This window comes from Lygodium microphyllum, chromosome 1, assembly GCF_053477565.2.
Source record: "Lygodium microphyllum isolate KBCC chromosome 1, Lygodium_microphyllum_v1.1.10, whole genome shotgun sequence".
Taxonomy (NCBI): Eukaryota; Viridiplantae; Streptophyta; class Polypodiopsida; order Schizaeales; family Lygodiaceae; genus Lygodium; species Lygodium microphyllum.
The window spans coordinates 158,009,717-158,081,805 of record NC_141135.1 but is presented as its reverse complement, the minus strand read 5'-3'; the positions used below and the strand labels follow the sequence as shown (position 1 = coordinate 158,081,805).

The following is a 72,089-nucleotide window of genomic DNA, read 5'->3' as shown; positions in this document are numbered from 1 at the left end:
AAGTAAGGATCTTGGCAAGCTCAATTGACTTGTCCTCTATCACCTTCCGGCTGATGAAGCGATATCACACCTCAATGTGCTTTTTCTTTGCATGAAAGACCAGATTCTTGGACTATTGAAAGCACTCATAAAATCAGAATATAGTGTGGGAGTAGTAGTAATGGCAATATTTGCCATGGCCTACTAACCATAGGGTCTCCTTGCAAGCCTTAGTGGTGGCCGCAACATACTTTGCCTCAGTAGTAGATAAGACCATGAATTTTTACACCCTAGACATCTAAGAAATAGCACCTCTAGCCAAAGTGAAGACATATTGAGAGACAAACTTCCTAGTATCTACATGTCTTGCATAGTTAGAGTTAGTGTAATCCATGACTGTAGTATCGTGACCATTATACCAAACACTCATATTTCTAGTGCTTTTTAAGTGCCTCATAATATCCATCATGACATCCCAATGTCACATGTCAGGTGTAGCTATGTAGCATGCTTCAAATCCCACTACAAATGCTATATTAGGGCAAGTGACTATCATAGCATACATTAAACTTTCCATTGTAGATGCATAAGGGACCTTGGCTATCTCGGCCTTCTACTCATCTAACTAAGGACAATCTGCCTGGCTGAGCTTCACATGGAAAGGTAAAGGACAACCTAATAGGGTTAACATCCGGTATATGGAAGTGCTCAATAATTTTCTATATGTACTCCTTCTATGATGACAAGTAAAGGAGCCCCTAAGAGCGATCGCACATGATGCATATCCCAAAAATATATGAGGCTTGCCCCATGTCCTTCATCTCAAAGCTCTTCTTGAGCCGAGTTTTCAAAGCATCTAGCTTATCATGAGCTCTCTTAGCAATCTATATATCATCCATATAAAGGACCAAGACAATAGGCTACCATCATGAGCCGTCTTTATATAGGACACAGATCCATATCATTGTGAAAGTAAGACTATGACTACATAAATGTATCAAACTTATGATTCCATTCCCTAAGTAGGTGCCTAAGACCATAAAGGATATTTCTCAACTTGCACACTAGGTGTTCCTTGCCCTTTTCCTAAAAGCCCTTAAGCTACTGCATATAAATGTCATGATGCAAGTTCCCATGTAAGAAAGCCATCTTAACATCCATCTGATAGAGATCCAAATAGAACTAAGCAACCAAGGCCAACACCAAGTGTAGGGCAATCATCTTGACTATAAGAGAAAAGAACTCATTAAAGTTAACAGCATGCTATTGCTTAGAATCCCTACTAACCAATCTAGCCTTATATGATGGCTTAGGATATCTAGGGGTACTCTTCAACTCGAATACCCACTTACATAACAAATCATGTTTCCCATTGGAAAAAGAAACCGAATCCCATGTATGCTTTTCATAAGTAAGATACTCACCAAAATCTATCATTATAACATAGTCCATGGAGGGTGCAAATTAATCAGGTTGATGTCAATCTCTAGTAGACCGAGCTTGTATATCTTGTCCAATATTATGATAATGGGCCACTCAAACATTAGCTATAGGTTGTCTAGTTGGTTATATAGTAAGTAGATGCTCCTCTTGAAATATCACTCTATCTCAACTACCTGCTCAAGATGCTTATGCATCTTTCTCTCATGGAAAAACATCATGGATATGGATAATCTTCCTAGCTTGTAGATCCCATAGGTGAGGCCCATCTCTACTATATCCTCATAACAAAGAAATGTGTATTTCACTAATTTAGGATCCAAGTTATTGGGTTTGTCCTTGGAAACCAAAGATATGCAAATGAGTATATGACGGAGGCTTTCTAGACCATACCTCCTCTACATTCAAACAACCAACAACAATGCATGGGAAGGATTCAAGTGTATGGCAATCACAAAACTACTTGATCCCAAAAAGTGATGTGGTAAGTCTGCCACCTCGCTAAGGATACTATGGAATCTCTTCTCAATCGTCCTATTTGTGCACTTTGCAATACCATTCTAGGGTGGGGTGAAAGGGGTGGTCAACTGATGCTTAATGCCCCACTCATCACAAACTTCTCAGATGATTTAGAGACATATTCACCCCCATTATCTGACCTTAGGTATTTTAGCCTATACCTAGACTAGTTCTCAACAAGAGCAAGCCAATGCTGAAAGATAACCAATACATATGATTTCTGCTTTATGTGATATGCTTAGACCTTATGCAAATAATCATCAATGAAAGTCATAAAATACTTCACCCCACCTGTTGATTGATAGGGCATGGGACCACCTATATGAGAGGCCTTATGACCATGGAACTTACTATGAGACTACCTGCAAGATTGAGACCTGTGTGAGTCTCTACCACGACGGTCATTACTGCTCTTACTATCATATCTATCCCTAGTTGTCAATGCATGAGAAGTATAGGCTGCATCCACATTATTTCTATTTATATCCTATGTGAGATAGGCACCCTCAATGTCTTGGAGTTTTAAACCATTCTAGCATACATTGTAGTATAGAAAGTGTTCCATGACTTAGGAAGCGCCACAAGCAAGAACAAGGGAGGAAGATTATCCTTGAACTTAGTGCCTCATGAAGTGAACTAGTTGAAAATAGAATGAAATTCATTTAAATGCACATATATACTAGTCCCTTCTTCAGGTGAAGATCTATGAGTTATTTCGACCAATACATTTGTGAAGCAAGACTTTGCTTGTTATAAAGATTGCATATCTTTTCCCATAATTGCCAAGCATTATCATCAACAGATGCCACAATATCTTCCAAGCCTCACTTGGTAAAGATGTTGGGGATAAAAGTGCTTGTGCCTACACCGCCCTATATTTACTTCACATACTATAACCACACACTTGTATACTATAGGTGGTGGGTGCCCATCATTGTCACTTCATTCTTTATTATTTTAGTGACTATTGAATAAGGGAAGTTCGATCACACATTGTGACTATTGGAGTTCCCACATACGGTGTCCCTCCTCCCTCTTGCTCCATTCGCAATAGCTCTTACTTCTATTCTTGCTCTACCTTTCGATTAGTATTAAAGTGAGAATTCACAAAGCTTCTTCATCCTTTTCTTTAGCCTAAATTTAAATCTTTAGCTCAAGGCCTCATGGCAACAGCCATTCTTTCTTCCTCCTAAGGTATGCATTGAGTCTTTCCTTCTCCCAACTTATTCTAGCTTGCTCTTAGCTTGTCGAGAAGCTTTCGAGGATTAACTGAGCCTTGTTGAGTTCTTATTGAGCTAAGAAGCAGTCATTCTATCCATTTTGAGTGGATATAGAGTATGCTGCAAAAGTCATAGACACCTATGGTAGGTCGATAACACTTTTATATTTTGTCCATAACTTTTGTACACTATCAAATTCAAGTTATCTATAGCTAGAAACAAAGAGTGCATCAAGAGATGAAGCTGTAAGCACTTACAGAGTGGATTTTTTGCAATATTCATTTTTTTTATACAAAGAATAAAATAGTTCTAGTTTGGATAGCAAACAATAAATTTCATGATGCATATTTGATACTTTGAGGATACTATTTTGGTGCCGAAATGGTATGATCATGCTTTGGGTTGCTAGTTAAATTATTTAGAGATTAATTAGCTTAGTTTTGTAAAGATTTATTAATGTTATAACAATTTGTATAGCAAGCATACAATAATGATTTTTATGCTTTGAATGCCTATTATGCCTACATGGTATTTCGAGTATATTACATATCTACGACTCATCTACGGTGATATCTAGCATTGATGTATGAGTTTGGATATGATTATGATATGATTTGACACTTGGATTTGAGCTACATTTGATGCACCTGGGATTTCATCAATTGTTTTGAGCTTTCACGGTTACTCGCTTTATGAGTACTGGACACATATGCTCCCAAATGTATTTGTGATGTGCTTGGGCTTCCCTGATACTTTGATGTATATGTCTTGAACTTTGCTTACTCACTTTGTATTCTAGATTCACTTTTAGTGGGAAAAGCTTGTACTTGGTAGAGGTTGGTTCTTTAAGAGAGTTTCGAGATCTTGGTTCATGCATATGCTCTCTTGTATGCTATTGGATGTAGTTACCTCCGCTTTTGGTTTGATTTGATTCTGTATATTTTGGACATCGGAACTAGCCTTTGTCAGTAGTTTATTATGATGTATATACTTATGGGATGTATGATTTACTGACAATTTGAGTTTGTGGTAGCCTTTTTACACTACTAATTGCATTCTTTGTATCCTAAATGCCCCTTTGATATTTTTGATATTGCGAGCTTGACTTTTCTGAGAGCATATACTTGGATTTGACAATCTGTTATTACTGATAGTTGGTGGGCAAATCTCTACTTTGGTATTCCCCCTATTTTACCCTTAGTTTCGATGAATTTTGGGGTTGATTTGTAGTTAGTTATAATAGCTCATTCTCTTGGATTTTACATTGGTATCCTATCATTATGGTTGGTTCTTTGAATGATAGTGCTATTTTTAATCTTGAAAAGCTTGATGACACAAATTTCACCTATTTGAAGATGCAAATATGGTATGTACTAGTTCAAAGGAAGGAGGTTAGGCCTTTTAAAACCAAGAGTATAAAGATGAAAGGCATTGTTCAGGATACTTGGGATAAGTTGGATGAGCTATGTAAATCCACTCTTATATTGTTATTGTCAAAGCAGTTTATTTTAAGTGGGACTCAGACACTATACTTAGTGCAAATGTAAAGAAATTCTTGTGTCTCTTTATGCCAAGTGAGATCTAGCACACCTATACCAAGTTGAAAGTACAAGCTATAAACCACTTAAGTTAGGTGCATGAGTACACAAATTATGGTATCCCTTTACTACCAAGCCACGCAAACATGGGACTTAGGTACCATGCTTAATGCAACTATAAGGAAAGCCTTGTGTCTCTTTGTGCTAGACAAGGCCTAGGACACCAACACAAAGTTAAAAGTACAAGCTATAAACCACTTAAGTCAAATGCATGACTAAACTAATTATGGTGTCTCTTTGTTGCCAAGCCATGAGGATGTGGGTGTCCTAGACCCCATGCTTAGTACATGCATAAGGAAATACTTGTGTTTCTTTATGCCAAGTGAGGCTTGGCATGCCAAGACAAAGCTAAAAGTACAAGCTATAAACCACTTAAGCCAGATGAATAGCTACACTAATTATGGTATCCCTTTAGTGGAAGTCATGAGTATGTGGGATCTAAGCACCATGCTTAATGTAGGCATAAGAAAATCCTTGTGTCTCTTTGTGCCAATAAGCAAGGCATGGGAACATCAATATAAGCTAAAAGAACAAGCTATAAATCACTTAAGTCAGATGCATGGCTAGACTAATGATGGTGTCCCTTTAGTGGCAAGCCATGAGGACATGGGACCTAGACACCATGCTTAGTGCATCCTAAGGAAAGCTTTGTATCTTTTTGTGCCAAGTTGACACAAACTTGAAAGTACAAGCTATAAAACACTTAAGTTAGATGAATAAATACACTAATTATAGTGTCCCTTTAGTATGAAGCCACGAGAACGTGGGACATAGACACCATGCTTAATGCAAGAATAAGGGTGGGACATAGCTAAAAATGCTTATGTATAATATATAATTACCTTAGGTAACTTGCATGGCTCTACTAATTAAGATATCCCTTGGTGCCATGAAGACATAGAACCAAGACACCATACTCAATGCAACCTAAAAATGCTTATGTATAATATATAATTACCTTAGGTAACTTGCATGGCTCTACTAATTAAGATATTCCATGAAGACATAGAACCGAGACACCATACTCAATGCAACTTAATAACTTAAAGGCTAAGTATATTATATAAATTTTTAGGATAAGTCCATGGCTTTCAAAGAAATATAAGTCTCTCCCTTTTATTTGTGCATAAGGTAATAACATGCCTATACTAACAATGTGTCCCAAGTGCCAGCCATATGGTCATGGGACCTAGATACCATGCTTAGTGGAAAGTTAAAACATGTGGTGACATTTTATATCTTATGTATTATTTTGTCTCTCTTTCACACTCTCAAAGAATGTGATATCTATAATTCTCAATCTAAAATGTAAGAGCTAACCCAAGTGTGCAGGTTGTAACTTCATTGTTTTGCAAGAAGTTAAAACATATTATTGATGTACCGCTACAGTCCTAAAAGAACATTAAGAAAAGATCATGATGTACCACTACATACATGTTCTACTGTGCATTGGGAATCTTGGAGAGAGTTGATAACCAGAGTGGAGATGTGATCATCTTGCAAGCAATCCACTTCCTCATCAAGCATAAATGAGGAGGATTATGCACTTCAACATCAAGCTAATAAGGGTGGATGTTTCAATAAGGCTCGAGACTTGCAATTGACGAAGACAAAGCACCGTAGGAAGCCATGACCAACCTACAATTGACAAAGACAAAGATGATGCCAAAGTTGAAGCCAAAGATGATAGTGCCATTCTCACCCTACTTGGGATCCATTGTGGGCAGCCCTATGAGGATTGAAATGGTTTGTGCTAGTGTAGACTCATAGGGTGCTCAAATGGTGGAAAATAGGCCTTCAAAGTCCCCCATCAACATCTTAAAGCTTGGACACAAAGACCCCCAAATTCAATCAATGTTAGGACCACCTCTTGAAAATCTTGGGTGTTTCTAACACTAATTCCTTGACATTGAATTGTCTAGCTTGATATGCAAACACTTAAACATAGCAAGCATACTACAAGAAGAGATGGAGCCATTGAAACTCCTCTATTTGGAGTTTGACATAGTTAATATTGATGCTTCTTCTATTTTGCTTATGCCTATTTCTACCCTTGTGCCCACATCTCAAAGCAAGCACACGTGCAATTGTGTAAAATCAATCATTTTCTAAAAAAGAAATGTCTAGGTTGATCAGACAAGTATATTGAAGGGCTTAGGTGGTCGCTTGTAGTAGGAACTTCTCCTCTTGATGATCAAGGGATATATATATTTATATGCATGCATGTATGTATGTATGTATGTATGTATGTATGTATGTATGTATGTATGTATGTATGTATGTATGTATGTATGTATGTATGTATGTATGTATGTATGTATGTATGTATGGGTGGGTGTGTGTGTGTGTGTGTAGAGAGAGAGAGAGAGAGGATACACTAAATGTAATTTAGTGTTTTCTCTTGCTTCTTCCCCCTCACATGCACATCTTAGGTCTAAGGAACCTTCTCCATTATGGAACAATCACAAGGACTTGGGTGCTTCCTTGGTGTCTGGTTCATATCTCATCTAACTTGACCACATCCTTGAAGTTAATTCAACTCTGATGATTCTATGCATCATGAGCACAAGGTTTCAAAACTACTGCATTTCTTGGAAAGACTTATGGTACATATATTATATATGTTTGCTCTGGATTGTTGCAAAGCTAGCCTCATGTTAATAAACCTAGATATACCTTTAGCAAGAATGGTTGTAATGCTGGTGATATTACAACCTTGCTTATCCTAATTGTAGTGATGATATGGCAAATAACCATGTACATGATTATGGCCTATGTATGCGGGGATTTTTGTTTTGTTGGGGACTGGCAATCAAGGCATGAAGTCCCAAACTTTAGGTTATGTGTGTCTAAGGAGGTTTAAGCAATTGTTTGCCTCCTGTAAAGATATTGTTGAGTACTCTAAGAACTATTTTAGAAGGTAGTTCTAGTAACCTTGTTCTGCTAGCCTGCTAGCCAGCTATTTCTAAGGCTGCTAGATAAAATAAAGAGTAGGAACAATGCATATATTTGAAGACTATAGTATACGGAGATGTGTAAATCATCACATCATGAAAGCCTGGTAGGTTTCTAGGGATGAGTCAGAGACTCAAAGTCAATGCCTTGTCTTCCTGGGGATGATGTCTAGCTAGGGGAGAAAAAAAGGATGGTTGGAGCAAAAATAAAGGTGAGTGGAAGAAAAAGAATTAAGTGTCACCTTGCGAGGACTTGGTAGGTTCTTGGATACCCAGTTAAGACTTGAAGCCGATGCCCTATTCTCCTTGGGTCACTACGCTCAACTCCCTCCTTTTTACATGCCCGAGTATCAAGTCCTGAAGTATTCAAAAGTGATGAATCAAAAGTAGTTGGAAACGAAAGACCAAGCTATAGGAGTCCTTGCCTAGTAGGAGTTCTTGGTCCACTTGTCCTAGGGTAGGTAGGTAGTTTAGGCCACCACATAAGATGACTTCTTTGGTAGTTCTTTTTAGCTTGTTTGTGTTAGAGCAATTGGTTAGCAACTAGCTTTGGATCTCTACCAGGTTATACTTGGCCTATCCCTTGTGGATTTTCATGCCTTAATTTTGTCAGGGTGTAGGATGAGAACTATGTTTGTATTTTGTTGTGTATTCTTCTTTGTAGTAGCTTGATGTTCCCAATAGTTTTTTAATGTGCAAATCTGTTCGTGGATTTGACGGGTTGAGTTACCCTATCTTGTAATTGCCAATGAGAGTAGGATTTTAAGCCTAAAAAAGAGCCAAAGACATGCAAAAATATTTCATTTTAAAGTAGAATTTAAAGCTTATTGAAAGCAAAAGACGCGGATTTGACAATTTTAAGTGGCCGTGGAAGACGGGAATTCAAAGGACTTCAAAAGACCGACCTAGCGGTGGTTGTAGATTTTTCTTAATTTTTTCGGGTGCCAGATTGAAGTAGAGTGAGAGTTCCAAGCAATTCTGGACCTCAAAACGAGTTCTAGCAAAAAATTTTGGACCATAATTTGAAGGCCAAACATAGAAATGGTGGGCACACGAGGCCAAGGAGTGTAAATGCAATTTTGTGAAGGGGAAAGGGGGTGACTCTTGGGGGACTCTCCTTGGAGCCTGAAATTTTTTGTGTGAAGGGAGGGTGGCATTTTTTGAAAAATGGTGTGAGAAAACATAGGCCCCTCCCCCCAACACCATGATGATTTGAGAAGGAGGGAGGGTTGGGGCTACAAACACCCACCTAATCAAAAGACACATCCCAACATTTGCAAAATTTCACTTTCCATTGCTAGTCTTCACATAGAGAATGGTGGCCTGAAGAGGAAATGCAGAAATTAGTATTTCTCTCTCCCCCATCCCTCTCCTCCAAGAGACCATTCATGCGATAAATAGAAAGAGAAGAACGGGATGAAGAATGCTTGTCCTCCCTCGGCATGCATTGGATTGATGCAAGATTGAGAGGATGCTGCGAAGTGATGTCAATTGTTGTATGAAGATTGATGGTGGGTCCGATGGCTGTCCATGCACTCAATCTTTGTGACCCGAAACACACAATTTAGCAGTATGTCCATTTTATGAAGAAAAATTGCTTGTTTTTGTCAGTTCATAGTCCAAATGAAGTGCACATGGGGTGAAAATTTGTATGAACCTTGTTTGACATGTCTTTGAGGGCTACAAGTGATAATATGTAGAACCCTTAGTCAAATGTGATTGTTATTAATAATTTAAAGCTCAAAATACGATATTTAAGTGGAAAAATAGGGAGATTTCTCCATTTCAGGTGGGAAAATCATGTTCTTGTGGGATGAAATGAAAGATAATGGTGAATTTTGGTAATCCTAATTAGGTTGAATAAAAAATAGAAAAAATAGTAATTACTAATAGATAAATAGAGAAAATCAAAAATAAATTTTATATTAAAAAAATAGATTTCATGCACTAGGAAATTACAACGAATTATAAATGTGTTTATGGATGTATAGTGGGCCTAAGGCATGAGATTTAGCCTAAGTTTAGCCCCATTTCCATGTTATAGTGTGTGATTTATTTCTTTTCAAACAAGAAAATGACATGGAAACACTCTCTACATCTACCACTAGAAGCATAACATTAAACATTAGGAAGTCGTGGTTTTAAATTTGATTTATTTGTTGCATTTCACATATAGAGTTCGTTTGTTTAAGAGTTAAAGGCACGAGTATACTCGGTGTTATCCGTATGCAATGTCGCAAGTATGCTAGTAGTATGAAAAGCATGAAAAGAATTGGTTGTGCACATCCACGTTGATTTGATTTAATAAATTGTTTGTGCACTCATGGGCATTCATCTTCGCATTGCATTCCATATACACGGTATCAAATGAGTATCAGCTCTCCTAGATTGCATAACACTTGGTTTCCTAAATGTTGACCCACGTTGTGAATGTGAGTCCCAAGCTGTAAGATTAGTACATTCATTTCTTTGGGGACTAATAAAGTGAGGATACAAACTATCTTCTGGAATAATCAATGATAAGAGAGGACTATGTATCGTATGTGTTATATGTTCAACGATGCATCTTGGGGCCAATCCTTGAGGTGTAGGAGAGTCGTAGTGGGCCATGGTAGTCAGCTGAGGGGTGTTCCTCCCTATGTAGTGCTACGAGGTGCTAGGCACCATTATATTTGGGTACTCCTTGTGAGGAGTTGGAAATGTATTTGTTGGACTATGAATGGTACAAATGTGCATCTAAGTTAGATTAGTGTGTGTAGCCTCTAGACGCTCTTGGCGACGAGATTGTGGGGTGTTTTGGTTGAGCATAGAGGCCTCGACTAGAGCCTTATAAGAGCCAATGCCTAGCCCATTTTTGGTCCTAACAACTAGATCCTCTATAGTACATGCAAGTGTCAAGTAGTGGCTCCCCCACTGGAATAAAAGTTAGATGCTAGATGAGTAGGCAAAGCTCAAATTCTCATGTGAGTAGCATCCATACATCCAAGATCCATAGAGCAACATCCGGTAGCATAAAACCCAATATGCACTCTTTAATCCTATTTAATCCTATAATAGCAAGGATAGAAGAAATGGAAGCATAAAACCAAGGTTCTAAAGCATCCAATGTGGCTCAAAATGGAGCCTCAAATGTCACCATAGACATATCCAAGCCTATATATTAGCATCAAGTATGTATAGAGCCGAGAAGCTTATAAGCCTTCATTGCACAAAGATTTTAAGTAAAATACTTGCTATCCACAATATATACAACAAAGAACCTTGCTTCAAATTGAGCAAAGAAAGCTCAAACCTATCTAAAATGCATCTCAAGACATGTACCAAGCATCTCAGCATCAATGCATAGTGTTTGAGCATTAGTGAAGCTCAAATAGTGAAGTATAACGACTGCCCTTGTTTATATTACATCAAATTGTCTTGAATGTACATGCAATGGCCAAGGTATTCACTTGCAAAGGATGCTCCAATGGGTCCCAAAAAATGCTGGGAGAGGTGTTAAACCTCTATCAAATGTTGTAGGAGCTATAAGAGGTGCCAATGTATGTAGTAGCGCCAGGGACAAGAGTTGGAAAACTGGCGTAAATCATGTTGATGATGCTATTGGTCATAGTGCTTGCAATGATTGCTATTGAGCATTTATTGAGGCTCAAGCAAGGGTTCTCAAGCTCTAAAGCAAACCTCAAGTGGAGAGAGCAATCAGGGAAGAAGTAGAAGTAAGATTCATAACATAAGAATAAGAGGGCTTGAACTACCATGGAATCTTCAAGTTGAAGCTTTTCTTGGGCTAAAGCAAACTGAAGGGAATAACTCCTCAATGTTGATGCAATGGCTTTGATACCAATTGAAGAAAGTGAGTCCTGAAGTGGACATTATTTAACGTATCAAAAGAAGCTAATCCTATATGTCCCATAGCATGGTAGAAATTAAATAATTAAAAGCACTCCTTGAGGAAAATAGGAGGGCAAATTCCTCCTATGAATGGGTGGTCTTAATAACTAGAGAGGTTTCCTCCAAAAGCACTGAAATTAGGTTGTTTTAGAAAATAGTTGATTGATGTGTTTTTTAAAGGTTCGGGTCTTAGAACCCAGTCACATGCCATTTTAGGGGAACAAAGATGAAATTTATCCTTACAAGTAGAGGGATAGAGTTCAACTCGCCCTCCTCTCTCACTCACTATTAACCAAGTGTGGTTGATTGGCTTCCTCTCAATCTTGATAGATTATAAAGTGATAATCTTAACTTAGCACTAGAATGCTGCTAAAGACTATTACGTCTTTAGGAACCCTCAGGATGCTCCTCCTTGTGGATTAGGGCCAAATGCTTTACTTCAAGGTAGACCTAAGGCCGCCTAATCAGACCAATGTCCAATAGTGTGATGGCTAGGATAGACCATGACTACCAAGCATTACCTTTTGCATCATTGGTGGATATATTGCACATGGTATCGAAGAGTATTGAAAATAATAATCTCTTGAATGTTAAAAAAAGCAAAAATTGATTAGTGGTAAAGCCGATGAACAATTCTTGGAATTATCAAGAAGGAAAGAAGAGAGTCTCATGAAGTTGGAAATTGGGAATTTTCCTAGAAAGGGACTCAAATTGGTATCCATCAAGCATGGGAATCACACTTGACCCATTAAAAAAGAAAAAGAAAAATGAATAGTTGAAGTAAGCTAATTATAGCATACTAAAAGTGGAGATGATGGCCAAGGAGTGAATTTCTTTTCTCATTCTTCCTACGCTTTGTGTAGGAAGAATTGGAGTGTTGCATGAGTTGTTTTGAAAAGCTTATCAATTAGGATCTTAGTGCAATTACTCTATGAGAGAGGAAATATTTGGAACCATGGAAAACATTTTCACTCTTGTAAATTTCCAATCTGTCAACATTCAAGGCTAGTTTGACTATTTCACTTGGAATTTGACACATGTTTATTACTCCATCTATGCTAATCTAGTATAAGTGATATATAATATGACTTATGGAGGATACGGTGGGATGATAGTTTACAATTAGTTCAATTTTTTATATTTAAAAAAATTCAAAAAAACCCTATAGTGCAAAGAAAGGGCAAGTCAATGACCTTGATCCAATATGGCTTATTGCCACATTACTAGGGTTGTGCAACCTAATTGTATAGTTGTAGCAGGCCAATTATGGAATGAAAGAGCTCCTTGATTTACCCTAGGAATACTTAGGACTCAACACTATGATAACAAACCTCCTACTATTTTAGAATCAATGTACAAGTATTTCATAATAACAATATGTACTTATCCAAAGTTCCTTAAAATCTAATATCTTGTGCAAAGTTTTCTTTTGTTAATGTTCTAGTGCTAGCTACCATGTGTAGAATATTGTATGACCCTTGGCACAAAAACAAAATATAAGAATATGAGCTTCATTTTGAAAAAAAATTGCACAAAAAAACTAGCTTTACTAGATTCTTTTCTAGTCTATAAAAATAAATTCATGCATAGTGCATCATGAGTAACCAGCCTTAAGGAAAAGACATTTGATTTGAATTATGGTATTGAGATAATATTGAATGGAATTTGTATTTGTTAGAAATATTGAAAGGTATTAATCAATACGTCCACAAACTACTCTAAGAAAATACTCATCTTTCCATAAGATGCAAATCATGAAAGAATAATTATACTCCAATATGGGAGTTATTCTCTCACCCTTCCTAGTTTTTTATAGGATGAGTCACCATGAATTCATGAACTATTTCCAATAATCCATTGAGCTAGATCTCAGTAAAACCTTATCTTAAGGGAAGAAATATTCATATAATGGTGCAAACCTTTGTCCCTCAAAACTTCCAATTTAATCCAATTTTTTGGGGCCAATACGAAGAATGGATAGTAACATTTGCATATTTCTCCATCGATGCCTATTTGAAAAATGGTATTAAGTATGATTTATGGAGGTTGCATTGGGTAGATAGACATTGCATGCATCTTTAACCCACTTACAACTAGCCTTATTCATCATAACATTTCTTAGGCTGAAAAACGGCTCTACTTGCCTATGCAAATATGTTTTCAATTTGTAACCAAACTCAATATTTATGTTAGTACCTTGTTTCACATGGAGGACTAATATCTGCATCTAAATACATTGATGTAGGATAAATTGAAGGGTTGGATGTACCATTGGCAAGAGTGTTAATACCATTTTTGGCCCCTACACATTTACAAATCTTGTGTAAATACTAGTTTCTCTTGTGGAATTTTGGAAGACCAAGGTAATGGTCTTCAATACGTCTCATCATTAGACTTGTAAACAGGGGGTACACTTTTCACATAGATTGAGGGTAGTGGACTACATCATAACATATGTTTATCTAATTGTTATTCCTAATATGCTTAACAATCTTCTTAGCAAACATCGCTCATGCTATTGTTAGACCATTTGGAAAATAGCTTCTTTTGCTTCTTCTACTATCCAAGTGGTGCTTAATTGGTCGTAACCATCCCCTTTTTAAATGTATGGTCCAACGTAGATGTCTTCTTTACAAGTTCTTACTACTTGGTATCATGTTAACGAGGGGTGACCATAGTCATGGATTCTTACAGTTTGAAACAATTTTCACTAAATGTGGCTAATTCAAACTTACTTAAGGTTGAGTAAATAAATTGTTTTAAAGCTTGATTTGGAGCCAAATCCCATTAGGCAAACTGCATGTGTCTCCAGTTGTGGCTATTTTTGGGTGTGATTGAAAAGAAATATAATCACTCTTAGAATAAAAATTTTGTTGGCTTTAACTCTTCTCTTATTCTATTATCAATAGCTTTCACCCGATCGATTTAATTATTCAAAGCTAGTCCTTAGATAGGGAAATAAATCCTTGGCAAGCACAGTGCCTAGGGTCGGGGTACTTGAGACTTTGAGCAAAAGAGTGGATATAAGGGTGTGGATGACTTGGACTAGGGTTGGGAATCAAGCATTGGAGAAAAAATTTGGGATGAATTAGAAGTATGTGATAGTCTCAAATTGAGATTGGTTTATGGAAATTGTTCTTTTTACTTTATATGCAAAATACTATTTTTGTGTTGTGACCTAATGGTATGTAATGACCATTGTTTAATATATTAAAAGAAGCTGATTTTATATGTTTCATAGCATGATAGGAATTAAATAATAAAAAGTAATAATTGAGGAAAGCGAGAGGGTGAATTCCCAATGGATTCATCTTGTGGGCTAGGTGGTCTTGATAAGCCAAGAAGTTTCCTTCAAAAGCACTACAATTAGGTTATTTTAGAAAAGAGTTGATTGATGAATTTTCTTAAGGTTTGATCTTAGAATCTGGTCATGCCTCATCTAGGGGAATAGATTGAGATTTGGCCTTACAAGCAAAGGGATAGATTTCCACTCTCCCTCCTTGCTCACTCACTATGAACCAAGTGCTCTTGATCTTGATAGATTGCAAAGTGATAGTCTTGACTAAGCACTAGAATGCTACTAGAAACTATTAGGTATTTATGAACCCTCAAGACGATCCTTGTAAATCAAGGGAAAGCGCTACATTGTGAGGTAGAACCAAGGCCATCTAGTCACCAATTATTATTGTGGAGTGCATACAATAGTAGTTGAGACATACCCTAAACAACTACCAAGCATTACCTTCCACATTAAGGAGTGGATACATTACATATTTGGAAGGGGTGAGATTCACATAGTGCTTCCACTTTAATCCCTAGAATATCCAACCAAAAGACAAACCATATACACCATGGTAGGGGTAAGTATCATTAGCAAGCAACTTCTTCAAACGTAGGGTAATCCTTTGATTCAACCTAATAGTAGCTGATAGTTCTAGGGTCAAGCTTATTGATGTTATATAAGATTGGCTTGTCAAGATTGTGAGAGCCTAGCTCTTAATCAATTTTATAATGATGAAGGGGAGGCAAAGTTCCAATTTAGTAGGTCATCACTCAAATTTATGTAAATTTTAGAGGTTGTAGGTCAAACTTTTTAATCATAGTCACTTTTTAAATTTATGTAAGTCTTTAATCATAGTCACTTTTTAAAAGAAAACTTTCTCTCTCTGTTTCTTCCCAAGCTACCATGGACTCTCTAGATCTTTCTTCCTTTTATGGGGCATCAAAGAATCAGGAAGGAGATCCTAGACATATCAAGAGCAATAGATCAAGTAGTGTAGTGGCTTAGATTGATGAGTAGTAGCTTTCCAGAGGTAGCCCCCCTGAAGATTGCATGACATTTTGTGCTATTGTTCTTGTCCTCTCTGCTCCATCTCCAACACTGATTCTTTTCTCTGATTCTTCCCTAGGGCTCAAACAAGAATATCACCTCTCTTTTCCGTCAGCATTTGGAGCTCCCACGCCTCTAAAATACTAATAGACAACAAGTAGGAACCTTAGCTCAATCTCTCATCCCCTTTAAGAGATCTAGAATTCTCAATCCAAAGTTCTCTCTCTAGTAAGAAAGGATCAAGCATGTCCAAGATTTGGGAGGATTCAAGCATCAATAAGCAATATGTTACCGATTCTTGAATATTTGTATCAAGAGGGCTAGTCTTGATGGATCAAGAATTTAAGAGAGTGGAGGACCCTTCTCCATTGAAGCTCCATCAATCTCCAAGTATTCGTGCCTCTTTGTTGTATGGGATTGATATTCCAGAAGCGAGCAGTCACATCATGCATGAAGCTATGTTCCAACTCAAACTCCATTAAATATATACATAATTGAATCTCACCCAAGATTCACCGAGTTCACTTGATCAAGCTCTCTTTATTCACTAAAATGAAAAAGATTGGATCGACCCATTCTCTAATTGCACTTGAAGAAGCTCAAATTGCTATTAAGTAATCCATATAGCCATGTATTCATTGTCATCCCCATCATCTTAAATCTTCATTGTAAATGTTTGCCTAACATTGTTGATATGATCTAGTAATAAGACCCAATTTTTTTTATAAAAGGGTAAGTTGGTATCGAGTGAGTCACTGGGTTGCCAAGATAATCACGCTCCCATCTACTCCTCCATTGTCAATTCCAAGCATCTCATGAAAGTCCAAAAGTCTAATTCTGTCAAATGCATTTCATGCTGGTAAGCCAAAATAGAGGTGACTCTCCCTTACCACTTAAGACCATGAAGGGGTGCACCATCCAACTCGAGGGAAAATTTGCCCACCTCCTAGTGATCCAAAGCCCGATACTTGTATACAAGTGCAAGTACACTCAATGTTTACTCCATGTTTTATGAAAGATACCCAAATATGAGGTACATGCATTAACAAAAGTATTTATGTATGGCACTTGATATGTATGCAATCAATGTAGAATGTATGGTTCTGAGGTATTTATACCTAGGGATTGCATAGTAAAGTATGTCATGTATGTTGGATACCATGATGCATTGGATTTTTAGCTCGTAAGCTACTCAAATAGTGAGAATTTGGGCATGGATAGGTAGTTTACTACTTGCAAGAATTTTGGGACTGTCATGGAAATCTTGCTACAAAAAAATATCTATTGATTCTAGGAAGAAATCCTATAGATCACCTTGAAGATTACATCGTCTCTTTGATTTGAATACCAAATTTCCCTAATGGGAGTTGCAAATTGCCATTTTTGTGCATAGAGGTTATTGTGGACAAGGTGCAAACCGCAAGCTAGAATAGTCACACAAATTGTATTGTAGAATTTTTTGATCATTTTCCTTGATAGCTCATCTCAAAAAGGGTATTTTCCTCTTTGATTTGAATTAAAAGATACTCAAATTAGAGTTACCCACCAAAAGTTAAACTCAATTTACTTATGATGGGTCTAGTGGACTGGGCTGCACCTAGAATGGCAGGAAACAAAGGCAAGGGCCAGGGCCAAGGTAATCTATAGAGAGATATTATCAATGCTAGAGAGTCTTGAAGAGCCACATAGGGATGAATTTGAGGAAGAATTACCTGAATGTGGAGCCGTTAGTACCCTCAAGCGACATGAGGATGAATTTGAGGAAGAATCACTTGAATGGGGGAGCCTCTAATGCCCTTAATCAAATCGTATGCTAGCATGAGACATGTCATGCACTAAGGCACAATGACATGTTCTCTAAGCATAATGAAGTGATATCAAAATTGGATGAGATCATTGATCATATGGCCCACTTGGATAGCTCTTCCAAGATGGATTTGTTGATTAAGCAAATAGCCCTCTACAAGCCACGCTTACTCAAACTCAACAAACCTTGGATAGGATCACCGCCTTGGTCTCTCAAATGGAGAGATAGGATGGAATCAAGGTAGCTCACTCCACTACCAAATGGTAATTCTCAACTCCATTCAAGGCAGCCCACTCAACTCCCCAATGTAAACCTTTGAAGTGGGTGAACCATCCAATAGGAATGAAGAACCAGTGATGAGTGCTTCCCCTACATACCCCAACATTAGAAGTTGGCCCCCACTTTTGAGTTTCTTTTAGCCTCACAATGGCCGAAATGGATATCTTGATACTCATGGATAGCAAGCACATAATTCGTAGCATGGTCACAATGGATAGCATGCATTTCATGAGTAGAATGTATACAATGGGTATTATGGATATAATAGACAGCATGCTAACAATGGTGTAATATTTCCACCATAACACTTCATATCAAGAAACGAATTCAGGCTTGATACATTTTAAAAATTACTCATCAAGCTATCATATAAGTGACCACATGTAATTTTCTTAATGTCGAGTTTTGCATTAAATCAATTCCTCAATCCAACACGAGAAGATGCCTCAATGTTCCCAGCCAACAAAAAGCAAAGGCACGTCGTATAAATAATATTACGACAGCTTGATCATAATTCTTCCCGCATTATATTTGATTTAGCATTCCCGATTCCATTTAATGCGTCAAAGATCACATTGATTTTGTAACCACAAGACAAATCATAAAAGCCTTAATTGGTAGACGAAAAACGTGCAAGAATGAGCATGATATTGAGTAAGTTAAGTATCAAAGAGTATGACATGACTTTACAAACTAGATAAGTCATGAGGTAACTTGGCCAAAAACCACCAAATGAAGTCGTTTTGAAGAAAAAAAGACGTTTTTTAAAAAATAGGCCAAAATTCATGACGTTTTTGATGTCTGGAGGGAGAGAAAGCATAAAATAATCATCCCCATGTCACCATCTAACAAGTAGGCAATCAAAATGTATTTTTTATAAAGCTCACTTAGCTCTTGACAAGTAGCCAAAAGAATGAGTTGACTGTATGCTCCTCCTCATGTCTATAAATACACTCCCTCTCCTTCACAAAGAAAGTAAGAGGAAGACCTCTTGATGATGGAAAAATTTCTCTACTTCTCTTTTCCATTGTAGCTTGAGCCTTGAAGGAGAAAAATACCCCCCTTCTGTCTCATTTTCATTTTCTCTACTCCTTGTTAACAAAAAATTGTATAGGAAAATATATACTAGAGGTGCATAACTTAGGTGTGTACTAATACAATTCGATGATTGAAAGATGAAAGAAAAATAACACTTATGATTTTTGCATTGCCTCGAATAAAGTTTTCAGAAAAACAATTAGCATTGTACTTAGGATATAGCTAAATGAAAATTGATCTTTTTAGATAACATTGAAAGTTTGGCAAATGGTCGGACATTGTCGATTAAACCATAGAATATGAGTAGAATAAAATAAAAATTATTTTCTTGTTGAAAACACATGCAATGTTAATATTAATGATTATATAGCAAGAGCATCAATATCATGAGTTGACCCACGTATGAATTAATGGGAAAACCCAACCTAAAATATGGAGAATGTTAAAACAAAAACAACTATGAAATACTCGACAACCCTGAAACTATCAGTATCAGGAAATTAAATAAATATCGAAAGTTTGTAGGATTTGTTGGACATTGATAATAATTTGTCAATACAAGTTCTAAAGTCTAAATAGACTTGGAAAAGCATTTGAAATCCTGATAAACGCGGGTTAGGGCAGGACATTGCATGAATTGCCTACCATATGTATGAATGTCCATATTATCTTTTAGGACAGAAATACCAATTTTTTCATATGGATGAAATAGACTTTAGATTCGAAAAATAACTTGTGGATCTCGAAAAAAGAGTTGTAAGTAGGAAGTGAAACCCTAAGAATAAGGTGGGACCTTAAAAGAGAAACCCTAGATTTGGGTGGGGCTACTTCCTATGCTAAAAACACTTGCTGTTGTTTGTTTTTTATTTGTGCATGCATTGATGGTTGCATAGGAAAGATTGATTGTGCTTGCAGCAGTTAGATTTGATTCTAAATATATAATCAGGATAATAAGAGGAAATATTGCGTTATGCATCCCCCATGGCTAGATGCAGAATCTTGCTCCAAGGGGGATTACTTTATACCATCGTGAGGAGCTTTGGATAGGCCCCGACGGTGAGAGGTCACTCGGTGAGGAATCTGTTAGGCAGGAGAAGGCAAGAGTGCAAAGGGGATCTAGTTGTAAATCTCTCGACTACTCCTAGGAACTGCCGGACACCCTCACACGAATCAAGATGAGATCCTAGAGTCCTTGGTACTAGTGAAGGGACGGAAATCTTGGAGGGTTTCTTTTGTTCTATGCAAATAGAAGGGATTTTTTAGTGAATGGAGGTTTATCTTCTGCATAGGCAAAAGGAAAAAATCATTGTAAATAACTTTGCGAAATAATAAATAAATATGTTTTGCCAAAAGAGATGTTTCTCTATCTTTGTGTTGTGTCGTAAAATTATGCGAAGGAACCTGTGATTATGGGTTAATTAACAAAGTTGCTTTTATATGCCATAACTTAATGTGATAGGTAATTAGAGAACTAAAGAAAACCATTTGTGGGAAGCGGGTGGGCGAGACCCCTGACGGATTTGTCCTACGGATGGGTAGTCCCGATAAGCTGGAAGCTTCTCTTAAGAGATTGAATGAAACATTAATTAGGAAAAATTGGGTAGAGCCGAGCATTTGACTTACCTAGGGTCAGGTCCTAAAACATTGATCAATAATTATCTTAGGGGAAAGATGCGACAGCTGTGCTAGAACTCCATTAAGATTCCCAGAATCCTAACCAATTATTATTGGAAAAAAGCATTGCATTCCATGAACCAAGGGTAACTACGATTGGTCCAATGGGATGAGAAGCCCTTGTAGGACACCTGCGATGGATCTAGTTGATGTATCAAGATCTCAGTTGTTGTCAAATTAGGACCCTGAGCTTGCAGGTTGATCCTCATGGGGATGGGTGGTACCTTCTGTTATGGGGTGGGCTACGGGAAACCTAGACGATAAACCTTGTGCATTCTCGCGAGTGCCGAGCAAAGCCATCTAGGATAGTTCCCTGATGGAACACTAAAACGTGGTGCCATGGAATTGTTAGGCAAGCATGTGACACGTGGTATCAGGAGGTTTATCTTCTGCATAGGCAAAATAGAAAAATAATTGTAAATAACTTTACAAAATAATAAATAAATAAATATTTTCAAAAAATTGGTTTCTCTGTCTTGTGTTGTGTCGTAAAATTACGTAAAGGGAGATGTGATAACGGGTTAATTAATGAAGCTAATTTTATATGTCATAAATTAATGTGATAGATAATTAGAAAACTAAAGAAAACCATTTGTGGAAAGCGGGTGGGCGAGATCCCTGACGGATTCGTCCTACAAATGGGTGGTCTTGGTAAGCTGGGAGCTTCTCTTAAGAGATTTAATGAAATGTTAATTAGGAAAAATTAGGTAGAGTCGAGCATTGACTTACAGGTCTTAAAACCTTGATAAGTAATTATCTTAGGGGAAAGGTGTGGCGGCTATGCCAGAACTGCACTAAGGTTCCTTGAATCCTAACCAGTTAACTGGAAAAAAGTGCTGCACTCCATGAACTAAGGGTAACTACGATCACTCCAGTCAGATGAGAAGCCCTTGTGGGACACCTCTGATGGAGCTGGCTGATGTATCGAGACCTTAATTGTCAAATTAGAACCCCAAGCTTGTAGGTTGATCCTTGTGGGGATGGTCGGTACCTTTCATTATGGGGTGGGCTCCAGGAAACTTAGATGATAGATCCCATGCATTCTCGCAAGTGCGGGGCGAAGCCGTCAAGGATAGTTCCCTGATGGACCACTAAAATGTGCTGCCAAGGAATTGTTAGGTAGGCACGTGACACGTGGTATCAGAGTAAAATTGAAATTAAAAATATCTATAGTTTTTAAGACCAATTGTTCTAAGTAATAATTAGCTTGCTAATTGTTGCTAATTGTTAAGGGATAAACTTTGGCAGAATATTGAAGCCTAGAACCAGTTCCTTGTTTTTTTAGCAATGTACACATCAGCGCTAAACTCCATAGATGACGAGTGGAGAAGAGAAATGATGAGGATACTCGATCGCCTATATGATCCATCCCCTGTGAGTCACGAAAGAAGATGGATTTGGGATGAGCGTTATTGTTACAGCGAGGACAATTGATTCTTCAACATGCAGACTAATCTAAAACGCCTTGAATGGATGGAAAATATAAAAGTAGTTGAGGCCTTTATCTTTTGTTCGTCCAGAGGGAATCCACGTATGATTACCAATGGTCGGAAGATATGTCTAGACCATTATGTCTATGACAAGGTATTGAAGGTAATCCCAACTGACATGATTATAATCCAAGGACGTCGCAAGTATCGAGATTACCGTATCCATGGTTTTCTAGATTTGCCATTTCCATAGTATAGGTTTCTGGACATAGACAACAATTGGCCTACTTTCTTCTACATGAATATAACTGATATCCATCCTTGAAAAAGAAAGATATAATGATATTCTATTTTGAAAATTGTACATAGCATCCAACCTATCCAATCGATGCTGATGTATCTCTACTTGTAAACATCTGCCATTTGTAAATATCCCTTACTTGTAAACATCTGCCATTTGTAAATATCTCTTACTCGTAAACATCTGTCATTTGTAAATATCTCTTACTTGTAAACATCTATCATTTGTAAATATCCCTTGTAAAAATCGTAGCATATAGCTAATGATAATAAAATATAACATCGGCTAGATTTTGTAAAAATATTGTGCTCCTTGGCCCATCATTGTTTTATAAAACTAGTAAGATATGTTAATGTGAAAATGAAGTTGAAAAGTTTAAGTGCTAAACTAATTCGTGAAACTTATGATAACCTAGGGTAATACATCTGATTAAAATTCAAGAGAAAAAGTATCTCCTTAAGCATGTTAAGCTACCAGAATTCGATGACAAGGGCAAAGACGTTGAAGCTGAGGCAGAGATTTGGATTGAGACCATGGAGGACTACTTTACTGCCGTGGGAACTACCAGAATTCGATGACAAGGGCAAAGACATTGAAGCTGAGGTAGAGATTTGGATTGAGACCATGGAGGACTACTTTACTGCCATGGGAACTACCCCTGCTAATCAGGCTATGATTGCCAAGTTGAAATTGATTGGCGAGGCATGCCTGTGGTGAAAACAGTGGTGTAAAGACTAAGGACTTACTGAGACAGCTATTACCTAGGAAAAGCTGAAAGAAGTTGTGCGTGGTCGATATTTTCCACCAGCTTATCGCACACTAAAAATGAATGAATTCCTCAACTTAAGATAGTTGGGAGTGAGCCTGGAGGCATATTACTCAAAGTTTATCTCACTACTTAAATATGCACCTTCCATGACTATTGCTTAACAGAGATGTCTAAGTTTTGTCACGGATTGAATGCTTCTTTGAACACATGCCTAGAATCCACGTGCCCAACTGATCTACAAGATGCTTTGATTCACGCAGCACCTCTTGTTCAGAAGCTTCAGTCAAAGTCAAGGAATAATAGGCTTTTGAATCAAAACAAAGGGACTTCACGAGGCTATGTTAAGCGAGCCCAAGGTTAGCGTCTGCTTGGTCAAGGAAAGAGGGCCAAAACAAATGTAGTCAAGAATTTCATACCTACGGGAAGTAATTCAGGAGTACCTATGTGTTTCCACTGTAATGAGCCAGACCACTTTAAAAGATAGTGCCCAAAGCTTGGCCAAATTCCTCGCCAAGGACAATACAGAGGTCGGAACCAAATTTAATTGCAAAAGGAAAAGCATTTGTTGTAATTCTTAAAGAGCTTGAAGAAGAGGGAAACCCAACTATGGAAGCTGATATGGAGAGGGAATTAGTTCATGCCACCCTCCATAATAAAGGCCCAAATCGCCAATTTTCAGTGATTCAAACACTAACAGAATATCAAGGTAAGTCCTTTAAAATTCTAATTGATTGTGGAAGCATAAACTCATTCATGCCACCAAAGTGTGCCAAGAAATTAGATATAGACACAATACCTACATCTAGGTTGCTTGTGGAACTTGCCAATGGAAAAGAAATCTTGTCTACTCAGCAAGCTTGCAAAGTGACATTTAGCATGGGAAGCAAGCTCTCTAAAATGGGATTTAGAATCATGAATTTAGGGGCCTACGAATATCTATTGGGTATGGACTAGCTAATCCCCAATGATGCACATATTCAGTGCAGAAAAGGCCATGTGACTTTTCAAAACCTAAAGGGGGAAAAAGTGATGACCCAAGGTGAGGCATGAAAACCCAAGGTTCAACTAGCCAAATCATCTCGCATAATAAAAGGGTTAAGAAAAGGATTAACCGTGTATCTCATAAAATTAAATAAGGTTGAGCAGAATAATCAAGACGAGGGAGAGCCATATTGGCTGAAGAAATATGATGACATCTTCCCAAAAGAGCTGATTGAATTACCACCTCGAAGAGAAATCGATCACGAGATCAGACTTGAACCAAGAGCCGCTCCAATTGCTAAGAGTCCATATAAAATATCTATCCCTGAAGCAATTGAGCTGAAAGATCAACTCAAACAATTACTTGATCAAGGATACATCAGACCCAATAATTTGCCATGGGGAGCCCCAATACTATTTCAAAAGAAAAAGGACATAACTCTCCACCTTTGCATTGATTACCGAGGTCTAAACCAGATAACAATCAAGAATAAGTATCTGATCCCAAGAATAGAAGAGCTACTTGATAGGTTGCAAGGGACGAAAATATTTTCCAAGATTGATCTCCGATCTAGTTATTACCAAATAAGGATCAAAGAAGATGATATCCCCAAAAAATCCTTCAATACCATATATGGTCATTTTAAATTTCTTGTAATGTCTTTTGGTCTATAACTAAGGCCCCGGCTACATTTAACAGATTAATGCAGGACATTTTTTGACCTTATCTTGATGAGTTTGTCCTAGTCTTCTTTGATGACATCCTAGCATACTCCAAGAGAGATGAAGATCATGAGCTCTGCAATTGTGCATTGTGCTGGACACAATGAGGACGCACAAGCTCTATGCAAAGAAAAAGAAGTGTGTATTTTTCAAAAGATTGATGGAATATCTCAGGTTCATAGTATCTGTTGAAGGAATCTCTATAGACCCAGTCAAAGTTAGAGATGTTCAAGAGTGGCAACCTCCAACGATAGTTAAGGAAGTGAAAAGTTTTTTAGGGCTGACTGGATGGTATAGAATTTTCATAAAAAATTAAGCCATAATATATGCACCTCTTAGTGATTTGTTGAAAAAGCAAACTGCTATTGTGTGGAGGCCCATTGACCAAGCCAGTTTTGAGCAACTCAAGAAAAGTTTGGTAGCAACACCCATTTTAAAGCTACCTGACTAAGAGTTTGAGGTCGTATAATAGATGCAAGTTCTCTTGCACTACGTTTTGTGCTTATGCAGCAAGGTCATCCGATAGCCTATTCCTCAAGGAAATTAAAAATCCATGAGAGGAATTACGCCACCCATGATCTCGAGCTACTAGTTGTGATCCATGCTCTCAAATTGTGGCAACACTATCTACTTGGAAGTAAGTTTACTTTGGTCACTGACCACAAAAGTCTCAAATGGATCTTTACTCAACCAGATCTCAACATGAGGCAGCATCGGTGTATTGAAGTCTTGCAAGAATTTGATTTTGAAATCAAGTTCAGACCTGGAAAAGAGAATGTGATTGTTGATGCATTAATTCGTAAAGCTTTTTTGAATGCACTTATCATGGAAGAGCCATCTAAAGGAGAGACTTTAGCTACCATGATAGCGACGCCTAGCAATCTAGTCATTGAGCTAGCCAAAGAAGAGGCAGGCAAGGATCCTAAGTATCAGCTAATGCTTAGAGAAATCCTAATTAAGGACATTGATCCTGCTGAAAAAGAAGATATCGTGGGAAGCCCATGACTCCCCATTCTCACGATGCCCTAACTATGCAAAGACTCTTAATGCAGTCATGAAAAGTTACTACTAGGAAAGACTGAAGCATGATGTACTCAGATATGCTATTGAATGCCTAAGTTGCCAGTGGGTGAAAGCTGAGCATGTCAAAATGCCAAGTAAGCTCTAGCCACTTGACATTCCACATATGAAATGGAAGTTCATTAGTATGGATTTCGTAGTTGGCTTACCTTTTATTCAAGGAGGGTATAATTCAATCATGGTGATTGTGGATATGCTAACAAAGGTCACTCATCTTATCCCAGTCAAGACCAACTACAAAGATTTAGATATTGCACAATTGTTTGTGAAAGAAATCTTTAGGATTCATGGATTGCCTAAACGGATTGTTAGTGACCGCGACTCTCTGTTTACATTATATTTCTAGAAAAGCCTATTTGAAGCAATTGGAACCCAGCTTTGCTTGCACAGCTTACCATCCCCAAACTAATGGTCAAACAAAGCGGGTTGATAAGGTAATTGAAGATATACTGAGAGCTTACTGTTCCAGAGAACCGACAAGGTGGATACAATATTTGCCCTTAGTAGAATTTTCTTACAATGCGTCATATCATTAGAGTATTCAAATGACTCCATTTCAAGCATTGTATGGGCAAGATTGTTTGATGCCACTGAATTTCTCTAATCCAACCCTAAAGGTTGAGGTTTCTAAGAAAATGCTAGAAGACATGGATGACCAAGTCAAAACTATCAGACAAGACATCCAAGCTGCCAAAGACCACTAGAAAGTTTTCATCCGTGAAGAGTTCTCTGTCACTCACTGGAAAAGTTCAAAAAGTTGAGTCCAAGGTATTGTGGACCATACAAGGTTCTCAAATGCCTAGGAGCTAATGCCTACAAACTGCAACTTCCTGATCATGTGAAAGTCCACAATGTATTTCACGTTAGTCTTTTGAAAGCTTATGTGGCAAATCAAGATCATATTCCTGATGACCAGCAAATTGTAATGCCTAGTCAATGAGCCCTTGAACTCCAGCCTGATAAGATCCTAGATGTAAAAGAGAAACCTTTGAGAAACAGAACCATTAGAGAGTATCTCATCCAGTGGAAAGACTATCCTGAGGAGGATGCCACCTGGATAGAAGAGACAACTCTAGAAAAACAATTTCCCTAGTTCTTTTCGAGATTAGGACATCTCGATTTCTCTAAGGAGGAGAGGATGTAATATTCCTGCCATAACACTTCATATCAAGAAACGAATTCGGACTTGAGACGTTTTGAAAATTACTCGTCAAGCTATCACGTAAGTGACCACATGTAATTTTCTTAATATTGAGTCTTACATTAAATCAATTCCGTAATCTGACACGAAAAGATGACTCAATGTTCCCAGCTAACAAAAAGCAAAGACACCTCGTAAATCATATTACGATGACTTGATCATAATTTTTTCGCATTATATTTGATTTAGTATTCTCGATTCCATTTAATGCATCAAAAATCACATTGCTTTTGTAATCGCAAGACAAATCATAAAAGCCATAATCGATAGATGAAGAACGCACAAGAATGAGCATAATATTGAGTAAGGTAAGTATCAACGAGTATGACATGACTTTATAAACTAGATAAGTCATGAGGTAACTTGGCCAAAAACCACCAGATGAAGTCATTTTGAAGAAAAAAAAAATATTTTTGAAAAAATAGGTCAAAATTCATGACATTTTTTACACCTAGAGGGAGAGAAAGCATAAAATAATCATCCCCATACCACCATCCAACAGGTAGGCAATCAAAATGCATTTTTTATAAAGCTCACTTGGCTGATGACAAGTAGCCAAAAGAATGAGTCAATTGCATGCTCTCCCTCCTGCCTATAAATACACCTCCTCTCCTTCACAAAGAAAGCAAGAGGGAAGACCCCTTGATGATGGAAAAATTTCTCTACTTCTCTTTTCCATTGTAGCTTGAGCCTTCTTGAAGGAGGAAAATACCCCCCTTCTACCTCATTTTTATTTTCTCTATCCCCTGTTACGCTTTCGTTCCATACGACCATACTACTAAGCAAAACACTAGCGAAATTTTTCATGATGACTACCAACTCTCTGTGAACTACCACGTCAATTTCACCTGACAAACATGGCTATGTGAGTTTGTAGAAAGTCAAAAAGCCCATTTGAAGCAAGGGAAGCGAAGAACGCGGCCGATGGAGAAAATGACGTTGTAGGAATTGGCGAAACCCCAATTATAGCAAACCTAAAAGAGATAACATCTTGTTGGTTTGTAAAAAAATAATGTTTTATAAGCTTATCACTATATTTGGCTTAAAATGATTATAAACACATTCTAAAGAAAATGCATATGAACTGTCGCTTAGGAAAATAATCTAAGCAATATAATAATTAATTATTTAGTGAAAAGACTTGTTCACTTAGAAAAGGATTATACACCTGTTATTAAGAAAATATTATAATTATGGTTTATTTCATGATATTTATTGTTATTTTATTAATGATACATGTGATCATAATAACAGAAAAAAGATAGACGGTGTTAGAGAAGAAAATATTTTATAATTTTTTCCTAAAATTAACTATCTCTATTTTATTTTCCTCATGATAAAAAAATACATATGATTTTTATAATAATTTATAAAAAAATTCTTAGATAATATCATGAAATAATCAATGCATTAAATCAACATAAAATTGTATAGAAAAATATATACTAGAGGTGTATAAATTAGGTACGTACTGATATAATTCGATGTGACTGAAAGATGAAAGAAAAATTACACTTATGATTTTTTCATTGCCTCGAATAAAGTTTTCAGAAAAACAATCAACATTGCGGATCCCGAAAAAAAAGTTGTAAGTAGGAAAAAAAACCGTAAGAATAAGGTGGGACCTTAAAAGAGAAACCCTAGATTTGGGTGGGGCTGCTTCCTATGCTAAAAAAACTTGTTGTTTCTTTTTTATTTGTGCATGCATTGATGGTTGCACAGGAAAGATTGATTGTTCTTGTAGCAGTTAGATCTGATTGTAAATATGTAATCAAGATAATAAGAGGAAAGATCATGCTATGCCTCCCCCACGGCTAGACGTGGAACCCTGCTCCAAGGGGGTTTGTTTTGTATCGCCACAGGCGAGGGATGCAAATCTCTCGATTGCTCCTAGGAACTGCCTGACCCTCACACGAATCATGATGGGATCATGGAATCCCGGATACTAGTGAAGGGACGAAAATCTTAGAGGGTTTCTATTCTTTTATGTAGACAGAAGGGATTTTTCAGTGAACAGAGGTTTATTCTCTATGTAGGTAGAAGGGGGAAATCATTGTAAATAACTTTGCAGAATAATAATTAAATATGTTTTGCAAAAAGACTGGTTTCTCTATCTTTGAGTTGTGCCATAAAATTACGTGAAGGAACTTGTGATAACGGATTAATTAACGAAGCTTCTTTTATATGCCATAACTTAATGTGATAGGTAATTAGAAAACTGAAAAAAACCATTTGTGGAAAGTAGATGGGCGAGATCTCTGATGGATTCATCCTACAAATGGGTGGTCCTAGGAAGCTAGGAGCTTCTCTTAAGAGATTGAACAAAATGTTAATCAAGAAAAAGTGGGTAGATCCGAGCGTTGACTTACCTAGGGTCAGGTTTTAAAACCTTGATCACTAATTATCTTAGGAGAAATGTGCGACAGCTGTGCTAGAACTTTGTTAAGGCTCCCTGAATCCTAACTAGTTTTATTAGAAAAACGCGTTGCACTCCATGAACCAAGGGTAACTACGATTGCTCCAATCAAATAAGAAGCCCTTGTGGGACACCTGCGATGGAGCTAGCTGATGTATCAAGACCTCAATTGACAAATTAGGACCTCAAGCTTGCATGTTGATCCTTGTCTTCTGTTACGGGGTGGGATTTGGCAAACCTAGATGATAGACCCCGTACATTCTCGCGAGTGTTGGGCGAAGCCATCTAGGATAGTTTCCCAATGGGCCACTAAAACGTGGTGCCATGGAATGCAGTCACGCGACAAATGGCTAGCATGGCTTGAATGGGAAGCCCAATTCTTATGATTAAGAGATCTAGGACAAGATAATCTTTACCAAATACAATGGAAATCCTTGTTCCCATCAAATCTAGAGGATTTGATGGCCAAGTTGGAATCCTACTTTAATCTATACCTTAAGATGAATGAACAAAATATACACTTTGCTACACTTCATCTTGAGGGTTTTGCACATACTTAGTGGTGCTATGTAAAGCGTGAAAATAAATGTGGATGGGAGGACTTCAAGAGATACATATGGTAAAAGTGTTTGTCTCTCCAATTGAGGTGAAGTGGTTGGCTAGGAGGTGGTAACAATTAGAGAAATGGAGCTTATCCATGCTAGACTACACAAATCAATTCCTTAACTTGATAATATATGTGGAAATTGTTAGTGATGACATAAAATTGCATGTGTGTGTGTGTGTCTGTGTGGATTGGAGCCCAAATTGTCCACTAATGTGACGGCACAAAAGTTCACTATACTTTTCCAAGTAATAGAGTTGCCCGAAAGGTATGTATCCAAATACAAGAAAGACATTGGATTTCAACCCAATTTTGGACAACAAAGAGCTGTGACTAGACCAAGCACTCGAAGAGTTGCTTATGGGGGAAGTAACATGATTTATAATAGCCCAAAAATACCACTTACTTGCCATTTAATGCCTCAAGACAGTAGTAGCCAAGTTTTAGGGCAATAAACAAGACAAAACAAGTTGTGAATAGGCCAAAGAATGCTTAAATCCAAGGCAATCAAGGGGTCCAAAAATATGGATCTCTCTAGAGAGTGCAAGGAAAAGGGCTTATCTTTTCAATGTGGGAAAAATTACACTATGGATCATGTATCAAAATGTGCATGATCCGTAGTGTGCTTTTCCTTGCACTCTCACTCTCAAGGAAAAGGGATTATCTTTTTGATGTGGGGAAAAGTACACTACGGATCATGCATCAAAATGTGCTTATCAGAGGATAAGCTCAATAGTATATATGTCTTGGAGGATGTGGATGAAGAAGATGAGGATCTAGATGCTATGGTACATGGTAGTTCATGAGGAGGACTATGATGAGGATACGAGTCAAGAGTAATTCTATGCTCCCTTGAACGACTTTCCCTTTGACTTGAGTGGATGCTTCCAAGCGCATTGCGAACAAATGAGATCATAAATGGAAAACATATTTTTCTCTTGTGGATAGTGGTAGCACTTACAATTTCGTAAATAAATCAACCATGGATCATTTGAGATGCTTTCCCACTCAATTACAATAGCCCCTAAGAGTGCAAGCGGCATATGGTAATGAGGAAATGAGTACTCAAATATGCTCTAGACTGCCCTTATGCTTGGCTGAAAATTATGTGTCATTTGTGGACTAGATTGGAATTTATGTGGGCCCCATGGATATTATTCTAGTGTGCGATTGAGTGAAGCACTTGAGAAAGATTACAATTGATTTGTCTTAACTTTACTTGGAGTATGGATAGCTCATACACTTAGAGGAAATTTAGAATAATGCAGAATTTCAATTTATAACAACCAAGCAACTCAAAAGGGAATTCAAGAAATAATCACAGATATTTGTATTGCATTTAAAAAGAGGAGTTATAGATTAGTCTACACCTTTAGCTAAGAATTCAATATTGAAAGCTCTCTTGGATGAGTATAAGGATTTGTTCCAAATGCTTATAGCCCTCCTACTTAAGAGATGGGTGGATCACCCCATTAAGCTGGAGCCCCAATGAAAGCTAGTAAATAATCCACCTTAAAAGCTCTCAAAGTGTAAACATGAAGAAGTTGCAAGGCAATTCAAGGAGTTGCTTGAGACAAGGTTCATTGGGCTGAGTTCTTCTCCTTATGCATCCCCCATCTTCTTTGTCAAGAAGAAAGATGGTTCTTTTAGGATGTGTATTGACTATGCGAACTTGAACAAAATTACGGTCAAGAATCAGTATCCCACACCTAGGATTGGTGACTTGCTTGATGAGCCAAAGGGAGCAAAGTATTTCACAAAGATTGATATGAGGTCTGGCTATCATTAGATACACATGAGAGGAGGTGATGAGATAAAAATAACATTTTGCATAGATTCAAGGCTTTATCATCTCCTTGCAATGTCATTTGGGTTGACTAATGTCCTTGCTACTAGCCTCATGTATAAGATCTTATATCCCTTTCTTTTTGTGTTTGCACTTATATTCTTTGATGGCATTCTCATTTACATCAAATCATTGAAAGAGTACTTAGTACACATGAGGAGGGTGTTTGATATATTAAGGTAGTATAGAATGTTTGCAAAGGAGAGCAAGTGCATAATCATGCAGACTAAGGTCGAGTACTTGGGTTACATTGTGAGTGAGCATGGCATACACGCTAACACTGCTATGTCAAGGATTGGCCTATGCCATCTAATACCACTTCTTTATGCGAGTTTCTTGGTTTTTCTTTGTTCTATCGAATATTTATTTGCCACTATGCAACAATGGCAACCCTTGACTGATAGGGTGAAGAAGTCCTTCTTTTGGGATGCTCTAGCTTGAATCTTTAACTAACTAAAGGAACTACTTACTTTAGCTCCTATAATTGTTTGCCTAGATTTTTCCAAAGAATTCATTGTTTAGTGTGATGCTAGTGGAAGGGATGTAGGTGTTGTCTTGTTACAACTATTGCATTTGAAAGTTGCAAACTAGATGACACAGATAGAAAAATGTATGTCTATTACCAAGAAATGCAAGCAATCCTTCAATCAAGAAGTGGTATCACTATCTCTATGGCAGTCAATTTAGAGTGGAAAGTGATCATCGGCTACTCAAGTACTTTCTATTGCATCCAGTTTTGACTTTTAAGTAAAGAAATTAGGTGGAAACCTTATATAATAATGATTTTAAGATCAGTCATACTAGAGGAAAGGATAATGTTATGGCCGATTCCCTCTCTCATATGTAGGCATGCAAAGTATAATCTATTTCTAGCCTCATAGTGATTGGATAAAGGAGCTTTAAGAGGCTTACTTGCTTAGTCATGACTTCAACCTTATCTTTTAAAAATTGTAGCAAGGTATCATGGAAGAGAACTCCAGTATCAACTCAAAAATGGACTTATTTAGTCATAAGGCAAGATTATAATCCCTCTTACCTCTCCTTTTACACAAAAGATAATGGAAGAGATGCACTCTTTGGCTATTAATGGTCATTTAAGGATCTTTAAGACATATGATAGAATTGCAAAGAGTTTTCACTGGAAGGGCCTATAAAAGGATGTTAATGAATTTGTATCTAAATGTGTGCTATGCCAACAAAACAAGGACAACACTCTTACGCTAGGAGGCTTATTACTGCCATTGCATACCCCTAAGGGGAAGTGGATGCACATTATGATATATTTCATCACTAGCTTATCCACAACCAAGAAGGGTTGAAATAGTATCTATGTGGTGGTAGTGGATCAACTCACCAAAGCAACCCACTTTATCTCCACCAAGACATAGTATATCGCATCTCAAGTAGCTAGCCAATTTATGGAGCATGTCTTTAAGTTGCATGGATTTCCACATGTTATTGTGCATGATAAGGAGGCCAAATTCATGAACCATTTTTGGCAAACATTTTCAACTCCATGGGGACCAAATCAGCTCTATCTAGAGCATACCGCCTCGAGACAGATGTCTAAACTAAGAGGGTAAACAAGTGGCTTGAGACATACTTGTGGCATTTTGTCATGATATATAGCATGTGTGGGATTCATGAGTGGACGTGGTTGAGTTTGCTTATAATAAATCCACTCATGCTAGTATTGGAGTGTCCCCCTTTGAGGCCATGTATGGGTATAGGGCACCCCTTTTTAGAGTCATATTTAGTGAGTAGTTGAACCCTCATGGGGAAGAGAAGAATTGGACCACATGTAAGTCCTACTTCAACAATGTAAGCTAAATCTCAGGAAGGCCTATGAACACATGAAGCTCTATGTTGATGAAAAAAGGTACCCCATTGAGTTTCATGAAGGTGATGTGGTTCTCTTAAAGGTACCCAAGTCCCAATACTCCACACTAAAGGATGGCTCTAGCAACAAGCTGGCACGTTGCTATTATGGGCCTTATAAAATAGTCAAGAGAGTGGGCAATTTGGCTTATCACCTCGAACTCCCTCTCTCCACTAAGATTCATAATATATTTTACGTGAATCATTTGAAACCTTTTATTGGGACTCTTAAAGACTATATGGAGTAGCTGATACCCATAGATGAAGAGGGCATCATTCAGTACAGTCTTGAGGCAGCCATTGGATAGAGAGAAAAGAAACCGAGGATTCAGTCAATCCAAGAATACATGATTAAATGGTAGGATTCACCCTTAGAAGAAGCCTCCTAGAGAACATCCACTATTTTAGAGGAGTTACCCTACTTAAAAGATGCAATTTTGGCTAAAGACTAGCTTATTTTAGCCTAGTTGATTTGTAGACTACTTGCAATAGACAATACACTATTTTAGAAGATTTTTAACCTTGTCTTAATGATATTCATATGTAGCTTATATTTGGTGAAAGTATGCTTCATGAGCTTCATTTTGACATGTCATGTCCCAATCACAGTCACCCATAGAAAGTTATGACTAGTTTTTTCCAACAGGTCTATTCTGGATTGCATCTTTTTTGGCCCTAATTGTAAAGAATTGGTGGCCGAACTCATATACTATCGACTCATTCATATTGTACATATTCCATATACATCTATACACCCCAACTCCACATGATATTGAGCTTTTCAATACATATATTATGCTTTGCAATATTGAACAAAGTAATACTACAGTCCCATTGTGAGCCACACCAATAAGTCCTCTTTTTGTTTTTGAGGGCAAAGACCTTAGGGGTCAGGATAGAATGCAAAAGAGTGGAATAAACAAGTGGGATATGGGGTTAGTAAGGGAATACATGGTTTTATTGATCAAGTCTCTCTTTACCTTCCTTTCAGCTTTTATGGCTTCCCTTCTCTTTCTCTCTCTTTCCCTACTTTTCTCTCTCTTCTTCTCTCTATTTCTCCCTCTTTATCTCTCCTCTTTGCAACCTTCTTCCTTTTCTCTCCCTCTGCTAGGTCTCTTTGATTACAGTCAAGTCTCTATTTACCTTCCTTCCAATTTTCATGGTTTTCTTTGTCTTTTTCTCTCTTTCTCCATTTTTTCTCTCTCTCTTGTTAGTCCTCTCTTCTTCTCTTTCTTTCTCCCTCTTTCTCTCTCCTCTCTACAATCTTCTTTCTTTTCTCTCCCCTCTCCTAAGTCTCCTTCATTATAAAAACCTTGATCTTTGATTGAATGAATGGTTATATCTTAAAGATCTCATAAAAAATAACACATCTCCTTTCTTAGAACAACTCTCTATTGATTAGGTTTATTAATGATGGTTATAATGGTTGTTTAGGATATTCTAAAACTAGAGAATTACTTATCAACAAAAGATAGAGATGTGTTGTGTGTGAAAGCAAGTTAACTAAGTATCCTTTTTGTGTTAATTAGTATTAATATGTTAAGGAAATATGTGAATGATAGAATTTTTACAAAGCAAATCATAACTTGTCACAAATTGCACATGAAGATTCCTTGTTTAAAGAGTTTTTTATATGATAATGGTTAATCTACTTTCAATGTTGAACAACCTAGTAAGAAGAGTTATCTTGGGAGCATTGGTTACTTGAATCAATGTAATGCACATAATTATCAATTGCAAGACTATGCATGCCTAATATACTCTTCCCTATAAACTTGAAGCATGTCAATGAGATCCTCCAAAAGATCTTGAAGTTTAAAGAAACATCCAACATTGCCTTGATATAGTTGAACTTAGATGTATTTGCTACTTTATTGACAAAGCATCCAGTCATTTGATCTCCAAGATATTCTAAAATTGAACTCCTCATTAATGAGGTTTCATTTGTTGGTGATAAGAGTTAGAGCATTAGTTTCTTGAAGTAATATAAAACACATAATTGTCAATTGCAAGACTCTATACACATACATAATATAATCTTCCCTATAACTTGAAGCTTGTTAGTGTAAGATCCCCTAGAAACTCTTGAAGGTTCAAATGAACATTTAACATTGCCTTGATATAGTTGAACTTAAATGAATTGTCTACTTTATGAAGAAAATCACTTGTCTCCTCAATCATTTCCTACTCCATCCCTTCAAAGGATAGTCTCTTTTTATTAAAAATTATCACAAAAACTTTATATATATTTTGTCTTTGATAAAAAACAAATTCAAAAAAAAAGTTGGGTTTTGTAAGAAGTGTGAACTTCTTGGAGATAGATTATAGAGCCAGGAACTAAAATTGCATTTCTTAAGACAAGGGGAAAGAAAACTAGATTTCAAGTACTAAATGGACCAAATTTGTTCTAAGATATGTAAAATATAAATCTACACCAATAGTTGGGGAAAATATAATTTATATTTCATGAAACAACCAAGTTTTCAATTGAATCTAAAGATTTCAAAAATATTTGCACAAGAAGTTTCTCGATTTTAGTTTCAAATACACAAAACAACAAAATACATTGTCTTGCAATTCAATATATAAATATTTATCCAAATCTATCTAGAAAATGATTAATATTTAATTTGTAATATCTCAAACGAGAAAATATGCACATTTGAGAGGATTTGATAATCATAACTTACTTGTGTATTGAAAGTCTTGAGTCTATGCATACAAGTATGGCGTTTGAGTGCTTGGATGAAATGAGTTGAGAAAGAAAAAGAGAGTTTACAAAGGGACTCCAAAATATGCACATTTGAGAGGATTTGATCATTGTAACTTACTTGTGCACTGAAATTCTTGAGTCTATGCATACAACTATGTTGTTTGAGTGCCCGGAAGAAATGAGTTGAGAAAGAAAAATGAGAATTTACAAAGGGACTCCAAGATAGGAAAAAATGAGTTGTTTTGGTCTCAAAAAGTGTGGACCTTTTTGAAAAGGTGACATTTTTTTGTGTGGATCTAGGGCTGTCAACCATCATTTTACAAGTTCTATATAAAAAAGCTCTCTGTTTCAAACAAGACTTTTACAGGGACTTATAAGGTTCACTGCATTATTTCAAACCTACAAGGAAAAGTCTAGTTTTGGCAATACATGCCTCTTGGAAGATATCAACCAATGGGATATGCATAAATCTTTGGGTTTGGTCTCCATCTCCCAAGCTTTTGTGAAACTTTGATGCTTAATATTGCTAAATAAGATATTGATTAGGCTCAATTTTTGCAAACCTTGCTTTCTTAAAAAATGAGCACTTAGTTTTGGATTAGTAAAAATAAGTTGTTGCTAACTTTGATGATGCAATAAATCTACAAGACTATGATTTTGCTAAGTTTGATGATAACAAAATTGTAGATTTATGAGATTGATGATCAATTAGCTAGCTATCTTAAGGAGCACAATTGTTTGGGGTTTGTGCATGTTATCGATTGAAAATTTTGCATTTTCAAAGCTAAGGATTGATAGCATCTAATTTTGTATCCTTGTTTACCATTGTCTTATGAAACATGAATATAATTGCTTATACTACCTTTTCTTCTTAGTATTTTACCTTTATAAGGCATAATATAGGATTGCAATCCTAAAACTTTATGTAGAGCCAAAACAAGTCAAGTTTACAATTGGCTTTTAAGGTTTTTGGCCCTTTTAAGCTCAATTTTGGGATCAAATTTACCAAATTTTGTAGAGTTGAGTATTTTATGGATAGATCCAAATTTTTATACTAGTTATGGGATACTATTATATCTAAGTTTTTTAAGTAGTCATGGGATACTATTAGATCCAAGCTATTTTTGCCATCATTAGCATTTGATTTTTCACAAAGCAATCAATGAAAATGGATTTTGCGAGACCTTGCAATTTCTTTTCATTGATTATTCTATAAATCATTTTTAGCATAGTAAGGACAAGATCAACTACTACAAAGAAAAAGTATGATCCTAGACAACTATCTCAAAAGATTCATCAAGCCTTTTAAAGGCCAAATGTCATGGTTCAAGGCCTCCCTCATCATTTGAACTTTTGCTACTTATAAGCTATTTTAAACTTTTTTATTTTTGACACAGAAGTATAAAAATATTGATTAAAGAGCTCTCCAATGCTTTCTAATCTTCTTGCAAAGATGGATTATATACAAGTTGTGATAAGCCTATAATTAAAAGATGTTAAGATACTTGATGGTATAGACTACCATAAAATAGGGAACTAGTCAAGTGTTCTAACTCATTGTGTGATTGTCTATGGCTAGTATAATACAAGATCTATTCATGTCTAGAGTATAAAGAAATAACTTCTAAGATAAATCTATTCTCTTTGAAATATTCTGTGCGTTGAGTTGGCCTTATTGCTAAGACTATTAGCTTCTAGTAGTGATTCTTCTTGCTCAACTACATTCACTCTACTACTTCTCCATAATATCAAAGTCCAAAGCTAGTTACTTGATAGGATTAAGAAAATTTAACAAACTTTGGATACTTTTGTTGGAGGTTTGGGGCTCAACATAGTAAGACAATCTTGATACTAGGATACATTTGTTTCTTAGTTAGCATTGAGTTCTCTATGGCTTAGAGACTTGAATGCATGCTTGATAAAGTGAAAGCAAAGGTGGTGTGATGGATGGGACAAATATGGGGGATTGTTGGCAAGTTGATAGTTGCCAATACCAATTTATCCTCATATATCACCTTTGTAGGAGCTATTTTCCCTTCCAAGAAGTTGAACAAAATAGAGGCTCTTTTAAGGGCCTATTTGTGGTTAGTAAGAATAAGAATTGGGATTAGATGGGATCATATCACAAGTATCAAGAAAGATGGGGAACTAGATTTAGAAAATCTTCATGACAAATCCACAAGATTGGTGCCTTCTCTTCTTAGACAAATTAATAGTAGTCAATTATCGACTTGGATAGCTAAGTTCTTCAATTCTAAGAGGTGCTAATTTGTCATGGGACTATAAGATTTTCCCACGCTTGTTAAACATTCTATTCCCATTTCTAGCACAATCAACTTTGTTAAAATAAAATGTGGGAGGGTAACTTAGAGTGATGCTTAGTGGTGGCTAAAGATTAGAAAATGAGATCATTGTCTCCTCTACCAAACGATCTAGACACATGATGTTATTCTTGAATGAGACTACTTTCCATTTAAGGATAATCTATAAACAATTGGAAACCTATTTGCAATGGAAATTTAAAGATGGCATTATTTTTTAGACCATTCTAGTATATAAAGAGTATATAATGGGTGCCTATTGTGAGCGATTATAGATAAATTATGTTCGAGCGATTACATGATCTACTTATAAAAAAGAGGAAGGAGTATTGCCCTTCATTTTATATGATTTCTATTATGCACCCACTTAAACGTTGCAGTACATTGAAGGGGGGCCATCTTTTTCGTCGCTATTTTGGGAGATTCAATGTGCACAAATTTAGAGAATTTGGAAGAGATTTGAGAAATTTGTCTACTATAAGGTTTCATAATAAGATATGAGGAGGCTCTTTTGCACTTAGAGGAGACATGAGTGTGGAATCCTAGGAGTTATTGTCAATTTTAAGAGGGGTTTGATGAAGAGGCTTTGGTATACTAGGAATGCAAGAGTACACATGGGTCCGAGGGGGAGGGGGGGGGGAGGTTTCTAGATTTTGCAAAAATAGTACAAGAGAGGCTCATTGCTTATGAGAGAGATTTGAGTGGATTTAAGAGCCTATTTAGGATAGCGAAGAATGAGGGGCAACCAATCATATAGGGCTATTTACCATGCTTTGATCCGGGTTTTCGATGTAATGAATTGATGTGAAGCGGCATGCCGATATTATTAAGGGCTTTGAAATGGCAACAAGAACCATAAAATAAAATAATTACAACCGGACAAGCGCATAGAGGGGTCAGTCAATGTTGGGCCCTTATGTTTTGAAGAATCCATGACATGATGACATCCATGCAAGACAGAGAGATCGCATGTCATGATGACATCCATGGAAAGCAGAGAGATGCGGTTAGGTGCATGTATCATGTCTGGACTCTGTGTGTGGATCCGATACATTCATGAATATTCATGATAAAAAGGGCGATCCGCTCGCATCGAGAAATGAAATCTCTACCTACAGCTTACTAGCCCACTAGTAACTACTTCACAGTGATCTTCACCTCGATACACAAAATTTTATAACAGATCATGAAAGGCTTAGGGCAGTACAAAATTCTTGGGGTCGCCCATCTTGGCAAACCGCAGCGCTAGACGTGCGCTTGGAAGGTGTGATTAATTTAATTAAAATATAGTTGTAAGCAGGTCTCTCTAATTTCTTCATTCATGCATGATGATGATCCTCCTCCATGTCGATTCTCGTGGACCATGGAACACCGCAGAGCTGAGCTGTGGTTAATGGCAGCAGGCCATGATCATATGCAGACTCCTGAGTCCTGACTCGTCCTTTTATGCAAAATATCGATGTGACCATCTGCAATTTGTTGTCGTGGTTGAGAAGAGGACCAATTCAATCCATAAAGGCAAACGTTAATTAACAAGTACATGTAATTCTAAGTACATCTGTTAATTCATGTGGGTCTGTTAGCATGTACTGTAAAGTCTTGTAATGGAAGATGAAGATGTCAAATCTAGATCCTGCAGGAGAAAAGAAAAGGCTATCTGCCAAGAAATAGACTGGTTGCCAACTTGCAAGAAATAGACTGGTTGCCAACTTGCCAGCTGGGTCTTTAGTGACAACAGTGATTAGCACTGATCTTATGGTTAGCAGGCGCAGCATCAGGACCTACTAGGCTATTACCACGAATGGCGCTGGTCTGATGAGACTCTAATTACGGTTATATTAGCGGGCTGCGCAGAGAACCAGCAACAATTCTCATGAAGTTGACAAACTGGAGCTTTGTACAATCAAGCCTATCAATCAATCAATCTAATGCAGCGCTTCCTTGTCTTGATAAGAATCTTTACGAGCAGCGCAGCGCCGCTTCTAAAGCAAATTTATCAGAATTGACAGAAAATATGTCACAGGTAGTAGGTAGTAATTTCAGTGGTAGCATAGCAAATTTACGAGAATAATTTAAGAAAGCTGTGAGGAGCACCTGCAGAGATCGACATTAGTGGATACGTCGATAGGAGTTGGAGGTGCAGGGTAAACGAATAATACCTGGTATGGTAGAAGATCGAGATGGGAGGGAAAGCATGACGAGGAGGCTAATCTTTCTTCTCGGCGGCCGGCTCGTCTTTCTTCTCAGCTTCTGCAGCTGGAGGGGGAGGGGGAGGAGCGGCGTCGTCCTTCTTCTCGTCTGCAGCGGCGGCAGGCTTTGGGTCTGCTTCCTTGGGCTTGTCTTCTTCGGCTTTGGGAGCTGGAGGGGGGGGTGGCGGAGGCGCTGGGAGGGAGCCGTCGATGCAGGAGGCGCACTTCCTCTCCACCCACCCTTCGAAGTCGTACTCGCCAAGGCCTGCGAAGTGGCGGCCGCCACACACCCGTGCCACCAGCCCCGCCAGCAGCCCCAGCACTATTATCACCACCAGCACCACAAACAGCATCCCTATCCCCCCACTGCCGCCCGCCATCCTTCGATCAAAATTTCTTGCGCGCTTCGCTATGTACTATTAGCTTCTGAGTGCTGCAGCAAGAATTATCGCCTGATCTCTTTATCCTGACCCCTTCTGCCACAGTACTAGTGTTCCTTGCATGCTTAGCTATATACTATACATCACTAGCTGCTGATCAGTGCTACAGAAAGATTTATCGCCTGATCTCCTGATCCTGACTGACATGCTGCATAATTAAGTAGAACATCAAGATCGCCACCAGATTCAGCAATAATTCCCAAAGAAACAGCAAGGCGATACCGTTTTTCGAACCAGCAAGATCCAGGACAAGCTCTGCAAGTGGCGAGATGACACTGATCAAAGCAAGAGAGCGAAGACGCATAGGTATAATTCTGGATCTAGTCCCATTAGCCCTACGCTGGATCACAAGCTAAAGAAGTAACATCGCCCAAAACGATCAACAGTCCGCCTATACGCAGCTGCAATTGATGCAGTACCAAGACTGGTGCAGAAATCACACTTGGTACTTGCAACACAGCAAGGTTAACTCATCCACTGTGGTATGTCTGTGCATCTCTCACATGATTGATGGCAGCGAGAGGCACGTAAGGGAGCAGTGACGGGCTGGTGGGTATAAATGGGCTAACGGGGGTCCTTAATCAATGTAATAATAATAATCACCCAAAATTGATTTTGTAAAGATAAGAGAATCTAATTGCAAAAGCGGAAAAAAAAAGAAAAAAGGCGGGGCTGGACAGCCACAGTCCCCCTGCGTATAACTGATGATAAGCGGATGGCTGATGGAAAAGCCATCGCCCCAGAAAATGAATATACGACGAGAACGAGAGTGAGTGAGAGAGAGAGAGAGAGAGAGAGAGAGAGGAAGTTGGAAGCAGCGATTTCTTCCTCTCTCTCGGATATAAATACTACCAGGAAAATATGAACAGTACGCCCATTTCTTTTGATTTACGGAAAGGCCGCGTGGCCGCAGGCCATTGGATGCTGGATTACCAGCCCACCACCCTCCAATAAGGCTTTTCCTGGCACACCACCCACAGAAACAATTTTACAAAGCCCAAAAAAGACGAAGAAGAAGAGTGCGTGCGTGCATAGCGCATCATTTGCCTTTCCCCAAAGCTGCCCTGCCCAGGCCCCTGCCTCCCCACAATTTCTTATCACCAACGGGAAATTTATATAAAATCGACAGAAAAACCAAAAAAGGGCCCAATCACACGGACCAAAAGGAAAATGCTGTTGTCCCCTTGGGCATTGCAACAACCCTCAACCATTCATGATTTCATCTTAGGGCCTACTCACACCCCCCCAAATAAGCACGTGTTCACACTCCTGGGGCTTGGGGAGGCCCGAGGGGGAGTGGGATTATGTGAACCCCCGCCTCCCCGCCCAAGAAGGCATCCTCACACTCTTGGGGCTTGGGGAGGGGGAAGTGGGATTATGTGAACCCCTGCCTCCCCCTACTAGCATCCCCTCACAACCCAGTTTTAACTTGGTGCTAACAGGGTTAAGGCTCTCATTGTGCCCCGGTTGGTTGTTACTTTGCAATAGGTTGTTTGCTTTTTGTCAGCCATATGCACAAAACCAATGAGATTAAAATTAAATAAATTTCCTGTCCTCGACATCTTACACCACTAGCCCCATAGTGTGACCACTCTTTTTCTCGAGTGAAGATACATGCACCATATGCTGTTCTTCGCACAATAAGCACTGGTACAAGGCCTAAAACCAGCGATCTATGGCCTTAAGGCTTGTAGCTACACGCCCCCCCCCCCCCCCCCCTTCTCATCATTATGTTTCACAAAGAGATTAGTCCTCTAAAGTGATGGAATTAACACTCAAGAAGCATGTACACATTCCAAAGCAACATATCCACCATCCACATCGAAAGCAATAACCCGTGCCCAAAGCAGTAACCCTTGTAGGATGTGATGCATGAGTGCAAAAAGAGTTCAAAACTCTTTTTGGGTTTAAAAGGGACCACATATTTCAACAAGAAACCATAGCTCAATGTATAGGCACTTAATGCACCAAAAAGGAGGTCAAGAGGACAAATGCCCTGGGATTATGTAGGGGGGAACAATAGCAGTTGCACATTATGGGCCATCTGTGTGTGGCAATTTCAACTATTGATCCCATCACTCAGGGGGACAAAAATCCATGAAGCATAGAGTTGACCCTTGCCCAATGACAATACTTAACCATAAATCAATTATGAATTACTTAATACCCACATTACACTAATGCAACTCTCAATCCATGTCACACTATGGATGATTATCAACATAAACTAATGATCACTTAATATTAGTGTTATCAATGTTATGCCAACAATGTAGCTCTCCACCCATGTTATAGTAATGTTGCTCTTCAACATTGAATTATGCACTTCCAAAACACAAGGGAAGTCACTTTGACCAAGCCATAAGCCTCCTCAACAAATTCATTTATATGTCTTTCTCCAATTCCTACAATCTACTTGGCATTAAACCTCACTTTTTATAGTATCGCAAACCTCACTTCAGTATGCTAGTTAACATTTCAATGAGGCAAGATCAGGTTTAGCATTTACAACTTTGTTACCTAAGTGAAGGTGCTTACATATAATCATGTGCTACTTTCATACACACTTTTCATTTATTTATCCCATCTAATGGTTCTACTCTAGTCACCAACACCATAGTGGATGACACAAAATGCAAAGCACATCACTTAACAATTCGAAAATATCCTTAGCTAGATGAGTGTTCAAGAGATGTATAAGAGGTTGTCATATACCGAAATTTTGTTTGGAAATGAGGTATCAAAGTCTCCCTTTTTAATGTTTCTTGTCACAATGAAATGGAGCAAACTTGTTAATGGAATTGAAGCTTTTCGATTTTAGTTTTTAGTAGCGACAAAATTGAGATTAGCGATGCCCCTTTCTCTTTCAATTATATGATAAACTTAAATGAAATCGACCAGGTGATGGTTGCACAAAATTTGCATTTTAGGAGGGAAACAAGGACATGGGACTAGAATGATCATGAGCTTATTCCATGTGATTGTTGTTGATCATGTTATATAAGCCATAAATACATGTAATTCTCTCTCTCTCTCTCTCTCTCTCTCTCTCTCTCTCTCTCATGTGTGCACATACACAACATTTGTATATGGGCAATATAAGTATTCATAAATGCTTACATATTCATTAAATACACATTTATTCTAATATTTACGTTTGCATGAATATGGATCAATCAAACTCACATGGACATTTATCTGCTATACCTATCTAAACCAAAAACCGGCTAGAATGTTTTATATGGAGTTAGGAAAATACAATAGTTCAAGCTCCAATGATGTACTTGACGGGATGATGACACTCAGTAATGAATAGCATATGCCATGTACCTATAGCCTTGGTTATGATGGCTACATAACTCCACCCAAAATCATCACATGTGAAGTGTTAGTGACTAGGGATGTTCTCTCTTGTTTGTGATGAAATCTTGATTGAAATTGTGAAGTAGTCTTGTGCAACTTGAGAGTTTGACTTCATTATAGCAAATGCCCCTACAACATGCAGCTCAGTAACTATATCAAATTGTGAGAGCATATGTGTTGCTAGAAACTAACAATTGTAATTTTCCTATTTTAAGCTTTGTTTTCTTATTTATTTTCACATTTGTTGAGGTTTTCACATAATTACACAAAGTATTACAAGAAGTTTTGTGTGTCTCTGTGCACATGCACACACGTGAGTACACATAATACAACTTACACATGCATGTGTGCATGTAAGCATGTAGAGAGAGTAAAATCTCAATTTACTCATATCCTTTGTTCATAATCTGCTGCCTAACAGTACTTCTTCATTGTCTCTACTTGAGCCAAGAGTGTTTGATATTTACCGATGTTTGCTTGAGAGTTGTAAAATAAGTGGTATTGAAATAGTATTCAGAAAATTTTTCTACATAGCATTCTTTACTTGCAACTTGGTCTTTATCTTGCATATAAATTCTTCTGGTGGCATCTTTTGATTATTCAAGGGTGAGATAAGAATCTCTTTTGAGTATTGGCCACCTAAACAATCAATTTGGGTAATATATTTCAAATGAATAGTAATGTGTTTGAGGTTAAAACAAATCAAATGTGATTAGAAATCTCTTTTAAGGGTCTACAATGGACAAAATCTACTTGGAAAAGCAACAAAATTTATTTATTCTCAAAAAAGGCATAAAAGGTCACATGATTGGCTCTTATGTCGTTATCTAGGATGGTTTGTCCTCGATATTACTAAGGTAGAAGTCCTCAACATGTCATAAAAATACAAGGTATGGAGGGGAAATTCATTATGGCAAGGTAGAATTTGACATACCTTTCAAGAAATTTTGATGTACTACTTCATTTACATTCTTTCAATCATTTCCAATCAATGGCCAAATCAACAAATGCATGTGAGCATCCATATGTGTCAATGATAAAATACATGTACGTGCATACACATGAGATACACATGGAAAGATAAATGTATACATGCACATAAGTATGTACACAGATGCTTCTTTGCCAAAGCATCATTCAATCTATTTTCACAAAAGGAAGTCTAACTCAAGGAGGCTTCTGATTAAAAGCAAGAAAATGAGAGGTACTCACTCAACCTTATAATAAAATTTTAATAGATCTCATAGTCCAAGCGAATCCATTTGATCTTATCAATGGCCAAGGAAAAAATCTAACTAACGTGGATATGATTTCTAAACATATCCCTTGCCACCTCAAAATTTCTAGAACTTTTAGAAAAAGTATAATCAAATCCTCAAATGTCATCTAAGGTGTATCATAACATAGTTTTAGTTGGATTAGAAATTCCATTCATTACAAGGGAAAGGGGGGTTTATTTATGACATAAATTTGTCTTCGATTTCCAATGCCATATCTTAAATGACATTCATCATGGCATAAGCAACACACTATTCAATGTTTTTAGTTTTGGAGGAAAGCATTACTCAAGTGTCAATAGGAATCTCAAGGAACACCTTGCTTAAGCAATAATATTTGTAATGTGCCTTATGCAACACATGTAGATATTGTTGACATATGGATAGGTAACTTCCTACCATACACCACCCCAAAAGGGGCTCAACTGAGATGTGAGTTGAATGTGGAGTGTTATTATAGGCAAACTACAAGACATTTGTTAGTCCTTATTGTTGGTGGGATGATCAATGGTATACAATCTAAGAATTTTGTGGATAGTGCTATTCATCACCTCAATTTGGCAATTGTTTCCTGGATGGAAAGAAAATGTAAAATCTATCTTGGATCCTAAAATTTTGAACAATATACCCTAGAAAGGGTTGCAAAACTACATTTAGTTTAATTAGAAAAATGATTGAAGACCCCATCATAGTAAAAAGGTAGGCATGTTTAATATATTTATCTACAATTATCCAAATCATATTATTATAAGTGAATGTTGTAGGCCAACTAGTTATTAAGTCCATTGAGATTTATTTCTATGGTCCAGTGGGTATAATTAGAAGTGATATAAGTAAAACATAGGACTTTCCATGATGATCCTTATTTCTTTAGTAGACAATATACTCTAATACAAACTTACCAATGTCATGCTTCCTATCACAACAATAAAAATGCTCCTTACATGCATCCAATATTGGTTGAATGCCTATGCATCCTATGTATGCATGTGCATGTATTTGGTTCATTATTGTGGCTCTAAATGGTGAATTTGTTTTGGCAATATTAGAATCCATCAATGTAAGTGTAATGCCCAAAAATAGTAGGATATATATTTTGCAATTCTACTCCATACATTAGCAAAACCATGATTTGAAGCATATGTAGGAATCATTGAATCGAAATGTTTGAATTTGAACTATATTTAATGTGATTCAAATACACATGCTTAATTTTATTAAAAACAAGTACATGATGCAATGAAACATTATAATTAATCCAACAATTTTGAGTATATCTACAATATATTGGCATAGTCAAGTTGATATTGGATCATAAAATGAAAATTTTGAACAACTAAAGCCCATTTGATATGTTTGTCACAAATCAAAGCATATGACAATATATTTAATGGCTTGTTGATTACTTTTTATAAGAACATCTGAACCCATTAGATGGTGTTTCTAAATGCTTTCATAGGCAATGGGATGGTCATTTTGCAAGAAAAGGATAGCATCTATGATGACAAACTCACCAACATTAGTCACTAGTAAAAGGAAAGGTTGAAAAAGTCAAGCAATTGAAGGATTAATGCATGATTCAAAGATAATGTATCAAAATACTTTTATTGGCTAGCCCCCATATGAAAATAGTGTTCTTATATTATAAGATGGTTAAAGGGAGGGTTATAAATAAGAAAATTTGTACAAATTTACAATAAAACCTAGTCAAACCAAAAAATGAGCAACATTTATTAACATCTTTAGAAGTAGGCCATTTATTTATGGTACTAACTTTCTTTGGGTCCATCTAATAGTCCAAGGCCCAATTGTCTCAACAGCTTCCTCGGTGGGAAATTTTGTTTGCTGTCATCTTTCTTGATTGGCAGTTCTTTTTTACCTGGGGGAAGGGGGGGCCTCTTGGTCTCTAGAGGGCATGTTTTCCTAGCCTCCGATTGTTGCTTACCCTTATCGGGCCCTTACCCTTATCTTTATTTTGTGTTCCTTGGGCCAAGTACTTTTGGAGGGAAATTGATGGGACCCCAATGGTTGCAGATTTCTCAGGCATTTTGGAGGGGTTTGTAGGTTTTGCAACTATCTTCCCCTTAAGAAGTCTCCTCAAGCAAAGGAAGAAAATCTATTTCACTCAAAAAATTGGCATGTAATCACTTGATGGATCGTAATTTTTACATTGCACTAGATAAAGATAAAGAGATGGGGGATTATTTCTAAGACTTGTATTAACATGCACACCTACCTATTAAAATACTTTGTAGTATCTTGGAATGTTAAGGGTGTAGGATCCTAAAGGTGCAAAGAAGTTTGCTATGCTCCACTCAAAAAAAGAAAATCACATAAGGTTGCATTCCACGAAACAAAGTTGGGGATTACAAAAGCATAGAATGTCCACTTTAAGAACTACACAATCTTTTTTGATAGTTGTTACAAAGATAGGTCATGGGCACGGACCATGTAGCCAAAAAGAAGCAGAGGAAGACCAAGGAAGCCCAAGTCAAAAAATGAATGGAGAAGCTCATTTTGCCCAAGCAAGAAAAGTGGAGGAGAAGGCAAGCTTAGAAAAAACATGGCACCGAAGATTCTAGCAAGGTGCTCTCAAGGAGGAAGGAAAGCCTCCAAAGGGTCTAGCAAGGAAAGTGCAAGGCGCAATGTAATTCATTTTATAAGAGTGCTAGGCTCCCTCCTGTTCAAGTTGTAAAGTCTAAACAAGTTGTAAAGTCTAAACGGAGACATAGGTGAAGAGATAAGGCAACTAAAAGGGAATAGGAAAAGAGGACCTTGGCAAGATGCCCGATCATGTAAAAAAGGGGACGGGTGCCCAAGGGATTTAGAGCTTTTATATAAACCTAAAAAGTGAATGAGGAGCTCATTCTTTGGCGTGTGGCAAAAGTGGTATCTTATTCTTCTCTCCTTCTTGCTTGTGTGTGCTTGAGAGAGGGAGTGAGTGTGTGAGGGTGAGGGATCTTGGAGAAGAAGCTCTCCATCATCTCCTCTCTTCTTCTTCTTCTTCTTCTTCTTCTTCTTCTTCTCTTCTCTTGCGCGCGGCTATAAAGGATGAAACTTGGAGGTGGAGGCTTGAGGTTGTTTGAGCTCGTATCTTGAATCATGGAGCTACCAACTTGCTTGTGGGAGGAGGATACTCATTTGGGCATGAAGGTAAGCTCACTACATCCCTGTAGGATCGAAGGCATGTTGGCTAGGTGAGAGATAGCCATTTGTACTAACTTGAAATGCTTGAAGCAATAAGCGGTCAGTGGGTCTTGGTGGATGAGTGTGAGCTCCCATTACATTTTGGTTGCGTTGTTGCCAAGAGAACAAAGGATTCAAGATTGAGCTTTTGCGCACCTCAAATCGAGCGTCAAAGTAGGGTTGCATCACCGAGCCGGTGTCTTATATAGGTAGGAGATTTGGGGTTTTTAATCTTTAAAATGAGTGTTTTGGGTTTTGGATGAGTAGATAAGCAGGATAAATCATTTCAATATTTGGGTTTTGATTTTTGTTGCATTTAAAGTAGGATAGAATCAAAAAATTAAAGTGAATTGACTTAGGGTTTCTACTGTAGAACAGGCCCAAACAAGGTACAAACAAGGGAAAAATGGGAAACAAGAGCGCTTAGATATGTTAATACCACAAGGGGAGTGATCAGAGAGGTCAAGGCTGAGTAAAACAATGGTTTAAGGCCCCAGAGGGCAAGTGGGAAGCTCATTTTTACCTTTAGGAGAGTGAGAGAGAGAGCTTGAGAGTGAGAGATAGAGATACATTGAGATTCGAGCAAATCGATCAGCTTCCACGGGAGTTTTTTGCATGTATCACGTATATAGAAGCCTTCCTGTGTATCCACTCTTGTATTCTGGAGCTCTTTGCATGTTGGTATGACCAAAATCATCACCATGAGTCGATGTTTTGCCATCGTTATTTGCCTATCGCTAGAATTAGACACGACTCGCAAGGTCCAATTCTCAAAATCGAACAATCAGATGTCCGATTCTGCCCAATTGGACGTTCAGACTTCCTCTACTGTCGGATTGGACGCTACATGTCTGATCCTGAAAATTGGACCATCGTTCGATTGGGCGTTCACCATCCTGTCCGATTCGGACGATCAGATGCATCACAATTGGACACCTCCGAAATCAGACTCAAACTCTCGGGTGGCCACTGGCCAAAATCGAACACATCAGAATGGGACCAATCTAAATCAGATGCCAGAATCGGACTAGTTTAAATCGGAAGCAAGAAAATCAGATAGTTGAAAATCAGACATCTGATTCTGAGGATCGGACATTGCAGAATCAAACATTGCAGATTTGGACTAAAAAAAAGTCTAACAGGAGAAATTGACAAATTTAGCGCATCCCGGGCGAAGCAGAATACCTCCCGCAATCGATGAAGGCTCCAAAAGCCTTATAGGTGCAATTGACCTTAGAAATCACAACCGCATGGCTAGATACAATTGCTAGCAGCCACACCAACTTTTAGCTCCTATTAGAGCCATAAATTGACCCTTAGACCCCCATTTAACCTTAATCGAGTTGAGTAGCATAGCATAGACCCTAGGGACCAAAGAGAGTGGCCATGACTAAGTATAAAACCCAAAGAACTTAGACCGGAGTGCAAAAGCTGAATTGATATCTCATGTTTGCACCCACATTGTTTTTAACACTTGAAGTGCACTTGGAAAAACTAAAAGCTTGATTTCGCACAATGCATGAAAAGAGCACCACGCACACACTAAGTGAACGTAGATTGAGGATTGTCTGGAAATAAAAAGGAACGCACTCAGACTTAATGAGCAGAATGAACCTACCAATAGGAGACAACCTTCAAACCTATATAGGTGATCAAGCAACCCCAATTAGGACCAAGTGACAGACACAACACGGAAGGCCAGATGCATCGAAGGAGCAACACCATTGGGAGCACGACATTGCCGACTTGGTCAACTTCATCGACAATTTAGTGGAGCAAGAGATCTAGATATAACAAAACATAGTATAGACTACAAAAATGACGAGATCGACCTGGAAGATTTTCCAGTCGAAATCTAGTAGATGGTGAACGAATACGACACACAAACCAGGTTGGACCACCATGGCAGATCATCACATCATAGTAGACCTGGAGGAGGAAAGAAAGCTGGAGCAAAAAGCTTTGTAAAGCATAACAGCGTACAACCAGCAACAACAGACTATGAGATTGCGGCACAACATAGAAATGCAAGAAGTCCTAGCCCTAGCAAATAGAAACTGAACATGACTAAACATAGAAAGGGAAAGAGTGCTAGAGGTGGATTTAACGCCGAGCAAGCTTCTCATCATGAAGCGGCTAATAGATAACACCTCGGTAGAACAAAGCGCAACAACACTAGCAATGTCGCTACTTGTAGGATTGTGCTCCAAGAGCAAATCGAGTATCCCTATAGTTGCAAAACAACTAGACAAATACCAGTTGAGCAATGACCCATACAGTTTCATAGAGAAATTTGAGTAGGTCTGCAAGGCTAACAGCCTCACAGGTCTTGCTTAACACTCACAAGCTTTCGGCCTATACTTGGGCGATAAGGGTAGGATGTGGTACACAAGCTTAGATGCTACGGAGCGCAACAATTCCAATGACCTCAAGAGTCTCTTCATTAAGAGATTCTCAGAGGCTGGGTACTCATATAATCTTATAATGGGCTTGATGAATGTCAAGCAAGGGGACAAAGAGGACATCAGAGATTGTTGGTAAAGCAAACTCAAGAGGACTAAATGTAAAGGGGGATAGCACCAGTTCATACGGTGAACATAGGACTAGATGTGTGCTTAAGAGTGTGCTAGTGTGTGTGACCTAATCTATGATGTAAGGCAGTATGCCCATGTCTGTGTAAGCTAGAATCTAGGAGAGTACCATGTGTGGTGTGGAGAGAATCATGGAGAAATCAGAGGAGAGATTATAGGATCTGGATTCCAGTTCATGGAGTCATCGATGATGTCAATATCTGGTCTATGACTCTCTCGTGAATAATGATGTTCATTGTGTGCCTTCTATTGCTTCCGTTGCCTCATTTTTCAATATGGTATCAAAGATGTTTTCTATAGATTTCTTGGATCATGAGCAGTAGCTTGAACATGATAGCCTCATTGCAGCAACATCTTGATAAGCCATGTTGCAATGTAGCCAGTGCAACATGTGACGCACACATGAGCCATAAGCTCACTGCCATGGGGTGATCCACCGACACATCAAGTTCACTAAGAGAAGGTACTCATCTTTGGCAGCAAACAATGATGGCTCGGATTTGCCGAAAGTAAGGATGTCAGGGCACGATGAGGTGGTGGTGGGCTCAAGGAGGGCCGGCATGTGCTCTCTCTCTCTCTCTCTCTCTCTCTCTCTCTCTCTCTCGGGTAGCGTTGATGAGCGCACGAGCGCCTCCTCTTCTTCTCAAGAAGATTGTGCGTGATCCTTCTCTGAGACCACCAATTGTAGCAACTGACCACTCCCTCGCTGTTGCGCTTCACCGGTACTAATCACGAGCGCCTCCTCTTCTTCGAGTCTGCACGAGAGAAGGCTGCTGCAGATTACAAGTGTAACCCTCTCGATGTTGAGAATCTGATACTGCCTCTAGGAGTAGAAGAAGACTTCCAATTGATGGAGACTCCTTGCAGTAGCTGGCTCCTCTATATTCAAGTAGCCCTGCTCCCTCTCGCGATGGCATTGAAGCCCACAAAGACTACTGCCCAGAACGCGAATGATGATGGATCGTTCCCCTCATGATTGTCACTCTACTATGACAGCCCATGACAGCCTTGTAACCCAACCCACAGGTGCTTCAGTAGACGAAACCCTCCAGAACCATAGCAGTTCCAATGTTTTCTAGTGATGTGAGAGCACTGAGATCTCCTGCCTTTGGATGCTATGAGATACATCCTTCCCCTTGAAGACCACAGCTGTAGGTTCCAGAGTTGCAAAGATGACCGACTGCCTCCACACTCCCTAATAGTGTGGTTTAGCAGAGGACCCTCTCTTCAGTAATCATTGCATTTGGAAAGCATTTAATTATTGTTGCAATGGACATGCATTTGTATGGGGATGGTAGTTTCTTCTGCCCCAAGGAGGAATAGTTCTTTCCATTATGAACAAATTCTTGGGTGCATGTGCTCTCCAAGATTAGTTAGGAGGTTTTTTTTCTTAAAAAAAAAAGAGTTTAGACATTTTTTGTTTGTCAAGATGCCTTCGAAGGATAATGACTTAAGCTTCAAGTTCTTTGGAACTTCATTTCATACATGGCAAACTAGGATCGAGTTGGTTCTCATGAAGAAAAAATTATGGAATATTGCAAATGGAAAGGAGAAGAAGCCTCGGGATCCTGCTCAAGCCACTACATGGGAAGTTCGCGATGACAAAGCACAAGCCGTAATCAAGCTAGAGTTGGATGATACCTACATCCATCATGTGGATGAATGCGACAATGCCAAGGACACTTGGGATTTTTTGAATACTCTCTTTGGATCCAAGTCAAAAAGTTCCAAGTTTGAACTTCTAGTTGAGTTTTTCTCTCTTGAAATGAAGCCTCAAACCTCACTTGCTTCTCCTTTGAACTACTTGAAAAGTCTCCTAACTCAACTTGTCGGTATTGATTTATGCATTGATGAAGATATCTCAATTGGTGTATTACTTAAATCCCTTCCTAGTCTTGAATATGACAATGTTGCAACAACTCTCACCAATATGCCGGATCCATGACTAGTGGAAATAGAAGCTTCTTTACTTGAGGAGGAGAAGAAAAATAAATTCAAGAAAGAATCTCCACCTGCTGCTACAAGATCATTTACAAGAGAGGAAGTACTTTACCACAAGGGATTTTTTGGAAAAGGGAAATACAAGTACAATGACACCATCATTTGTGATTCCTAACACAAGCTAGGCCACAAAGAGAGGGACTGCTTTTCAAGGAAGAAAGCACAAAGTGCCTATCTCATGAGCATCACCGAAAAAGAAGAGCATGAAGAAGAAGACCAAGAGCATCAAGAGGAAGAACACGAGAATCTCAGCATGGCAGTGAAGAAGAAGGGGCCCTCTAAAACTCATTCAACTTTGTTTGATGATCGTTTATTTTGAATAAAGATGTAACCCCGGCACACTAACCTCGTCTTGATATTATATACCTATTCCAAAGTTAAACTCATTGTAAGTCATGGCTAAACCTCTGACCCAAGTCTCCTACACCTTCCACACCACTGAGAAACCATGTCCCTGCGTTGGTCATGGATGAGCAAGTCACGTCATGCCTAAACTATTATACATCCTAAGTTTGAGAGGGGGTGTTGGTAAATCAAACTCAAGAGGACTAAATGTAAAGGGGGATAGCATCAGTTCACACTGTGAACATAGGACTAGATGTGTGCTAAAGAGTGTGCTAGTGGGAGTGACCTAATCTATGATGTAAGGCAGTATACCCATGTGTGTGTATGCTAGAATCTAGGAGAGTACAATGTGTGGTGTGGAGAGAATCATGGAGGAATTAGAGGAGAGATTATAGGATCTGGATTCCAGTTCATGGAGTCATCGATGATGTCAATCTCTGGTCTATATATTATGACTCTCTCATGAATAAATATGTTCATTGTGTGCCTTCTATTGCTTTTGTTGCCTCATTTTTCAATAGGGACTACGTTACTCATGTGCGGAGTCTCTATAAGAGAATCCCCACTAATAACGAGCGACCCACTGAGAGAGTGGTGTTCGCCATGTTCATCAATGGAATACATAGTGAGAAACTCTATAAGGCCTTGGCAGGCAACTCAAGCTTGTAGAGAGGCGCACTAGCTAGGGTCTTTGAAGAGGCCATACGAGTGGACGACCAGCTTAAGGAGAGAATCTCTAGGAGCTTGAATCGAGATGAAGCGGACTCTAGAACGCTAGAAAGGGCAACGACATATAGCAAATGGTCGGGCCAAAGAAACCAAGATAAAGGGAAGAGCACTAACCCAAGCCCACCGAAGTTAGTAGAGATGAAAATGGAGCTGACCAGACTACAAGAAATGATGAGGAGACCTACATGGTCACATGTACAATGCGTGTATTATGGCGGAAACAACCTTCCAGCTGAGTGTCAGAACTCTAGGTCTTGACTTTGTGCCAATTGCGATAGGTTTGGCCATAATTCCATGCACTATAGACTATCAAGGAGGCTCCCATACTCACAGCCTTACAACCAACCTTACCTAGGGAATAGGCCTCTAAATTTCTTTAGGAGAGGATCCTCGTTGGCCCTCCCGGCACCTAACGATGCAAAGGTAGCCATCCCTAGGATGGAGATCAATCCCACATGCATACCTAGGCCACCTAGACCTTACATAACCCATCCACTGAGTGATGCACCAGTCCACTACATGGAGGAACTGAATGATGAGGAGCCTTATGTGAACCCCTATGTCTCGTACGATGAAGAGGGAAATCCAATTCTCATGGATTATCGACCAGTGCCAGTGATGGCATTAGGAAGAGGGAGAGGTAGAGGCTTAGTAGGGAAAACCCAAAAGCCAATTTCTTGTTGGACTTGTGGTCACCCAGGACACATCTCTTCGTGCTGCCTCAAGAGGAAGCAAGCCAATCGAGACAAGGCTGATGTCAGATGTGTTAAATGTGCAATCACCCACCTGTTTACAAATTTCCCTAGGCGAAAACCATCCCTTAGTTCGACAATTGTATGATCAGTTCCATTGGGGTTGTTTGGCATCAAGACACTCAACGGGGAGGCCACACCCATCCCATTGCATGTTATGACCCATGCGCAGACAAAGAAGACCGGCATATCATTGCTAGAGTCTAGTAACGTAGATGCAACCTCAATCGAAAAAAAAAGTCATAGGCGAAGAAAAAAGAAAAGTGAAGCAAACGTCACGTTGAAAACCGAGAGCGCAATGACATTGGCTGTCGGAAAGAATGTCACACACGTTGAGGCAGAAACATTGGCTCCAAAGATTGGTGAGAAAGGGAGTGCTAAGGTAGGGGAGTACCCCAAGTCAAAGTGCCAACTCAAAGCCATAGAAAAGGTCAAGGAGTGGGTGAGAGAATCCTAGGAACACCTAAAGGATGCTGAGCCCATCTTGGAGGATGAGATCGATGATCTCTCTAGCATGAGCACACCAGTCTCTCCCACACGACTAAGAGACACGTTCGCACCTCAAATTGTGCCGCCTAGATAGAGCTTGAACACCACAGGCTAGAAAACCACTCGAGGCCATTAGCCAAGGAGTGTAGAATTAGGAGACAAGTAAGGGCTAGCAATCTTCTCACAATGCGAGTGACCACCCCTATAACTTTGAGCCAATGAGATATGCTTAGGCAGCATCCAACGCTATAGCAAGAGCTAAAGATTGGGTGGAAGGATCGATGGAGCAAGCTGCCATTGACTTGTAGGAGCATGATGCAGTGACACAAAGATCGAGCTTGACGCTGCACTTAGCGCCCAGGTCTTTGCATGTTAATGCTTTTTGGGAAGGCACTAAAATGCACGTGGTCTTGCTAGTCCTAGCTCTAGGTGATACCACGAGGAAAGGGATTGTAGACATGGGGGTAGGAGTCAGTGTGCTTAGCCACGTAGTACTCCAAGGCTTGGGGTAACCCACTTGTCAAGGATGCTAGGTTCAACGTTACACTAACTAATGGAATGAAGGTGAAGCCATCCTCTGAAGTGCTAAAAAACTAGCCATTGAGGATCGCAGGAGTTCGATTATTTGTGGACTTTATAGTCATAAAAGGAGTGGACTATGATATCCTGTTAGGCTAACCCTAGATGCGCAATGCATGAGTCATAGAAGATTGAGGCAACGGTATGACCTTCCTTGGAAATCGAATGGAAGCAATAAGAGTGGAGATGTATACTTGACAGCAACCCTCCCACGACAGGAAATGAACATGAAACCAAGGTAGAAGCATGCAAAATCTCTGCACATGGCTGAGCCATTAATCTCAAAACTGAAAAGAAACCATAAATTTTCCACTTAATAATGAACCGATTCGTTATCTTCAATATCTTCATCCATAGCTTCAACCATTATACAAGAACAAAAGGGGAAAGAAGAATTTCTGCACAAAAGATAGAGGAGAGAGGAGAGAGAACAAATTTTTGGCACCACCAAATAGGAGAATGTGTGATTGGACAAGAGAGAGAAGGGAAAGAGGCACATAACCACTCATGCACTCCACCCCACCTCTTCCCCAAAAAGCACACCCCTTCGTATTTTATTATTTCTTTGAAACTTTGATACATTTGATATTATAAGGCCTTTGGCCTTTAATTTTGAGTATTCCGACCCTTCACAAATGCATGCACGTAACACTTTTGTGTATACCATTTATTTATTATGGTGTACGTGGATGTGGATGTGGATGAGGCCCCCTCATGTAAGTGTGTATTTTAGTGATTTGAAACAATGTAAATGTTATCCCATTTACAAAAGCTGAAATTGTGATATGTGCATGGACATTTTTGTGCCTTGTTTTTATGCTTCTTTTGGTGTCATCAATACTTGGAAGACTACATCAGTCAACCTAGACACCATCTCAGCTATGCTCAAGGGGAAACACTCAGATCAAGAAATCTTATGAGCCACTGACTAAATATATCCTTGCCTTGAGGATGAGCAAGATTAGATGCATGTGCTAGCGACAACTGATCTGCCATTCTTGGATAATGAGGAATACGAGCAAGTTGCTAAGGTAGTCGGTGTAAGCCCAAAGATGCGTTCAATATCAATCTGCATGATGGCTAGGAGCTCACATGGGCAGCCACCCCTGTCACATTCCACATCCCAAACAAAAAATGAGACCTCCACAAGATCTTAGAGTACCTGATGGAGAAATTAGCTGGTAACCCAGCTGCAAATCTTAAACCACTCAAAGATCTCTTAGATGAACCCAAGTGGCGATGGACCAAGGTGCACGACCTAAACTTGATGTACGATTGGGACTTAGCCACCAATGATAAGGAGCCACACTTAGGAGATGACAAGCAGTTGGATGAGGATGATGCCGATGATGAGTAAAAAGGTTGTTGCTTCTCCAATGACGAGGTCAAAGAAGAGATCAACATGATAGAGTATGACATTGAGGGCATGAGATTGAACAAATAGGGCAGACTCCAAACCACAAAAAAAGAGCATCTTCAGAATCAAGAAAGGAGTCATGCAAATGGATTACGATCGCACTTGGTTGGAGTACATAGGAGTGATTGATTATGAAGGAGTGGACTTTGCCCAACTAAGTGTCGCACCAGCACTCAGAACAGAATCACCATCGTAGCTACGACCTCTAGGAGAGTCTCCCTCTTCTAGCAAAGATGGAGAGTTTGATTCCAAGTTGGATAGTGATCTTGAGATAGCCTAACCACCTAAGACCAAATGCACCAAAGGAGACATACCATTCCACCTAAGGTGCAAAAGGTTGCAGGAGGAAAGGGGAAAACAACCTAGGGATCCGCAAGCCGAGGAGCAAAGGAAGCCACAAGACCTGTCGAAATGATTCATGAGGTTTAAGAAAGAGGCGAGAGGGTAGTGGTCTTGCTAGGAGCCAAAAGACGAGGGCAAGCAAGCAAACCTATAGAAGGACTCACCAATGTCAACGAGGTCAATCTAGTTGAGGAAGGGGAGATGCCCCGACTTGTTTTTATGGTCGATGACTTGACCGAGGAAGAGGAGGAAACCCTTATTTCCCTCTTGCAAGAGTACATAGATGTATTCCCCTAGTCCCTCAATGAGCTAAAAGGGATAGATTCAAGTGTAGTGACTCATAACATCTTGATGACACGGGTCAAAAAGCAGGGACTGTATCCAATGAATCCCAAACACACTCATGTGGTCAAAGAGGAAATCGATAAGCTTCTAAGAGTAGGATTCATTTATGAAATCAAGCACACAGATTGAGTATTGCCCATAGTGATTGTAATGAAGAAGAATGGAAAAATTAGAGTGTGCATCAATTACAAGAAAATCAATGTTGCCACGAAGAGAGACAATTATCCACTACCATACACTAAGCATATGCTTGGGAGGGTGGCTGGTAAAGAGGCCTACAGTTTCTTTGACAACTTCTCTAGATACAATCAAGTGCAAGTGCATCTAGATTATAGGCACAAGACCACATTCACTACCGAGTGGGGCATCTTTGCCTATGTAGTCATGCCCTTCGGGTTGACGAATGCACTAGTCTCATTTCAAAGGCTCATGTGTGCCATTTTCAAAGACGTGCTTAGGTGCAAGTTAGAGGTATTTTGAGAGCAGAATTTTGGTGCCAAAAATTGCTTAAAAATAGCTGAAAATTATGAGTATCAAGGGAAAAATATTCAACGTCAAAGGCGGCGGCTCGACCTAGGACGATTTTAAGTGTCAAAGTGCTCTAAGGACGCCCGGGCAACACTTGCGGATTTTTAGTAATTTTTCCATGCGCCTGTGCGAGTCAGGGAAGCTGCCGACCAGTCCAGGATGCCAAGACGAGCTCACAGAAATTTTCAGGTCGGGATTCGGACACCGTATGTGAGAGAGGTGGGAAAAGGGCCAAAGGGCCGGTCAAAATTGGGGAGGTGCCCAAAAGGAGGAGTGAAGGGGTGCCTTTGGGAAGGGGCACCCCCCCTTAAAAAAACGAGATTGAGGGGAGGCGGCGGCAGCAGAAGGCACCGCGAAACCCCCCCCCCCCCCCCCCCCCACAAATCGACATGACGACTGAAGAGCAAGCCATGGAAGCAATTGCAGCAGGCCACTACATTGTTCTCACGCTCCGCATCGCTCCATTCCGCGCGAGAAATGGCAGCTTGTAGAGGGAGAGAGAAAATCAATCTTTCTCTCTCCTCCCTCTCTCTCCTCTAAGGGGGGATTGATGTGGGAAGAGAAAGGAAGAAGAAAGAATGATGGAGGCTTGTTCGGCATCGATCGGATTGCTCCATGGGCTGGAGATGGTGACGTGTGATCGTCATGAGCATGAAGTGCTGCTGATTTTCAGATTTGCAGCCATGGACATGAAACCCGAGACATGCAAATAAGCGGTAATTTAAATTTTTCAAAGGAAATTTGAGATTTCATGGCTTTTGATGGATAAAATGTTGTTCATTGTAAGCAGACAGTTAAGGACTACTACCCGTTGCCATTTATTGACCAGATTTTAGATCAATTAGCGGGTAGGGAAATATATTCGTTTATGGATTGCTTTGCAGGATAAAACCAGATGGCAATTGCAGAAGAGGACAAGTTGAAAACAACTTTTATTATTGTATTTGGTACTTTTGCATACCATGTGATGGCCTTTGGTTTATACAATGCGGCTGGTTCATGGCAATGAACAACAGATAAGACATTCGGTGACATATCCCCTGAAGAGTTGAAGGTGTTTATTGATGACTTAGGGGCTGCCACCGTGAGAGGAAGGCAGCTGATCATTTTAAGAAAATGCTTTGAACACTGTAGAAAATTTTGTATCGCTCTAAACCCATGGAAGTGTGTTTTTGGAGTACCTTATGGGCTATTGCTGGGTCATGTGGTCAGTTCGGTAGGAATTGCGACAAACCCCGAGAATGTTAAAGTTATAGTTGCCATGGGTCCACCACGCACTCCGAAAGAAGTTCATAGCTTTCTGTCTTCGGTTGGTTATTATCGTAGATTCATAAACGCCTTGGCAGAAAGAACGTTGCCGCTTACAAATTTATTGTCCTTTAGCTGTTTGTTTGTATGGGGTGACCCTTGTAAGATAGCATTTGAGGATGTGAAACAGGAGCTAGCAAGAGCTCCCATTTTAAAAGCACCTAAAAGAGGTGAGGTATTCTATATATTCTCAGCAACCACCATGTATAGTATCAGCTGGTGCTGTTTAGCCCAAATTTGGAAAGAGAAGTGGTATCATCCGATAGCCTTTGCTAGTCGAAAATTGGGCATTTCAGAGATCAATTATACCTACATGGAGAAGTTGTGTCTAGCGATGGTCTTTGGGACCAAGAAATTCAGGCATTATATTCTCTATGAGAAAGTCGTGCTTTATACGAAGGCGGAGGGGCTTCGACTATTGATGAATAAGCTACAGCTGCCTGATCGTCTAGCGAAGTGGTTAATCACTTTGTAGGAGTTCGATTATGAAATCAGGAGTAAGCCACCAAGGTTGCAAGGCATCGTGGAATGTCTTGTGGACTTTGGGGAGCCGAAAGAATCTGTGGCTGAGGGTAATGACATGGAGTTGTTATTTAAAATAGATACGGCATCTATTCCCTCCTGGTATGCTGCAATAACGCATTATTTATCAACGGGAGAGGCGGGATCTGAATTATCTAAAGCTGAGAGAAGGAAAATTAGGCAGCAAGCGTTAAAGTTTGCCTTGATCGCAGGTACATTATATCGGCAAGGGGTTGATGACATCTATCGCCGATGTGTGATGCCTGACGAGGTGCCATTCATTTTGGAAGAGTGCCATGATTCTGCTTGCAGAGGCCATTTTGCAGGACGGCTTACAGCACAAAAGGCTTTAAGAGCAGGTTACTGGTAGCCTGCCATCTTCCAGGATGCGTTTGCGTATGTTAAGAGGTGCGATATTTGTCAACGACATGATAGTCGAGAGAATAGGAAACGACCACTCACCCCTATTATAGCGATACTTCCATTTGAGAAGTGGGGAATAGACTTTGTGGGTCCTATTACTCCGTCGTCGACTGCGCAAAAGAGGTACATCATTGTAGCAACTGACTACTTCACAAAGTGGTCAGAAGCACGTGCAACAAGGAAAGATGATGCTAAAGAAACTGCTAGTTTCCTTTTAGAGCAGATAATATGCCGTTTTGGTCCGCCGAAAGAATTAGTGTTGGACCGCGGAACCCATTTCCTGAATAAGGTAATCAAAAGCTTGACAGAGACTTGGCAAATCAAGCATAACAAGACAACCCCATATAACCCGCAAGCCAATGGGCAAGTTGAAAGCACCAACAAGCAGCTTGTGGGCATCCTGTCCAAAATTGTGTCGAAAAAGAAACGGGATTGGGATAAAAAGTTATACGTGGCAGTGTGGGCCTATAATACGACCTTCAAATGAGCCACTAGCCATACCCCGTTCAAGTTAGTATATGGGGAGGAGTGTGTCTTGCCTTTAGAGATTGAGCTGCCGACTATTCGGTTTGCCATCAATCATTCTTTGAGTGATGAAGACGCACTTTTTGAGCGCTTGACGACACTGGCACATTTAGATGAGCTTAAGCTGCAGAGCTTATTACACCAAGAAGTGGCGAAGTGCCGAATGAAGCAGCTACACAACCTTAAAGACAAGAAATACACCTTCAAGAAAGGACAGCTTGTTCTGTATTATGACGCACGACGTGAATTATTTCCAGGCAAGCTAGAGCCCAAATGGGACGGGCCCTATAGGATCGTTAGAATAGGAAAGAATAAATCCACAGTCCTGTTAGCTGACCTTGAGGGGATGGAATTTAAAAATAAGGTTAATCTTAATAAGATTAAACCTTATTATTTCTGATTGCACTAATACTATGACTGCCTTGCAGGTCTAGGTGAGATCGATCAAATATTTGCAAGGAAATCATGATAGAGGTTGATGGGTCATCTGATCCCTTATTTAGAACACCCATATTTAGAACAGAGGTATCATCAGGAAAAGCTCATTTGGTGGAGCAAAGGATATAAGGTGACTGAGCAAGAAGGCGGGACATTTATTTGGGAGATCAAGGTCTTCTGCCATCACTGCCTACAAATTTTGACGAGCATCCCTGTTGAATTCAATGATGATGGAGGGATGGAGCCTACAGTCCACCCGTTGAATATGCTGAATTTCGATTACCATAATTACGAGTAGAGTTCAGGATGGCGGGATATGTAAACCCTTTATGGACGTTCACCTTGTACTTTGATGGGGCGTCCAGGGGTGCATGCAAAAAAGGAAGTGTAGGAGTTGTCATCCGAGACCCCCGACGACGCATTGTCATGAAGTTAGCTGCTTATCTCGGGGTGAATTTTACCAATAATATGGCAGAATACAAAGCCCTGATTATGGGTTTGAATATTGCAAAGAAGGGTGGTATCCGCTAGTTATTGGTGAAAGGGGACTCTCAGTTGGTTTTAAATCAACTCAATGGGACGCACATGGTACGAAACCCCATCCTTTGCATGTACCATCATACTGCCATAGCCCTGCTAGACGAATTTGATAGAGTGTCTTTTCAGCTGATTCCACGAGATTGGAATCAGTTTGCTGATTCATTGGCTAATTTTGCGTATGAAGAAGACCTCTTCTTTAATTGTGGCCCTTGTCTCGATATATCTATTGACGATGAGATAGGACCTGGTCGTTTGTGGGGTATGCTTTCTGAACATGCCCTCTTTGGCAGACGATGGTTGATCTAGGTGATGCAAAGGGTAGGTGAGACTCATCTGCCTTTATTATCTTGGACCCACAGACTGATTAGACGACATGTGATGCGAACACCTCTTGCGATATACGCAGGAGGGATGGGTCATAATTTAATGCACCTAGTTTAGGGCTAAGAGCCTCTGTTCCCCTGGGAATGGTATGCTTTGATGTCTATCATAGTTGTTTCCATGAGGATGTTAGGCGTAGTCATGTTTGATTTCATTAGGCCAAGAGGGCCATTTCCCTGTCTAGTGCGGGTGCGTTTAATCGGGTTTTTATTTTAAGTGTTGTGCTGGACAGGTTTTGTGATTCGTGGAGCCTGGAGGAGCCTTTGCTGTGATGGAAGCTTCTTGTGGCCAATCCAGGTGATACCTCTCCTTTACGAGTACCTTTCTTTCCTGTTATATGTGTATTTGTACTTGTTGAGGGAATATATTTTTGTTGGGGATCGGCAACCAAGGCATGAAGTCCCAGGTTTAGGCTAAGTATGTTTGAGGGAGGTCGGAGTAGTCATTGCCTCCTGTAAAGATTGTCAGGCATCGAAAGACCTATTTTAGAAGGAAGTCCTAGTGGCCCTGTTCTGCTAGCCTGCTAGGCAACCATTCTAGGAGTTCTTGTTAGTAGTGAGGTAGTTAGAGAAGCCTGCCAGAAGATAATAATGATGATGCCAAGAAACCCTGAACATCCCAAAAGATGAATATAAATACGGAGGTGTGTAAAAAGGGGTTCTAACCCCTATTAAAGAAAAGAAAAGAAATGAAAATGTATAAGCAGTTGATCATTGCCTTGCGAAGGCCTGGTAGGTTCCTGGGGATGAGTCAGACCCGGGGCCGATACCTTGTCTTCCTAGGGGTGGCTTCTTGCTGGAAAAAAAAAATGACAAAACAAGGAAGGTTGGAGCGAAAATAAAAGTGAGCGTTAGAAAAGGATTAAGTGTCGCCTTGCAAGGGCTTGGTAGGTTCTTGGGTACCGAGACAGGTCCTGAGGCCGATGCCCTGTTCTCCTTGGGTCACTACGCTCAGCTCCCTCCTTTTTACACGCCCAAGTATGTTAATAAAATAAAAACCCTAAAAGCAGAACTGTACTGACAGAAAATACTCCTTGATCAGGCTATAGGAGTCCTCGCCTTGTAGGAGCTCCAAGTTGTGTTGTCTTTAGTTGGTAAGTAGTTCAGACTACCACTTAGGGCAACCTCTTTGATAGGTTTTTTAGTTTGGCTGTGTTGGAGCAGGTGGTCAATCACTCGCTTCGGATCTTCTATTAGATGATGCTAGGTCTACTCCTTGTGGATGTCATGCCTTGGTTTGTCAGGGGGTAGGGTGAGCATTGTGCTGAGTTTTATTATATATTTGTTTTGTATCAGCTTGATGCTTCTTTGGTTGTTTATGTGTAGATCTATTGTGGGATTCGACCGGCTGAGTCGCCCTATCCCGTGGTCGCCAATGAGAGCGGAATTTTGGTGCCGAAAATTGCTTAAAAATAGCTGAAAATTATGAGTATCAAGGGAAAAATATTCAACGTCAAAGGCGGCGGCTCGACCTAGGACGATTTTAAGCGTCAAAGTGCTCTAAGGACGCCCGGGCAACACTTGCGGATTTTTAGTAAATTTTCCATGCGCCTGTGCGAGTCAGGGAAACTGCCGACCAGTCCAGGATGCCGAGATGAGCTCACAGAAATTTTCAGGTCGGGATTCGGACACCGTATGCGAGAGAGGCGGGAAAAGGGCCAAAGGGCCGGTCAAAATTGGGGAGGTGCCCAAAAGGAGGAGTGAAGGGGTGCCTTTGGGAAGGGGCACCCCCCCTCCCTAAAAAAAATGAGATTGAGGGGGGGCGGCGGCAGCAGAAGGCGCCGCAAAAAAAACGCCCCCCCTCCCCACAAATCGACATGATGGGGCTGAAGAGCAAGCCATGGAAGCAATTGCAGCAGGCCACTACATTGTTCTCATGCTCCGCATCGCTCTGTTCCACGCGAGAAATGGCAGCCTATAGAGGGAGAGAGAAAATTAGTCTTTCTCTCTCCTCCCTCTCTCTCCTCTAAGGGGGGATTGATGTGGGAAGAGAAAGGAAGAAGAAAGAATGATGGAGGCTTGTCCGGCATCGATCGGATTGCTCCACGGGCTAGAGATGGTGACGTGTGATCGTCATGAGCATGAAGTGCTGCTAATTTTCAGATTTGCAGCCATGGACATGAAACCCGAGATACGCAAATAAGCGGTAATTCAATTTTTTCAAAGGAAATTTGAGATTTCATGGCTTTTGATGGATAAAATGTTGTTCATGTGGGCTAAAAATTGTTTATGTTGTTATTTTCCATGAGTACTTGTTGATCATAATCAGAAAATCAGAAAAATATGCATCTTGTGGCACAAAATAATACATTAAAACACGTAAAATATGGAAAATCAAGGGAAAATAATGGTTTTGAGCATAAAAATGGAAGAATAAATAGGAACACCAACTAAATTTTCATCTTTGTTGCAAGAAGGAACTAAGGGCCACAGCCCATAACCTATTTTGAATTTTTAGTAATTAAAATAATGCAAAAAATAAGGAAAAATACAAGAAAAATAGAGGAAAAACACCAAAAATAGGGGAAAAATGCATTTTGGATGCGGAAAACTAATGAAAATAAAGAATAATGTTCGTGAATGTTTGTGGGGACTGAAGCATGAGGGTTTGCCTCAGTTCAACCCCACCTTCTTGTTCTAGTGTGGTTTTTTTCGATTTTTTACACATAAAATGATGGCATAATGCCTTATAAATCTATACAACAGGGCAACATTTGATCGATGGGAGGGTAGAGTGGTTAAAATGTGTCTAAATGCGGAGTAAAATGATGAAATTAGAATGAGAACCTAGTAGCACGAGGGTTTCCTCGGTGCTAGGTTCGTGCAACGCCGCATAAGAACGGCAGTTGAAAATCATTTATAGGGTGTTTTCTACATGTGCACAATATTGATTTTATAATTGTTTGAGCACTTAGCATCCACAATATGCATAAATCATGGAAATATTTAAAGGTATCAGAAATCCTAGATGTACAGCAATTGCTTTCATTAGGACCTTGACCCACGTTGAGTGAGAGACAGGACACCCTAAGCCATGGGCGTCATGGGGTCTAGGGGAAAGAGAAGTAAGGACAATGGTACATTCCTGTTGCGATTAAATGGTACCTTGAGTGGATTTTGTACGAAATGTTTATATGTTGAGCGACGCACCGAGGGGCCAATCCCCAAGGTGTAGGAGAGTCGTCGAGGGGTGGCGGCACTCAGCCGTTGGAGGACCCCCTATGTCTGTGCTTCATGCCATTAGGCAATGTGTAAGGGACTCCTTCTGAGGAGTAGTGGGTGAGAGAAGAGTAGATTACAAATGACGTAATACAAACGCAAGATGTCTAGGAAGGAAATGTATGTATCATCAACGCTCCTGGCCGCGAGGCCGTGGGGTTGTTGAGCACGTGAGATAGAGGTCCGGCTAGTGCACGAGCCAGTGCCGGCCCGTTCTAGGTTCCATCATATTTGTTGATGATTTATATGCCCACTCTAATTGGAATGCACACCTAGACAAGCTCTGAGCAGTCTTTGAAAGATGTAGATTGTATCTTGTCTCTCATTGAATCCCTTGAAGTGCCAAATCTGAGTAAAGCATGGATGCATCCTAGGGTTGAAGAATGATCTAGCCATGACACCAATCCTACGAACCCCAGAGACTGTGGACCATAACCTTTCACATTCACATTGATATGTGTTGTGCCGGCTGGTTGAACACAATTTAGACTATCCAGTGAGCTTTGTTAGCAGACAACTCACGAACACTGAGATGAACTACTTCACCATGGAAAGGGAAAGGTTAGCCATGGTGTTTGTTGTAAGGAAATTTTGGCATTACCTTTTGGCCACACCTTTTGTCTTTTTCGTTGACCATCAAGCCTTGATTTATCTTGTTAACAAACCCTATGCTACGGGACACATCACTTGATGATCGTTACTTCTACTTCTCGAGTTTGACTTCTCTGTGGTTGTACACAAAGGGAAGTAGCACAACATGGCCAACCATATGTCTCGCATACCCACAGGAGAATCCGTCGGACAAGGCATCAAACACGATTGTCGGACACGCATCTGTTTAACTTATCCAATGGAAGGGACTTGTTTAGAGCTGACTTAATGCCATACTAGGCAGACGACATAGTCAAAGTACTTGAGTATGGATTACTTGAAAGACCCATTGAGAAGTCCCGACTTAGGTGACTCATCCTTAAAATACAACCCTATTAGTTGATAGTAGCAGGACAACTCTATAGGTTAGGGCACGATGGCTTGTTGCATAGATGTGTGTGCAAACATGAGATGCATGATGCACTTGTAGAAGCACACTGTGGAATTGCAAGAGGGCACTTCAGCGGAGACATGATGGCTTGTGCTGTAGTCTCAATTGTGGCGGCCTACTCTTTTTCGAGATGAAGCACGATTTGCAAAGCACTGCAACGAGTGCACCCGCTTACTTGTGCATAATGGTCACTATCCCAACAGACACATACCTTCGATGCATTGATCGATGAGGGAGCTGATTTCAATAACTTAACTCACGATCATCGAACTCAAATTGGTCACCCACAACTACAACCTACCAACACCAAACTTAGCCCGTTTGAGGGTCAATCATATGCCCTTTCAAGAAAGTGCAAAGTCATAGCCACTATCAAGTTTGAAAACATGCCCATAATCTTTTATGTGCTGTTGAACGCAAAGGATGTCGGTAAGGAATCACTATTAGGACGCTCATTTAAAAAGCAAGCACATAGTAATGTCGACTACGAGTCTTAGCGTATTCACCTTGCTATCAGCAATGTATAGATAGCCACAACTTTTAGCAAGGGCAGTGCGGCTCTATCAAAGCTCGTGATGCCACTAGTAGAGAAACCCACCACCAAGTCTAAGGAGGGGGAGTCAAGACTTATCACTTCCCACCACACCACACCATCAGCACACCACTGAGATCAAAGCCATGACCCTTGAACCACAGTTCAAGTGGGTACCTAAACATCAAAAACTGCCACCTAGGAACCTGCAACCACAATCTTGCAAACCTAAGAACAACTCATGCTCAAAACCTAGGAGGCAAGGAAGCAACTATTGACACTGACGAATGGTCAAGATGAGATGGGTCTCCAAAACCTTATTGCAAGGGCAATGCCTAGATATGGGTGCCTAAAACCAAGAGGGCTAGTGGCTCTATTCAAACACCACCCTCAAGCTCGACTATACAGAGCCACACGAAAAATCATGCGCTAAAATTGCAAAAAGCTCAAGCTGTGAAGCCCCTAGAGTGCAACACTGTTGACCCTGCAACACCTCAATGAGTCTATCGATCGAGACTGTAGCTTGTTGACTCCAAACCAACTCAACCCAGCATTGTTAGCCTTATAAACATCTAGTAGTGTAAAGTCAGAATCCCAAACCAAGCTTAGCACACGAGAGGCCAAACCACACACTCTAGAGCAGCCACATCTGGAGACGTCACTTTGTTGAGCTGTACCCCAGCCCCCTAGTAGGCCTTAAACCTTCTTATGATCGATCCTTGCCTTAGTAGCTAAAGATTTAGCTTAAAATATAGGGGATGACTTGGTTGTTTCCTTTGACGTTTGGGTGCCACGTTTACCATACTTGGTAAAAGCTATGACCAATTGGACCTAGGTCTCTTAGATGAGCCTTTAGCAAATGAAGGTATGCACATTGCCTTGCTCATGGGAAGAATCAGAACTTGTATTCATTAAGGCTCCCCATAGGTAGTTGAGAAACTCATATGCACTGATATTTCCTATTAACAAGCATGCAAGAAATGCCTCATTACATCTTATGCCAAGGGCACGGTCCTTCCCACTAACCAAGAAATTGCAAAGTTGAAACAACTGGCTACTAATGACTCCTCTTTCTTGCCAAAATGGTATGCTCTCAGACTTTAATGGGAGTGAGAGGGCTATTAAATCATGACCAACACTGAGCAAAGACATGCAACTAAGACCTTAGAATACGACCCAACTTATGTAGCCCCAACCTTCTATAGGGTGTTGACACCATCCACAACTAGTCCCTTGAGGAGCTACACGTTGCCAATCGCATGGACTTTGGTGATTTCCTCACAGACGTCCTCACTTACCTCACCCACGTAAGCATCCAACTTGTCGACATGGACCATTATTCTCAAATGGAGTACAACCTGAACTTCTAAGCTTGGGTCATGCGAAGGTGAAACACTGTGAGCATGCATTGAATGGTCTCTACCCTTCAACCTCTAATTCGAAAAAGGATTCTTCTCATCTCTAAGGGGGAGGATGTGAATGATAAAAGGTGTGTGACATAAAAACAAACCCTAAAACCTTAATCAATTTTCAAAAATGGAAAAGAAGGTGTAAAAATCAACTCATGATTGAGTAAAAGTGTTAGAAATTTTTGTGAAATGCATGGACTCTTCAAATAAAAATTCTCTTTCTATATTTAAGCATTTCAGTTTTCATAAGCATTTCTTCCATCTCCTACATGTCTTTCTATAAAAATTATCTAAAGAATACTGATGTGGTGAGCTATGGCTTCATGATAAGCATCTACAATGGCAAAATAGGAGAAAGCCAACAAGCTATCATTCTCAGAGGAAGAGTAGTCAAAATACGGCCTCTTAGTGGAGACAAGGGCCTACAACCAATTCAAATTTAGGCACATCCTGAATTTGAAAGACATAGTCATGGAGGAGCTAGCCATCAAGCAAATTGTGAAGCAATGCAAGCTACAGAAGTATGTGGAGGTGGGTCAAGTCATGGACTATGAGAAGTGCACAGAATTCCTGTGGAATTTCAAAAAGAACCAAGGCACTTTCATGGTGCATCAAGAGAATGAACCTGCTAGGTGGAAATCAAACTGAGTCCCGAGTCGGTGCAGAGAGCACTGGGCATGCCTAAGAAAGTTGAAATATGGCAAAAAAGGGACGTGTATGGCATGTTGGGAATGGAAAAAGTGATGGTCCACATCAATGATGTCATCAACTTAGCTGACATCCCCGACCTCAAAGTCTAACTATAGGCCAAAATGGTGCATGCCTTGTTCTCCAACCGACAATGCATTGATGAGCAGAATCAATGTACCAATGTTGCTGGAAAGCATCGTTGGCAAGTCCTTCGATGAGGTGAACCTGAACGACTTCATCTGGAAGACGATAGAAACATTGGAAAAAGCATTGGCCACAGGTGCAAAGCCCGCAGGGGGAGAATCTCCGACCTCCAAAGCTAGGAAGAAGTCATCTCATCGAAGGCCTCTACCATTGGGTTTGGAGGGGTCTTGATGGCCATCATCAAAGAGAGGCCTTAGGGAAAGCGCAAGAAGATGAGAAAGTTGGCAAGATGCCAAACAGGTCCCCTCCCCGCCCCGACAAAGAGAGTGAGGAGCAAGAGAGTAGGAAGAAGAAGATAACATACCTACAAAGAGCTCAAAGAGAGTCCAAAAGCGCTGAGGATAGAAGGAAGAGAAAAGAAAAGGAGGAGGCAAAAAGAATAAAACACGAATCTAGGAAAGCTGAAGAGGAGAGGAGGAAAGAAAAGTAAGAAGCCGAGGAGTTAATGTCAAGATTGTGGGAGAGAAGGAAGGAGTCTCGCTTGAAGCTTTCTTGCTTGCACAATGGGGGAAGACACACAAGGGTGGAGGCTGAAAACAGTTTTCCTCTTCTTACTTGTGTAAGCCAAAAGAACTCAAGTACAAAGAAATAGAAGAACCCTATATATGGGTCTCAAACCAAACTCAACTAACTAAGGTGGCATACTAACTGAGCCACGAACTAGAGTAGATAAGGATAGCTATCATGTAGCTATTATTCATGGGCGGTGTACCAACCGCGTCTGCAACTGACAAGTCGGTGACATAAATATACAACGGTCACCCTGGCGTATCACGAGTGGAGCTCGATATCTCAACAGTTAAGGAGGAAGGAATAAGGAGACATAGCCATGGTCGTCTGCCTCTCAGTGAAGTAGTCCTCAAGGGAAGAAGAGTTGGTTGCCATGAGCCCTCACGAAGAAGAATGCCCAAGCACAAGCTCCCAAGCACCCAAAAGCATGCTACCCCCAGTAGCATAGGACAAGGGCAAGGGTCTTATTAACCCCATCCCACCTGTCCTAGTGCCCCCACTACCCCAGTCTCTGCACCCACCCAAGCATCTTCTACCATGGTGGATGCTAGTAACCTTGTGGCATGGGTGCAATTTTTCTAGTCAACAAAGAAATAGTTCAAGGTGGAAGTGGAGGGACCCCAATGAGTGGAGAAAAAAGACCGACAACTACAGATGCAGAGTCTAGATAGGACCCCAAAAGGCAGAAGATAGAAGCATCTACAACCACTACCCTCACTGCACTGCTGTAGAAACTACGATGACTATGTTCAAGAACTCCTATCATAGCTGGAGGGGGCAAAAGA

The 72,089-nt window shown here is 39.5% G+C and overlaps 1 protein-coding gene across 3 annotated transcripts; it reads right to left on the bottom strand.

The window, feature by feature from the left end:
- Positions 1-39,788: 39,788 nt before the first annotated feature.
- LOC148041868 (uncharacterized) lies at positions 39,789-42,643 on the bottom strand. Of its 3 annotated transcripts, XM_087683538.1 has the most exons (3): positions 41,841-42,634; positions 41,149-41,766; positions 39,789-40,458 (listed from the first exon to the last, which is right to left on the bottom strand). In XM_087683538.1, exon 2 carries the CDS (start codon positions 41,556-41,558, stop codon positions 41,196-41,198), a length of 363 nt encoding a protein of 120 aa, XP_087539664.1. In that variant the 5' UTR covers positions 41,559-41,766; positions 41,841-42,634; the 3' UTR covers positions 39,789-40,458; positions 41,149-41,195. The 3 variants fall into 3 exon arrangements, 2 of the variants coding, with proteins under 2 accessions (XP_087539664.1, XP_087539650.1); XR_015691669.1 differs by having other exon boundaries at positions 41,084-42,643; XM_087683524.1 differs by having other exon boundaries at positions 41,149-42,634.
- Positions 42,644-72,089: the final 29,446 nt, after the last annotated feature.

Coding starts and splice junctions, on each gene's coding strand:
- LOC148041868 (XM_087683524.1), bottom strand. CDS start 41,558: ATGGCGGGCGGCAGTGGGGGGATAGGGATGCTGTTTGTGGTGCTGGTG.